The sequence below is a fragment of the Urocampus carinirostris genome, chromosome 20 (genome assembly GCF_059441175.1).
Source record: "Urocampus carinirostris isolate Australia breed hairy pipefish chromosome 20, RoL_Ucar_1.0, whole genome shotgun sequence".
Classification (NCBI taxonomy): Eukaryota; Metazoa; Chordata; class Actinopteri; order Syngnathiformes; family Syngnathidae; genus Urocampus; species Urocampus carinirostris.
Window position 1 is genome coordinate 9,069,876 of NC_142368.1, and position 72,089 is coordinate 9,141,964.

General features: G+C 39.7%; 3 protein-coding genes across 6 annotated transcripts in view; 2 read left to right on the forward strand and 1 right to left on the reverse strand.

Annotated features, from left to right (window-relative positions):
* The window catches only part of ehd3 (EH-domain containing 3), a 37,933-nt gene extending 34,872 nt beyond the window's left edge, over positions 1 to 3,061 (forward strand). The window contains exon 9 of the mRNA XM_088324609.1: positions 1 to 3,061. This exon is cut by the window's left edge and continues 2,218 nt beyond it. The gene's annotated coding sequence lies outside the window, so the exon portion shown is untranslated.
* A 12,377-nt stretch (positions 3,062 to 15,438) lies between these two features.
* Positions 15,439 to 43,540, forward strand: stum (stum, mechanosensory transduction mediator homolog). 3 transcript variants are annotated; one of them, XM_088325145.1, is made up of 6 exons: positions 15,439 to 15,478; positions 16,008 to 16,083; positions 22,111 to 22,186; positions 22,303 to 22,798; positions 35,600 to 35,782; positions 41,119 to 43,540. In XM_088325145.1, the coding sequence occupies exons 4-6, from the start codon at positions 22,600 to 22,602 to the stop codon at positions 41,151 to 41,153; spliced, it is 417 nt and encodes a 138-aa protein (XP_088181271.1). In that variant the 5' UTR covers positions 15,439 to 15,478; positions 16,008 to 16,083; positions 22,111 to 22,186; positions 22,303 to 22,599; the 3' UTR covers positions 41,154 to 43,540. The 3 variants fall into 3 exon arrangements, with proteins under 3 accessions (XP_088181271.1, XP_088181270.1, XP_088181269.1); XM_088325144.1 differs by lacking the exon at positions 15,439 to 15,478 and adding an exon at positions 15,736 to 15,933 and having other exon boundaries at positions 22,280 to 22,798; XM_088325143.1 differs by lacking the exon at positions 15,439 to 15,478 and adding an exon at positions 15,736 to 15,933.
* A 4,425-nt stretch (positions 43,541 to 47,965) lies between these two features.
* coq8aa (coenzyme Q8A, genome duplicate a) overlaps positions 47,966 to 72,089 on the reverse strand; it is a 35,489-nt gene continuing 11,365 nt past the window's right edge. The window contains exons 2-16 of one of the 2 annotated variants that reach the window (XM_088324813.1): positions 71,054 to 71,157; positions 67,731 to 67,816; positions 67,284 to 67,658; positions 66,282 to 66,348; positions 61,110 to 61,175; positions 60,166 to 60,294; positions 57,609 to 57,694; positions 55,979 to 56,119; positions 54,370 to 54,451; positions 54,184 to 54,277; positions 53,469 to 53,610; positions 52,416 to 52,523; positions 50,780 to 50,845; positions 50,620 to 50,706; positions 47,966 to 49,394 (exon numbers count right to left, since the gene is read on the reverse strand). In XM_088324813.1, coding sequence (XP_088180939.1) covers positions 49,107 to 49,394; positions 50,620 to 50,706; positions 50,780 to 50,845; positions 52,416 to 52,523; positions 53,469 to 53,610; positions 54,184 to 54,277; positions 54,370 to 54,451; positions 55,979 to 56,119; positions 57,609 to 57,694; positions 60,166 to 60,294; positions 61,110 to 61,175; positions 66,282 to 66,348; positions 67,284 to 67,658; positions 67,731 to 67,816; positions 71,054 to 71,147 — 1,911 coding nt within the window. In that variant the 5' untranslated portion in view covers positions 71,148 to 71,157 and the 3' untranslated portion in view covers positions 47,966 to 49,106. Of the gene's footprint in view, positions 49,395 to 50,619; positions 50,707 to 50,779; positions 50,846 to 52,415; positions 52,524 to 53,468; positions 53,611 to 54,183; positions 54,278 to 54,369; positions 54,452 to 55,978; positions 56,120 to 57,608; positions 57,695 to 60,165; positions 60,295 to 61,100; positions 61,176 to 66,281; positions 66,349 to 67,283; positions 67,659 to 67,730; positions 67,817 to 71,053; positions 71,158 to 72,089 lie in introns of both variants that reach the window. The other variant, XM_088324812.1, reaches the window with a different exon arrangement.

Consider the following 72,089-nt stretch of genomic DNA (forward strand, 5'->3'; position numbering starts at 1 on the left):
AATGTTAGTAGTGATAAATTCTTGTACTCTGCGCCTGTTTTTAATAAGTAGCAGAGTAACCCACCATGTAGCAACGACAATTAGTTTACAAATATCTGTTGATAACACGTCACAGTACTTGTTACCAAGAAAACTAGTTGCATTCCAGTTACTCCCAACACTGTTCATAATACAGTTATTGATTGCTCAGGAATGGAGGCAAGGATATCAACTATCAACTGAATTTAAGACACCTCTTCAAGCGACATATTGTTAGGTTAGTCGTTCGTTCAGTTGAAAGATCGGAGACAGGCGGGAATAGCAAGTCGTTGGCCGGGACTGGAGATCAAAGGCGGTGTCGAGTTCGTAAGCGAGGTCGGTAGCTGGAGGCAGGCAGGTAACGGGACAAAACGGATCAGGTAACAGGCAGGCAGAACGGGGCGAAGTCAGATGCGGAAACAGGTTGGCAACGAAGGTCAGGCAGAGAAAAACAGGGATGGAACGGAGTCGGACGAAAAGGCTTACTGAGCTGGTGGCAACAGTTCGCATAACGATCTGACAGCTTCCTTTTCGAAGCCGGGGGTTTAAAAAGAGAGTGTCAGCCAATCAGCTGTCCGGGCTGTTGGCGCCAATCAAGCCGTCGCAGATGCGCTCAATCGGCAATCATGACAGTTCTTCTATTTGTTCCTTTTGGGTCATTTGGGAAGATTGAGAAGAGTTGGTTGATAAATTTGAATGATAGGAATACACTTGACTGAAAGTTTTAAAAAAGCCTCAAAGTGTTAAAAAGGAGGATTGCAGGGAAATGATGTTCTAATGCAGGGGTGTCAAATAGGTGGCCCGCCCTGAGAAGCGCAAGAGAAAAACGAGCTGCAGGTTGAAATAAATCCACTTGATGTTGACAAAGGCAGCTGCCTCTCACAAATGCTGTACTTGTATTTCTCTCCCTCCCTTTTTCTTTCACTCTCTATCTTGCTCTCTTTCACTCTCTCTTTTTCTCTTTCTTTGTTCCTCTTTGTCTCTTTCTCTGTCTTTTTACATTCTTTTGCCCTCTTCCTTCTTTACTTTTCTCTCTTTCTCTGTCTTGCTGTCCCCTTCTCTCTCACAAGTGCTGTACTTGAATTTCTTTCTTTCTCTCTCTCTCTTTCACTCTCTCTCTTTCTCTTTCTTTGTTCCTCTTTGTCTCTGTCTTTTTACCTTCTTTTTCTCTCTCTTCACTTCTTCATCTTCTCTCTTTTCTCTCTTTTCCCTCTCTTGCTTTTCCCTTTTTCTTTCACTCTCTATCTTGCTCTCTTGCTCTCTCTTTCACTCTCTCTCTTTTTCCTCTTTCTTTGTTCCTATTTGTCTCTGTCTTTTTACCTTGTTTTGCCCTCTCCACTTTTTCCTCTTCTTTATTCTCTCTTTTTCCCTCTCTTGCTTTCCCCTTCTCTCTTTCTCCCCTTCTCTTTTCTCTCTTTCTATTTCAATTTGGATTTCGTTCTTTCTCTTTCTTTCCCCCTCTCTCACTTTTTCTCTTTTTATCTCTTTTCTTTCTCATGGTCTCTCTCTCTCTTTGTCCCACCCTCTCTACATTTCTTTTCCTCTCTCTCTTATTTGTTCCTCTTTTTTTCCCCTTTCTCTTTAATCTACTCGTCCGGCCCCCGAGAGAATGTTTGTTCGAGTTAAAATGAGTTTGACACCCCTGTTCTAATGTTTATACTAAGTACTACTGACATGTAATATTATTGTCCTTGGACTGTTATGTATGATGCTAACTCTCTTTTAACCTTTCTCAGTAGCAACACATTTCATTTTTACGAGGATCGTCACACTAATCGACACTACTCATTTATTCTACCTGTGTATCATCGATGCTCCTGTACATTATCCCCGCGATACGCAATTACTGTGTACTCTTCTGTCTCTGCAACCCAATGCAATTCGTGTGTCACTCAGTGTTCCCTCTAAGCTGCGCACTGCTCGCACATTCTCAGCGCACAAGAAAATCTAGCCGGCGCACAAAAATGAGGGCTCAAAATTATTAATTAAGAAGCGACTTAAGTCAAAGTTACAGTGCATGAAGGTAAAAATACACGGGTTCCCCTGACGTGTACTAAATGCGGTATTTTGAAGTCGAGTCAGAGTAGAACGAAGTTGAGTAAAGTTAGTAGAGTTGGTCGAGAACCGGCTTTTTCGGCTCGGCTCACTAAAAGGAATCGGCTCTTTCGGGTCCTAAACGGCTCTTCGGGTTGATTTTGCTTCTTTAATCCCAACATGACCAAATATTATGTAAAACTATGCACAAAATGACTCAAAAGAAGGGGGGAATAGAACAAAAAAGAAAAAAATACCAAAATGAAAAAGTAGTGAAAAGCTGAGAAAAAAAGAAACAAAAGGAAGAGAAAAAAAAGAAGGAAAATTTTAGAAAAAAGCCAGATAAAAAGAAAAAAAAGAAATGTAGGAAAAAATTAAACAGAGTACAAAAATAAAAGAGTAACAGCTCGGAAAAAAAACACAATGAGATTTTTTTTATGGAATTAAAAAAAAAAAAGTAGAGAAAAAAAACACAGAAAAAAGAAGAAAAAGTTTGTGATGCATTCAAATAATTTCCAATAATATCAAGTGAATCTTGTTGCCAACATTGTACTTCCACTAAATAATGGGATTAAATACAGTTCTGTATCTTGCAACCGACGAAATAAGCCCCCAAAATGTTAATATTATGCGACAAAATATATCAGGAAATAAAAAGAAATGGATATCTTGTGAAAGAATTGTAAGAACAAACGACGTTTGTAGGTCGTACAACCTTTGCAATAGTACATGAGTCAATTCGTTCAAAAGAGAAAAATAATTTTGCATTGCCGGAAACTCAGCAAAATGTAAGTTTTGGACATGTTTGATAATGACTTAGTTGCCACACTTGGGATTGCCGTTGCTCACCGACTTTGTGTGAACGCTAAGACCCGTAAGGAAAATTACAGGGAACATTGGTGTCACTCCTCTAATGTGACTTTCATGCTCTTCATGAAAACAACTCACATTCCGAAACCACGCATGTAGATGCTTCCGATCAGAACAATAAACTTCTTTGTGAACATGAGCCGCCTCTGGAACAGTCATCGTTGTCTCCTTCCAATAAGAAGAAAGAAACAAAATAAACAGCACTTCCTGTCTCACAGTGACCCTGACATACACCCTATCTTCACGGGGCAAGATAGAGAAAACTAGAAGCGGAGGGTTATTTTGAGGACGTTTGCATTTCCCGGAAAAAGAAGACAGTAAAACAACATGATAGCTTATCCCTGGAGGAAAAAAATAAAAATACGCTGTACGGAAGATGACGGAGATACATGCACATGAGGAATGTGTGTGTTTGCGCCGATGAGGAAGTTTTACATCAGCGTTAAACATATACCGTATTTTCCGCACTATAAGGCGCACCTTCAATGAATGATATATTTTTAAACTTTTCCCATACATAAGGCGCACCGCATTATAAGGCGCTATAAGTGCATGCTGGTTTAAGATCAGGTAATTGTGCAATTTTGTACTTGTAATCCTGTGCAGTCCTTCGAGACATTTTTGGGATTAAGGGCGTCATAAATAAATGTGACTTAACTTGACTTGGCTACAGTAAAGGATGTAGTTACGTTATGCAACCGTTAGAGGGTGCTGCGCTAAAGGGAATGTCAACAAAACAGTCAGATAGGTCAGTCAAACTTTATTAATAGATAACAAACAAGCTTTCCACAACTCCGTTCACTCCCAAAATGAATAAACAGCCGTTTTATTATTTTCTCTGAGGTAAAGCATTTTCGTGACACATCTTTGAACAACAGCAAGGCATAACATTTTACTTTTCCTCCATTTAGTCAACACGCAAAAAAACGTCCGATACTGTGATGGTAAATGAAACGTTAGTGCAATCGCAATATAGTGACACTCGTAATGTGCAAAAACAACAAGTGCAAAACAATAACAGTAAAGCAATAACATAATAAGGGTAAAATGTAAAACGTTGTAGTGGGTTTTACATAATTCACCCATGGAACCATTGTTCAGTTAGCGAGTTCCTAGGGGGACTCTTAATTCTGCCGGCTCGAGCAACTCTCGTGTTGGATTCATTAATGTTGAACTCTCGCTGCTGCTCCATTCCCGTGTTCTACTGCGTGACTGATCGCCTTGAGTTTAAACTCTGCGTTGTAAGCGTGTCTCTTAATAGGAGCCATTTCAGGGTCTTTATGCAAACGCACAAATAAAAGAGAATCGTTGTTTAATATTTCCCAGTATACACAGCGCACTTCTACGCGAAAAATGGAGTCGGTGGCTGCTTACTGTAAGTTGCGAGACCTTGTAATTCAATATTGATCCATATATAAGGCGCACCGGATTATAAGGCGCATAGTCAGCTTTTTAAAAACAAAATCAGATTTTATGTGCGCCTTATAGTGCGGAAACTACGGTAAACATGAAGACTCGAGAAGTCATATAAATAGAAAGCTATTTATCGAAGGGTCAAAACGTCAATTTCAGGCAAAAATGTCTGACTTCCTCTATCTTTTCGCCGATGAGTTCTTCAGATTTCTTTCTATTGTCGAAAGAGGGAAGTTATAACTTAAGGGGCTGTAGTGAATTCATAATCCCAAAGGTGAGAACCACCAGGAAAAGTATGTGTGTGTCAGAGTGTGGAGTCAAACTTTGGAACAATTTACAAGACGAGATCAAACAATGTCCAAATATTTACCTGTTCAAATTTAAATACAAAAAAAAAAAATTACTGGCAAAATACAGGGATGAAGAAAATGGGATACGGGTGAGATTACTATGTTACTATGGTAACTTGTTGTTATTGTTGCTATTATTATTCAGATTCAGATAAAAGACAAAAGAAACTAAATATGAATACATGGAACAGCAAAAATGATGTTGGCAAGCTGTTTGGATTTATTTTCATTTTGTTTCTGTCGCATTTTATGTTAGTTTTGCCGGAGATCAAAGAGATCAAAGCCAGGAGAGAAAGCTTACCACGTGTTGTGAGTCATCATTTTATTAATATTTAATTTGTATTAGCATATATGGTATTGGAGTAATCCAAAAGTAATTGAAAGTAATCCAGTTAAAGTAACCCTACTCAAACCTGGTCTCAATGATATTAAGTGACTAGTCGCATTATGACGTTAATAGATGGGAACTACGAAGATTAGTATTGTCAGGACCAGAACGGTAACAGGACCCAATCGCGTAACGTTTCTCACAAGTTTATTGAGATAGAGAGAGGAAGGGCAGCACCCTGCTCGCTAGACGCGGGAAGCAAGTCGCTCTCGCTATCGGATCCTTATCCGAATACGGAAGTGGAGATGGCGGCGTCAGGGACGGAAAAACAGGTCAGGGCACCACTTCCTGAGGTGTGTCTTAAGCAAGTACATCATCGTGGCGCCCATCCCTCTCCAGATTGTTTTTTGGGGTTTGTTCCTCTACATCACAGGTGTCAAACAGGCGGCCCGCGGGCCAGATCAGGCCCGCTAAGGGATTGAATCCGGCCCGCGTGACAACACTCAGAGAAGCACAAGAGAAAAACAAGCTGCAGGTTGAAATATGTCAACTTGATGTTGCCAAAGAAAGGTGCCTCGAACTAAGACACTGTACTTGTATCTCTCTCTCTCTCTCTCTCTCTCTCTCTCGTTCTTTTCCACCCCTTTTCTCCCACTCTCTGTCTCTTTCACTCTCCGTGTCTCATTTTCTCTTCCTCTGTTGCTCTTTGTCTCTTTCTCTCTGTGTATTTTAACCTCTTTTGCTCTAACTTCCTTTTTTTCCTTTTCTCTCTTTTCTCTTTCTCTCTTCCTACCCTTCGTGCTTTCTATTCTCTTTTCTCTCCTTCTGTCTTTCTATTTCTCTTTGGATTTCTTTCTTCCTCTCCCTTTCTTTTCCCCCTCTCTCACGACTTTTTATCTTTTGTTTCTCACGCTCTCTCCCTCTCTCTTTTTCTTTCTTTATCTTGCCCTCTCTCCTTTTCTCTCCCTCTTTCTCTTATTTCTTTATCTCTCTTTTTCTTTCTCTTTAATCTACTAGTCCGGCCCCCGACAGAATGTTTGTTCTATCGTGTGGCCCCCAGAGTTAAAATGAGTTTGACCCCCCTGCTCTACATGAAACAGTACTGGTTTCCATGGTTACCACTGACAGAAGAAACCTCCTGATCTGACTCAGATACAGCACCTTCATCATCTGGTCGCCGTTGTTTTCTCATGGTAACACGTTTTCCCGCTCTTCAGAGATCAGCAGACAAGCAGCGTCGTTTGACAGTACTGATACTAGATCCTAAAACACTGAAGTATTTTGTTCTGGAATTTTGAGTATCACATTGTATAACTAATATTGAATTACTTGTGGCTTTTCATACATTTGTTGTGGCGATAACATGACATCCTTTGCTTTTGTAACTCATTAAAGGCTCAAAAAGCTCTCTCTCCAGTAAGTTTCGTATATTTTTGTATTAAGGATTTTATATGATTGAAAACAAGTTACATTTATTGAGTTAAATGCAAGATATTCACTGACTGGGCTTTAGTTCAATGACAGGTCACGCTGTTCCAAATGCCGAATATTTTGACGAGGGAATTTTGATAACAGGACTCTGACGGAGGACGGCAGGCGACGTTTTGAGAACAAGGCCCTGATGACGTAGAAACGCTCGGTGTTGTTTTGAGTTTTCCGGACATGGCGACGCCAAGGGGGGGCTTCCTTGGCACGCCCATGGGAGGAGTCGAGACGCCATCTTGCGGGGAGACGTGGGCCAAGAAGAGAGAGCTGGAGGACTTGAGAGAAGGCTTGCCAGAGACTCCAACGACACAAATTCGGCCATTTTCGATGGAGTACACTTAGCTAAATTGTTAATGAAATTAAATCATCCCCCGTGTGAAAATGTCGGCCATTCTTGTTCATCTTTTCCATCAAGAAACGAGCACGCTTAAATTGTTGGGTGAATGTAGATTGTGTTTGGTTAATAGAGTCAGATAACTCATTCGAACAATTTGGTAAACGATACAGTTTAATATTTAATTCAATAATCAAATTATCAGACAGATTTTAATTAATAAATTGTCAGATCCAGAACAGATGGTAGACCCAAACGCGTAACGTTTCACACAAAGGTTTATTGGGATGTCGAGGAAGTCAGGTGCGAGGAAACAAACACCAGCGATCCAGTGCTCGCTGGACAGGAGGAGCTTGATCGGGATCGGAGCGTGATCGGAATGCGGAAGTGAGTGGATTTGCCGGGGCGGGAGATCGGAGCGTGGTCGGTTAGCAAAAACGGGTCAATAGCCGGAGCGGGAGATCAGAGCGTATCGAAGGAAGGGAAAAAAATCAGGGAGCCGGAGTCAATCGGGAAATCAGGAACAAACGAGCAGGATACGGATGAGAACGGGACGGATGGGAGCCAGAGTCAAACTGCTTGCCTTGCGTACGCGGAGGTTAGCTGACGTACTGACAAGGAGTGACTGGAGTACTGAGTTTAAATAGAAGGGGATCAATCAGGCAACGAGCAGCAGATGGCGCCAAACGAGCGGGCAGAGATGAGGGCAATGAGTAATCAGGACGATAAACAACTAGATAGATACCCAGGGAGGTGCTAAATGCGACACGCTGTCCATTTAAAGACATTTGATGTCAACTGAAGCGTTTTGGGGGTAGATTACCCTTTTTTAAGGATAGGTTCACTGATTTTGGTTTGATTAAATTGCAAAAAATAATGAATACCTACCAGACTACCGCTTTGTCCCCTTAAAAAGGCCGTCCGAATTTTCTACAAATCCATGCAGTCAACGACAAAAAAATCTTGACCCGAAATTGGTATTTTAGTCTACGGCTACTTTGTTTTGAAGTGAGACCAAGTCTTAGTGAATAAACTGCGTTCGATTTCCGTTTGAGAAGAGAATGAGAAGAAAAATGGCGCTGTTTTCGGTCACTTTGAGTCTGTAGTTTGTAATTTTCCTTGTGCACTCGTTTGCACTACACAATGCAAGATCTTTGGTGTGTGAAAAAACTGCATTCGATTTCCATTTGAGAATAGAATGAGAAAAAAAATGTCGCCTTTTTTGGTCACTTTGAGACTTTAGTTTGTAATTTTCCTTGTGCACTCGTTTTCACTACACAGTACTAGACCAAGTCTTTTTGTGTGAATAAACTGCGTTCGATTCTCGTTTCGGAAGAAAATGAGAGGAAAAATGGCGCTGTTTTTGGTCACTTTGAGATGGTAGTTTGTAATTTTCCTTGTGCACTCGTCTTCGTTTGCGCTAGGCAGCACCATCTAGAGGTCAAATATTACACAGTGTCCCTTTAAAATATTTTAATGGAGTTTTTGTAGTTTATTTCAGGCTTGACTGCTTTTTAAAGTCCATTTTCCTCGACTTCATGCTGCTTAACGAATCCCTCTTTGAGGATTTCATTTCCCCTGAAGTGATAAATATCCTCAAAAAGAAGGATCATGGTGGAAGTCCATTCTTTGGATTCCCTACATCAGGGGTCTCCAACGTGGTGCCCCCAGGTGCCTGCGGACCTTTTTTAAAAACAGCTCACCGGTGTGACGTCATTGTGATTTTCTAGTAAAAGGTTTTTTTTTGTTATTTGGCTGAGCCCATTTAACCCTACTTCAAATAATCAACCTGGTAATAACATAGTAATAACATAGTAATAACATAAGAAGTCCTTCTTTTAGAAATGCATGTCAAACTTGGTGCCCTTTGCGCTATACTAACAAAAAGTAGCTCTCGGCTTGAAAAATGTTGAAGACCCCTTGCCTATTTTTGCACTGCCGCATATTGCACTAATACGATCCTTCTATTATATCAGGGGTGTCAAACTCATTTGAACTCGGGGGCCACACGATAGAACAAACATTCTGTCGTGGACCGGACGAGTAGATTAAAGAGAAAGAAAAAGAGAGATAAAAAAATAAGAGAAAGAGGGAGGGAAAAGGAGAGAGGGCGGGACAAAGAAAGAGAGAGGGAGAGAGCATGAGAAACAAAAGATAAAAAGTCGTGAGAGAGGGGGGAAAGGAAAGGGAGAGGAAGAAAGAAATAGAAAGACAGAAGGAGAGAAAAGACAAAAGAAAGCGCGAAGGGTAGGAAGAGAGAAAGAGAAAAGAGAGAAAAGGAAAAAAAGGAAGTTAGAGCCAAAGAAGTTAAAAAGATACAGAGAGCGAAAGAGACAAAGAGCAACAAAGGAAGAGAAAAATAGAGACACAGAGAGTGAAAGAGACAGAGACAGAGTGGGAGAAAAGGGGTGGAAAAGAATGAGAGAGAGAGAAAGAGAGAGAGAGAAGGAGAGAGTGTGACAAACAAAGGAGATAGAAAAGAGAAGTCGTGAGAGAGGGGTAAAGAAAGGGAGAAGAAGAAAGAAACCCAAAGAGAAAAAGAAAAACAGAAGGAGAGAAAAGAAAGCGCGAAGGGTAGGAAGAGAGAAACAGAAAAGGAAAAAAAGAAATTAGAGCAAAAGAAGTTAAAAAGACACAGAGAGAAAGAGACAAAGAGCAACAAAGGAAGAGAAAAAGAGGGACACAGAGATTGAAAGAGACAGAGACAGAGAGTGGGAGAAAAGGTGTGGAAGAAAGAGAGAGTCAGAGAGAGAGAGAAATAGATAAATAGATGGATAGATAGAAATAGAAGTACAGTGTCTTTGTGAGAGGCACCTGGCTTTGGCAACATCAAGTTGACATATTTCAACCTGCAGCTTGTTTTTCTCTTGCGCTTCTCTAAGTGATGTCTCACTGGCCGGATTCAATCCCTTAGCGGGCCTGATCTGGCCCGCGGGCCGCCTGTTTGACACCAGTGCTTTATATTGTGTAAATTATAACCTTTATCTTCTTTGTTCCTTCATCTTCTTTGTTTTCTTTTATCTCATCTCATTAGCTACACCGCTTATTCTCAGTAGGGTCGCGGGGGTGCTGGAGCCCATCCCAGCAATCATCGGGCAGTAGGCAGCGGACACCCTGAACTGGTTGCCAGCCAATCGCATGGCACACAGAGACAGACCTCTCACTTGCTCGTCCACACCCAGGGACAATTTGGACCGGCCAATCCACCTGACATGCATGTTTTTGGAATGTGGGAGGAAACCGGAGTGCCCGGAGGACCCACGCAAGCACGGGGAGAACATACAAACTCCGCACAGGAAGTCTGGAGCTGGATTTGAACCCACGCAGGAGGTTCCCAAGACATGAACTGTGCCGCACACGCGCTAACTACTGCGCCACCGTGCTGCCCGTTTTCTTTCATCCTCACTGTTAAATGTGAACCTGGAGTGCCGCATCCAATTCCGTTGTCACAATATGTAACAATGACAATAAAGATATATTCTATTCTATTCTAGATGCGTCTATCCCTATCGAGAGATTTGAAGTGTGTTAGTGTGTGACTTTAAGTGATGGCGTCTGCAACCAGGGTGTGGTGTCACAAGTCATGAGAAGGGAGCGATGACACGAAGATGCTAATGAATGGCCGTTGCCATGGAGATACCGTTGTTATGCTGCGGTAAATATTAGGTTCATCTCTTGAGGTCAAACTGGAAAAACACATGAGAAGAAAATGACTAGAACCGCTTTCTTCCATCTTAGCAACATTGCTAAAATCTGTCCTATGCTGTCTCCGTCGGATGCGGAGATTACTTTTGTTACTTCCCGTCTCGATTACTGTAATGCACTACTCTCCGGTCTCCCGAAGTCCAGAATCAAGAGTCTTCAGCTGGTAAAAAATGCCGCAGCGAGGCTTTTAACTAGGACAAGAAAGTCTGATCACATCACGCCGATTTTGGCTAACCTGCAATGGCTCCCTGTTAACCTAAGATGTGATTTCAAGGTTCTCTTAATATTATACAAAATCATACATGGACTTGGGCAGCACGGCGGCGCAGTGGTTAGCGCATGTGCGGCACAGTTCATGTCTTGGGAACCTCCTGCGTGGGTTCAAATCCAGCTCCAGACTTCCTGTGCGGAGTTTGTATGTTCTCCCCGTGCTTGCGTGGGTTTCCTCCGGGCACTCCGGTTTCCTCCCACATTCCAAAGACATGCATTTCAGGTGGATTGGCCGGTCCAAATTGTCCCTAGGTGTGACTGAGCGAGTGAGTTATCTGTCCCAGTGTGCCCTGCGATTGGCTGGCAACCAGTTCAGGGTGTCCCCTGCCAACAGCCCAATGATTGCTGGGATGGGCTCCAGCACCCCCGCGACCCTACTGAGGATAAGCGGTGTAGCTAATGAGATGAGATAATGAGATGAGACATACATGGACTTTCAGATTTCATTTCCCCCTATGTTCCGGTCTGGAGCCTTAGCACTGAAAATGCTGGTCTACTAGTGATCCCAAGAGCCAAGAAGAAAACCGCAGGTTCAAGAGCGTTTTCTATTCGGGCCCCGGTGCTGTGGAATACTCATGTGCGGTCCCTTCTCAAGGTTTCTTCATTTTCCTCATGTTGAGGTTTTTTGAGTTTTTCCTTGCCCTCATGTGGGTTCCAGATCAGGGGATGGTGTAATAATAGTCTGAAAAATAGTCTGTGTAATAACCTGTGCAGCCCTTTGAGACTCTTTGTGATTAAAATGACTTGACTTGACAAAGAGTTGAAATATGTATTCATTGTATCCAGTATTTGGATTACCAAGAGTCTGTCCATTCTCTTTTACTTTATACCAGGGGTGTAAAACCTATTTTGGCAGGGGGCCACACGCCGGAGGAATTATCTCCCGGGGGCCAGACTAGTAGGTTTAAGTGAAAGAGAGAAAGAACAAGAGAGGGAAAGAGAGGGAGCAAGGGAGACAAAGTAAGAGAGACAGAGTAAGAAAGACAGTGTTAGAGAAAGAGAGAGAGAGAGAGAGGTGGGGAGTGGGGTGAGAAAGAGGCTAAGAAAGAGTGAGAGCGGTAGAAAGAGCACAAAAGAGAGAAATGTGGAAAAAAAGAAGAGAAAATAAGAGAGAGAATAGAAAGAGCCGGGACAATAAATAAATAAAGAGAGAAAGAAACTTTGAAAGAGAGCTGGAAGGATGAAGGAGAAATAGGTATATAACAAGGGGTAGTGAGAGAGAGTGAGAAAGCAAGAGTAAAGAGAGAGAGAGAGTTAGAGAGAAAGAGTTAAAGAGAGAGAATCAGAGGGGGGGTTGAAGAGAGAAAGAAAGAGACAGAGAAAATGAGAGAAAAAAGAAAGAGAGAAAGTGAGAGAAAGAAAGGGAGAGTAAAAAGAAAGAGAGCAAGAAAGAGAGGCAAATAGAAAGAGAGATAGTGAAAGGGAGAAAGAAATACAATAAGAAAGAGAGAAAGAGAAGAATAGAGAGAGAGAAAAGAGAAAAAGAGCGAGAGAGAGAGAGAGAGTGGGGTGAGAAAGAGGCGAAGAAAGAGTGAGAGCGGTAGAAAGAGCACAAAAGAGAGAAATGTGGAAAAAAAGAAGAGAAAATAAGAGAGAGAATAGAAAGAGCCGGGAAAATAAATAAATTAAGAGAGAAAGAAAGTTTGAATGAGAGCGGGAAAGATAAAGGAGAAAGAGATATATAACAGGGAGGTAGTGAGAGGGAGTGAGAAAGCAAGAGTAAAAAGAGAGAGAGAGGGAGTTAGAGAGGGGGTTGGAGAGAGAGAGAAAGAGACAGAAAATGAGAGAAAAAAGAGAGAGGAAGTAAGAGAAAGAAAGGGAGGGTAAAAAGAAAGAGAGCAAGAAAGAGAGGCAAATAGAAAGAAAGAGATAGTGAAAGGGAGAAAAGAAATACAATAAGAAAGAGAGAAAGTAAGAGAAAAATAGAGAGAGAAAAGAGAAAGAGAGAGGGGGAGGGAGAAAGAGAGAAGACAGTGAGAAAGAGATAGAAGAAAAAAAAGAAATACTACTACCATTGCGAGTGATGCCCGGCTTGGGTGACACCAAGTGGACATATTTAGAACTGCGGCTCATTTTTCTCTTGCGCTTCTCTCGCTGTTATCTTACGGGCCGGTTTTAATCCTTTTGGTAAATGACTTGAATTGACTTAAGAGCGAAAGCTTAAAAAATTGATCTGTACTATGCTGCCATCTAGAGTCCTTAGGTAATTATGATTAATATATTTTTGTGATTAAAAAAATAAATGATGTGGGATAAGACAGTGTTTTTCAACCAGTATGCCGAACCTTTTCTAATGTACCACAGTATTTTTTTGCCCCTATAAATAAACATGCCATTATTAAGCATATTTCCTTCCTTCGAGTCTTTTGTTTACGAATTTTCAGCTCACGAAGTAGAACACGGAAGTATATTTAATACACTCTTTTGTTTGATGAAGCTGTTTAAGATGGCGCTAGAAAAATAATAAAACATATCGAATAAAGTTAACATTTTGCTCATAATCATCCTCACCTTATTTAAAGATTTCTTAATTTACACCAAAAAAGGAAGAAACGTTAAACCAAAATAAAATACAGTTTTGTCCTACTGATTTTTTGCTCAATTTAAATATGACGTTTGCGATTATTTGTAAAAAAAAAAAACGATTGAAAAACCGGTAAAAATGTCATAAAATCCGAGAATTTTAAAAGTAAATGATGAATAAAAATAATCAACCTGTATCGCCTCCAGAGCTACGGTGACCAAAAGATATGATAAGGAAAACGTAACGCTAACACGTTTTAGCTAACATGCAATATATAACTTTAAAAAAAAATAGTTTTAAAACGTTCTAGACGGACAGTGTGCTTCAAGATTTTGAAATTTAAAACAAAAAATGTTGAAAAACACTATTTTAAGGTCATTAGGATTTGTGGTTTAGAGGTTTTGTTTTAATAAATGGTGAAACTTTGTATTCATTTCAAAACACAGTACCTCTTTTAATAGGCCTAAAACTCCAGTGTACCAACACTAGATGGCACTGTATCATCTAAAGTGAATGAAAACCAATGCTTAGAGAAGCGTAAGAGAAAAACGAGCTGCAATTTTAAATATGTCCACTTGATGGCATCCCTCGCATATCAATTGTGGTAGTATTTCACTCTCTTCTTTTTCTCCCTATTTTTGTCCCTTTCCTGTTTCTCTATCTCTCTTTTATCTCCTTTTCTGGCATCTAAGTCTATCTCTCTTCCTTTTTTCTCACCCTCTCTTTCTCTCCTATTTTTCCCTTTCTCTCGCTCCCTTTTCTTGTTCTCTCTCTTGTTTGCTCTTTCCTTCTTCTTTCTCATTTTCTCTACCTCACTCCCTTTCTTTCTCACTTTCTCTTTCTCTCTTTTCTATCTTCTCTCATTCTTTTGATTTTTCTCTCTTTCTCACTTCATTTCTTTCTCTTTCTTTTTCTATCCCTTTCTCTTTTTCCTCTTTCTTTCACCACTTTCTCTCTCTACTGTGCTCCCTTTCTTTCTATTGTGCTCTTATTCATTCTCTCACTCTTTCTCCCTCTCTTCCCCTCCTTCCTGTCTCTCTCTCTCTCTCTCTCTCTCACCCTCTCTCTGTCTCTCTCGCTCTCTCTCTTATTCTGTCTCCCTTGTTCTCGCACTTTTTATCTCTTTCTTTTTCTTTCTCTCTTTTTCCTCTTTCTTTCTCCACTTTCTCTCTCCATATTGCTGTCTATCTTTCTATTGTGCTCTCTCTAATTCTCTCACTCTTTCTCCCTCCCTCTCCCTCCCATGTTCTCGTTCTCTTAATATCTCGCTTTATTTTTCTATCTGTTTCTCTTTTTTACTCTTTCTTTCCTTCCTTTCTCCCATTCTCTTTCTCTCTCTAATGTGCTATCTATATTTCTATTGTGTTCTCTCTAATTCTCTCACTCTTTCTCCTTCCCTCTCTCTTACTCCGTCTCCCTTGTTCTTGCTCTCTTTTTATCTCGCTTTCTTTTTCTATCTTTCTCTTTTTGTCCTCTTTCTTTCTCTCTTTTCTCCCTTTCTCTTTCTCTCTCTAATGTGCTATCTATATTTCTATTGTGTTCTCTCTAATTCTCTCACTCTTACTCCCTCCATCTCTCTCCCCTACTCCGTCTCCCTTGTTCTCGCTCTATTTTTATCTCGCTTTCTTTTTCTATCTCTTTCTTCCCCCCCTTTTTTTCTACCCTTTCTCTCTCTATATTACTCTCTATCTTCCTATTGTGCTCTCTCTAATTCTCTCACTATTACTCCCTCCATCTCTCTCCCCTACTCCGTTCTTGCTCCTTGTTAAACTCACTTTCTTTTTTTATCTCTTTCTTTCTTTCTTTCTTTCTTTCTCCCCTTCTCTCTCCATATTGCTCCCTATCTTTCTATTGTGCTCTCTCTAAATCTCTCACTCTTTCTCTCTCTTACTCCGTCTCCCTTGTTCTCGCTCTTTTTATCTCGCTTTATTTTTTATCTTTCTCTTTTTGTCCTCTTTCTTTCTCCCTTTTCTCCCTTTCTCTCTCTCTAATGCTCTCTCTATCTTTCACAACTCTCACAGGAATAAGCGGTCGGACAATGAATGAAGTTCACACTGTATGACTGATGAATGACCAGCAGATGGCGCGCTCACATTTTGCATGATATCCGATGTTTCAAAGACATACCAAATACCTTCCCAATTTAGGTAAGATTCTCCCGAATTTCATCCTCATCTCACAACTTCCTCCCACGGGATAATTTCCTCTCACAACTCCCGAATTTGTACGCCGTAAAATGTGGAAATATTTCCTTCATCGTCTTCAATCTTGTCTGTTTACTCTACAGTGCCACCGGGGACAGGTTGCCAAATATGGTGACAAATACCCACCAAAATACCCAAATATGTTATAGAGAAAACTTGTACATTTGAATAATTTTCCTGGCAACCCGGCCTTCTTTCATCCTACATTCGAAATCACAAGATTTTACGGGAGCATGTTGATGACCATTAAGAGACAGAATATAGATTTTTTTTTACCTCCAAAGATAAAAGAATAGAATAAAGATTAAAAAGTGTAAATTATTTCAAATTGAATGCTCTAGTGGGTGCAGATATTCCCATAAGATAAGTAAAAGTTTGTGGTGTGTGACATGCTAACGGTGGGTACCAAACAAAATGTCGGAAACTACAGAGAATGTCGAAAATGTGATTATTTTGTATTTAATGGACACAGGGGAGTCTTCTTTCGAGAGAGGAGTGCAAAAACGACCTGCTTATTTATCTGCTGGACGAACTAAAACCATTTAAAGGTAAGACACGTGGTAAGTTTTTTCTGTCTTTTAGTAAATCGGCCATTTTAAGTCAAGCTAAAAGGAGGAAAAGGAGTCTCAAGGAAAATGAAGAAACTTTGAGAAGGAACCGCACATGAGGTAATCCCCCACAAGACGTCTCAAAGACCTGCACAGACCACAGACAATTGCAAACCACAGACTATTATGACACCACCCCCTGATCTGAAACCTACATGAGGGCAAGGAAAAACTCAAAAACCTCAACATGAGGAAAATAAAGAAACCTTGAGAAGGGACCGCACATGAGGTAATCCCCCGTTCTAGGATGACCAGGATGCAATGGATGTTGCAATAACAAATAATAGTCAAGATGAAATATAGGTCATTCATAAGCTATAGAATAAAACTACGTCTTAATTTTCTCTGTTTATCGTCTTCTCCATAAAGTAACTGTGAACTAAGCTTTCTGTCATGTTCTGTGCTTTTTGTAAAGTCATGTTTCCTCATTTTCCTCATGTTGAGGTTTTTGAATTTTTCCTTGCCCTCATGTAGGTTTTAGATCAGGGGACGGTGTAATAATAGTCTGTTGTCTGTGTAGCCTCTTAAGACTTTTTGTGATTAAGGACGTCACAAATAAACATGACTTGAATAAATGAAACTTTATTTTCGAGCATGAGAAAACAAGAATACAACTGAACAAGAAGACAAAAAACAAAAACAATGCGAAGGTACCATGTCCGAAAAGGAATAAGAAGTGGCTTATGCTCTTTTGATCCTACCCGCTTCCTTAATACAGACGCTGCCCTACTTACTAAGTATGTTTAAGGCATGTATAGGTAACCTGTATTGTGTTGTACTAAAATAAACATATTATTCAGATTCAGATTCAGATCTACTTTATTGTCATTCTAGTACACGTGTATACAGAACGAAATGTCGATGCATCTGACCCCCACAGTTTCCTTGAATGTACAGATATAAATAATGTTGTATTGTATTTTGGCTACGTATAGTATTTTACCATAGTGCCGATAGTGCAAGAAGAGTAGCTAACCAGATGCGCAAAATGGGCAGTCAGTTATGAAATGATATGCTCCATAAAGATAAATAAAGTTGAATTAAACTTACTTTTGGAAGACTAGCTTCAAGAGTTAGGCGACTTCCTCCTCCATGACCAAAAAAAAGTAATCTAACCATTTTCTCAACCGCGTCAAGCTTTCTTATTCCACTTTCATTTCAAATAAACCGGCTCGCCTCTTCTTTACACTTTACACCAACCATATTGAATGGATGCAGGAGATATTACACAATAAAATTGTCAAAGTTCTTAGCGCGCTAGAGATACAGTATCGAGTGTTTTCACACGAACTAGCCCTGCTAATGCTATCCTCAGTTTCTCTAAATAGCGCTCATTGTACTTTTCAATTAGGTGAGCCACCTCATGGGACAGCTGCACAATATTCATTTTACTAGTCATTGACAATGGTATTGAATATTGTAGCTTTTTTTGTTGTTTACTGGCCATACCCACTGTTTAGTACGGTTTACTGCCGTCCGTCATGGTTGGGAGGACGAAAATCTTCCCAATTTTCCAATGTTGTCAAGTATGGTATAAATGTCTATTGTTATATATTTTCAACAGTGCAAAAATGAAAATTTTGCTCCTGTTGGAATATATCAATGTGTCACTGCATATATTATTATGCCTGTATATTTTTACATTTAAAACCATTCTTTTTTTCAGTGATTTGTAACATCATTTATTTTGTAATTATTAATTAACTTTTTCATTCATTTAGTCGTAATTGTAAGGCTTCTCAATTGTTTTTTTATATTTGATTTACCATATCTGTTCTTGTTAGAACCAGTTCAGAAAAAGGACACTTGTTTAGAAATTTTCCATTCTATTTTGAGTCGTCCGCGGGACAGCCTTTTCAGCCTAGGAGACATTGTTTGCCATTTTAATTTCCCTTTAACTTCAATCCTCACAAGCAGCTTTCTATGTTTAAAATAAATAGTGAGACATCATAGGATACGTACTTGTGAATTCTACTGCCATTGTCCTGTAGCTCATTTGTGCCCGGAATATACTGTTGTAAAAACTTCAAAGAAATTGTTCATCCCAGCTTTTATTTTGACTGTCTCACAATCCAGATATAAAACAAAAACACAGAGAAAGGAAAGGCCGCTTTAACACTATCATGTAAAGTATATAATGTAAAGCAAATATGAATGTGTTTCTCCCAAACAATACCACAATACACAAGAACATTTATGTTTAAATTTCTGACTCCTATGTTAGCACATCCAACAAAAATATTTTCTTGGTGTCATGATTTGGCAGTTGCCCTCACCTGCGCTCACTCGTTCAGCCCCAGATGCCACTCGTTCCCCAATTACTCCTCCTATTTTAACACGTCATTCTCGTTCACTCCTGGTGAGTCCGTCTGCGAACCTCAGCGCATGCAAGGCAAGCACTTTAGACTCTGGCTCCCGTTTTTATCACGACCTGTTTCCTGTATCGATCCCCGATCCAAGCTTCGTTTTCCTGTCACGGTCACCCGTATCCTGATTCTGTTTCCTGTATCGATCCCCGATCCAAGCTCCGTTCACCTGTCCCGGCTACCCGTATCATGATTCTGTTCCCTGTATCGATCCCCGATCCAAGCTCCGTTCTCCTGTCCCGCCTACCCTTATCCCGATTCTGTTTCCTGTATCGATCCCCGATCCAAGCTCCTTTCTCCTGTCCCGCCTACCCGTATCCTGATTCTGTTTCCTGTATCGATCCCCGATCCAAGCTCCGTACTCCTGTCCCGGCTATCCGTATCCTGATTCTGTTTCCTGTATCGATCCCCGATCCAAGCTCCGTTCTCCTGTCCCGGCTACCTGTATCCTGATTCTGTTTCCTGTATCGATCCGCGACCCAAGCTCCGTTCTCCTGTCCCGGCGACCCGTATCCTGATTCTGTTTCCTGTATCGATCCCCGATCCAAGCTCCGTTCTCCTGTCCCGGCTACCTGTATCCTGATTCTGTTTCCTGTATCGATCCGCGATCCAAGCTCCGTTCTCCTGTCCCGGCGACCCGTATCCTGATTCTGTTTCCTGTATCGATCCCCGATCCAAGCTCTGTTTTTCTGTCCCGGCTACCCGTATCCTGCCTGATTCTGTTTCCAGTATCGATCTCTGGCTTCCCGCTCGTCCCGGCTACCCAACTTGTTCCGATCTCCGACCACGCACAGTCTCCTGTCCCGGCTGCCCGACTTGTTCTGATTCCCGACCACGCTCCTCCTGCCCAGCAAGCACCAGATCGCTGTCGTTTTCCTCTCGCTCTGACTTCCCCGATCCTTAATAAAGCATTGTGTGAAACGTTATGCATTTGGGTCCCCTACTTGTACCGATCATGACACATGGTTCTGCGTTTTTGGGGCTCTACTTGTGATTACCATTTCATGTTGCCAAGTAAATCTGGTAGCAGTGGTGGAATTTGGTGTAGAGAAACAAAGGACCAAGCTTGCTCTTTGTGTGCTTGAAAGCATGTTTTTTTGCGACTTTCTGTAACCCTTCCTTCATGATTAAACCAATTACAAGTAAGACTGGCTTTGAGGGCTGACTGTTTTAGTAGATGAGCTTATTTGAAAATAATTTTGTGTAACTATCTAAAAACACTGACCTCATCTGCCCTGGCAACCCTTCAATGTTGCCATGGCAATAGGCACCATCCATTCATGACTCGACGTCCCCTTGAGACGTCATTTGCCTGCGCTTTGCTTTGACTTGGGTGTCTTTGTATTTTAACGCAAAGACTTAAGAGGAAATTAAAGCCGGAGAATGAGCCAAAAAGGCGAGGAGATGAATATCATGCTCCTAATAATCACCTTCAGCTTCTCGGGTTGCTAGGAGATGACAAGCGGGCTAGGAGAAGCGAGACTGCTATTTACGACCGTTAAATTGTTAGCGAAGCAAATAAACTGTTCTTGTGTTATGATGTATAAACATAGAAGAACAATCTGAAGAACAGCAGATGAAAAGGGTGGTGCATTGATATAAAAATAATGTAATTTGTGATCATTTTCCCAAGCATTGTATATATAAACACATTTTTAAACATACAGTGGCTTGCAAAACTATTTGGCCCCTTTGAACATTTTGACCTTAAGCCACATTTCAGTTTTCAAACATAAAGATATGAAACTGTAATTCCTTGTGTAGAATCAACAATAAGTGGGACACTATCATGAAGTGGAACACACTTTATTGGATATTTGAAACATCTCATCTCTCATTAGCTGCACCGCTTATCCTCAGTAGGGTCGCGGGGGTGCTGGAGCCCATCCCAGCAATCATCGGGCAGCAGGCAGGGAACACCCTGAACTGGTTGCCAGCCAATTGCAGGGCACACGGGGACAGACAACTCACTCGCTCATTCACACCTAGGGACATTTTGGACCGGCCAATTCACCTGAAATGCATGTTTTTGGAATGTGGGAGGAAACCGGAGTGCCCGGAGGAAACCCACGCAAGCACGGGGAGAACATACAAACTCCGCAAAGAAAGTCTGGAGCTGGATTTGAACCCACGCAGGAGGTTCCCATGACTTGAACTGTGCCGCACATGCGCTAACCACTGCGCTGCCGTGCTGCCCTATATTTTAAACATATTTAAAAAAAAATTAAAAACGAAAAAGTGTGTATGCATAATTGTTCAGCGCCTTTAATTTCAGTGCAGCAAACTCCAGAAGTTCAGTGAGGATCTCTGAATGATTCAATGTTGATCTAAATGACTAACAATGATAAATGGAATCCACCTGTGTGTAATCAAGTCTCTGTATAAATGCACCTGCACTGTTATAGTCTCAGAGGTCTGTTTATAGCGCAGAGAGCATCATGAAGAACGAGGAACACACCAGAGAGGTACGAGATACTGTTGTGGAGAGGTTTAAAGCTGGATTTGGATACAAAAGGATTTCCCAATCTTTAAACATCTCAAGGATCACTGTGCAAGCAATAATATTGAAATGAAAGGAGTATCAAATCACTACGAATCTACCAAGAATCGTGCCGTCCCTCTAAACTTTCAGCTCATACAAGGAGAAAACTGATCAGAGATGCAGCCATAGGGCCCATGATCACTCTGGATGAACTGCAGAGGTCTACAGCTGAGGTGGGAGAATCTCTCCATAGGACAACAATCAGTTGTATAATGCACAAATCTGGACTTTATGGAAGAGTGGCAAGAAGAAAGCCATATCCATAAAAAGTGTCGTTTAAAGTTTGCCACAAGCCACCTGGGAGACACACCAAACCTGTGGAAGAAGGTTCTCTGGTCAGATGAGACCAAAATAGAACTTTTTGGCAACCATGCAAGACGTTATGTTTGGCGTAAAAGCAGCACAGCTCATCACCCTCATCACACCATCCCCACAGTCAAACATGGTGTTGGCAGCATCATGGTTTGGGCCTGCTTTTCTCCAGCAGGGACAGGGAAGATGGTTAAAATTTATGGGAATATGGATTCAGCCAAATACAGGACCACTCTGGAAGAAAAACTGATGGAATCCGCAAAAGACCTGAAACTGGGATGGAGATTTGTCTTCCAACAAGACAATGATCCAAAACATAAAGCAAAAGCTACAATGGAACTGTTCACCCCCCAAAAATATTAGGGTGTTAAAATGGCCAAGTCAAAGTCCAGACCTCAATCCAATTGGGGAACTGTGGAAAGAACTGAAAACTCCTGTTCACAAACGCTTTCCATCCAACCTCACTGAGCTCGAGCTGTTTTGCAAGGAGGAATGGGCAAAAATATCAGTTTCTCCATGTGCAACACTGCTACCCTAAGCAACTTGCAGCTGTTATCGCAGCAAAAGGTGGCGCTACAAAGTATTAACTCAATGAAGCTGGATAATTTTGCACATTCTCTCTCTCTTTTCTCTCTTTGTCTCTCTCTTTCTCCTTTCTCCCTTTCTTTGTCCCACCCTCTCTCTTTTTCTAACCCCCTCTTTATCTTATTACCTTCTCCCTCTTTTTCTTTCCCTCTAATCTACTAGTCCGGCCCCTGAGAGAATGTTCTACCGTGTGGCCCCTGAGTTTAAAAGAGTTTGACACCCCTGACATAGACTAAAGGTAAGACATTATTATTTTTCTCCTTCCATGCTACATTTTATACATCGCTTTTTTCCCCCCTTGATGTATGTTAATTCATCTGTATATCTTCAGATTCGAGCCCTTTTTTCTCCTAGGACCACCTTCCCCCCCAAAGGCAGATGAGCGCTTCCCGGAGTGTGCTGTACCTTTAAATGTTGAGGGGAGAGCGACAGTCAAAAGGGGGAGGTTGGAATTGTTAGCGCTTTCTCTCACTCAGTGACTGCTGAGATCCCAATTGACCAGATTGAGGAACCACCCAGGAACATACACTTGCTTTTACACAAATTTCTATTATCGATGATATCGTTCTGGAAGAGCTTTTAATGACCAATGAGTGGCATCACTTATGAGATACATTTCTAGGATTGACTTTTATTTGTTAAGTCAATAGGATGGCACAGAAGGAGGCAAATATGGTAAAAGACAACTTGGGAGTCAAAACCGCCTCGATGGACCCCATGTCAGAAAACGGGGGCGGCGTGGTTGTGGAGGTCCGTGAGAAGAAGGGACCCCTGAGGGCTGCCATACCCACCATGCCTTTCCCCCTGGCGGTCATTTGCCTCTTCCTCAACACCTTCTTACCTGGATTAGGTGAGTTTTGTGTACGTTATTTGTATATCATGTTCTTTTTTGGCTTTTTATTCAGGCACAGCGACACTAAATAGCAGCGTCAATCATTAATTCACTAAAAGAAATTAAGCTGAAGACATTTTCCCCCCTACAGGGGGGAAAATAACTTTACCCTAGAGAGGACAATTAGAAAACAAATAAATGGTATTTAAAACTTATACTGGCATCGCTAGTGACTTGTTAACTCTGAGTTCTTAAGTATATTTTATCCAAAATACATTGAGTGTATGATTTTTTTTTAAATGATGACAATAACGGATATTTTGAAGTCATTATCTAAATCAGGGTTGCCAAACAGACAGCCCGCGGGCCGGATCAGCCTCGCTAAGGGATTGAATCCGTCCCGCAAGACAACGCTCGGAGAAGCGCAAGAGAAAAATGAGCTGCGGGTTGAAATATGTCCACTTGATGTTGCCAAAGCCAGGTGCCTCTCTTAAACGCTGTACTTGTATCTCTCTGTCACTCTTTCGCTCTCTATCACTTTCACTCTCTCTCTCTTTTTCTGTTTCTTTGCTCCTCTTTGTCTCTTTCACTCTGTGTCTTTTTACCTTCTTTTTCCTCTTCTTTTTTTCCTTTTCTCTCCATTCTCTCTCTTTTCTTTTCCCCTTCTCTCTTTCTCCTCTTCTCTCTTTCTCTCCTTCTTTCTATTTGTCTTTTTATCTCTTTTGTTTAGCACGCTCTCTCTCTTTCTTTGTCCCACCCTCTCTACTTTTCTCTCCATCTCTTTCTCTTATTTCTTTCTCTCTTTTTTTCTTTATCTCTAATCTACTAGTACTGGATTCTATATCGTTCGTATATGTATTTCCCCAAATCTCTATACAACAACTTAAATAAGGCAACGTTCATGAACTGTGTATTATATGACAGTCAAATATATGTCTGCATCTACTCCTAACAGCAAAGGTTTTTTTTACTCATTTGGATCTTATGCTAATTGTATTGGGTCTCCAGCTAATGCTAGTACAAAACTCAATTCCAATGAAGTTGGGAAAGTGTGTTAATTGCAAATAAAAATTGATCCAAGTAAATTGCAAATTCTTTTCAACCCATATTTAAATGAATGCACAGCAAAGACAACATATTTATTGTCTTCACTCATAAACTTTATTGTTTTGGGAGAAAATCATCAACTCTGTAATTTGATGACAGCAACACGTGCCAAAATAGTTGGGACAGGTGTCAATAACTACTCAGAAAGTGGATGAATGGAAATCAACCAACTATTTGCAGGTGAACAGATGAATTAGCAACAGGTGAGAGTTGTTACTGGGTATAAAAAAGGGAGACCCGAACAAGCTAAGTCATTCACATGCAAGGATGGGGCGAGGTTCACCTCTTTGTGAACAACTGCGTGAGCAAATTGTTGAACAGTTTAAAAACAACATTCCTCAAAGTACAATTGCAAGGAATTTAGGGATATCATCATCTACAGTCCATAATATTGTGAAAAGGTTCAGGGAATCTGGAGAAATCACTGTGCGTAAACGGCATGGCCGTAAACCATTATTGAATGCCCGTGACCTCCGAGCCCTCAAGCGGTACTGCATTAAGAACCGACATCAATGTGTAAAGGACATCACCACATGGGCTCAGGAACACTTTGGAAAACCACTGTCAGTCAATACAGTTCGACGCTATATCCGTAAGTGTGGGTTAAAACTTTATGTTGCAAAGCGTAAGCCATTCATCAACAACATCCAGAAACGCCGCAGGGTTCTCTGGGCCCGAGCCCATCTAAAATGGACTGATACAAAGTGGAAAAGTGTTCTGTGGTCTGATGAGTCAGTTTTCCAAATTGTGTTTGGAAATTGTGGACGTCGTGTCCTCCGGTCCAAAGAAGAACAGAACCACCCAGACTGTTATGCACGCAAAGTGCAAAAGCCAGCATCTGTGATGGTATGGGGGTGCATGAGTGGCCAAGGAATGGGTAACCTGCACATCTGTGAAGGCACCATTAATGCAGAAAAGTACATTCAGGTTTTGGAACAAAGTATGTTGCCATCCAAACAGAATCTTTACCATGGGCGCCCTTGCTTCTTCCAGCAGGATAATGCCAAGCCACACACTGCACGTCTCACGACAGCGTGGCTTCGTAGTAAGAGGGTGCGGGTGCTTGACTGGCCTGCCTGCAGTCCTGACCTGTCTCCCATTGAAAATGTGTGGCGCATTATAAAGCGCAGAATAAGACAAAGGAAACCCCGGACTGTTGAACAGCTGAAGCTGTACATAAAGCAAGAATGGGAAAGGATTCCACTATCAACGATTCAACAACTAGTCTCCTCACTTCCTAAACGTTTATTGAGTGTTATTAAAAGGAAAGGTGATGTAACACAATGGTGAAGAAGCCCCTTTCCCAACTACTTTGGCACTTGTTGCAATTATAAAATTCTAAGTTTATCATTATTTGCTCATGGAAATAAAGTTTATGAGTTTGAACATGGATAATCTTGTCTTTGTGGTGTATTCATTTAAATATGGGTTAGAAAAGGTTTGCAAGTCATTCTATTCTAATTTTACTGACATTTTAAACTTTTTCCCAACTTCAATGGAATTGACTTTTGTATAAATTGTGTATCTTCAACTAAACTCAAAAACGGGTATATAAAAATTGATCTGGTATTTGAATAAAATTAGGAGTATTGAAATCAGTATTTGAGTTTTCCTTAGTTTGGGGTGTGGCTTAAAACACACAGTGACAGACCTTCTCCCCTCTATATAAATCTTCAGCAATTATCTTTCTAAGTTGAACGGGCATTCGTGGAGTAAAACTCACCTGTCTGATGACGTCCTAAGCCGAACTCACGTCCCCCATTAGTGGTTGAACATGATTTTTTTTTCCCCGCTTTCCCAAGGTTTTCGGTTTTTAGGGTTACTCTTAGCAGTAATCTGTAGTTAAAATAATGTCCTAAACATACTAGACCAGGGGTGTCAAACTTATTTTAACTTGGGGGTTACACGATAGAACAAACATTATCTTGGGGGCTGGACTAGTAGATTAGAGAGAAAATAAAAGAGAGAGAAAGAGACAGAGAGAAAAAGAGAGAGGGTGGGACAAAAAAAGCGAGAAAGGAGAAAGATTTTTGTTGTTGTTTACTTATGAAAAGGCAGTAGTCAAGTCAAATCATGTTTATTTGTGACGCCCTTAATCACAAAGCATCTCAAAGGGCTGCACCTGCACAGACCACAGATTATTGCAAACTACCGAGTATTAATACACCATCCCCTGATATAAAACCTACATGAGGGCAAAGAAAAACTCAAAAAACCTCAATATGAGGAAAATGAAGAAACCTTGAGAAGGGACTGCATGTGAGGTAATCCCCCTTCCAGGCGCTTTAAAAGGGAGAAAGTCTAAGGCAGGGGTGTCAAACAGGGGGTCCGTATCAGGCCCGCTAAGATATTGAAGCCGGCCCGCGAGACAACACTCAGAGAAGCACAAGAGAAAAACAAGCTGCAGGTTGAAATATGTCCACTTGATGTTGCAAAATCAGGTGCCTCTCACAAATATGCTGTACTTGTATTTATTTCCCTCTCTCTCTTTTCTTCCCTTTTTCACTCACTCTGTCTCTTTCTCATTCTTTGTTTGTCTTTGTCTCTTTCTTTTGTGTCTTTTTACCTTCTCTTGCTCTCTTCCGGGCAGTTCTGAGGTCATGGGTTCAAATCCAGCTACCAACCTTCCTGTGCGGAGTTTGCATGTTCTCCCCGTACTTGTGTGGGTTTCCTCCAGGCACTCCGGTTTCCTCCCACATTCCAAAAACATGCATGTCAGGTTGATCGGCCGGTCAAAATTGTCCCTGGGTGTGGAGAGGTCTGTCTCTGTGTGCCCTGCGACTGTCTGGCAACCAGTTCAGGGTGTCCCCTGCCCACTGCCCGAAGATAGATGGGATGGGCTCCAGCACCCCCGCAACCCTACTGAGGATAAGCGGTGCAGATAATGGATGGATTGATGGATGCTCTTTTCCTTTTTTCCTTTTCTCTCTTTTATCTCTCTCTTGCTTTCCCCTTCCCTCTTTCTCCACTTCTCTCTTATTCTTTATCTTTTCTCTCTCTTTATTTTTCTTTGGATTTCTTTTTCTCTTATTCTTTCCCCCTCTCACAATTTCTCTTTTTATTTCTTTTGTTTCTCACGTTTTCTCTCTCTCTTTCTTTCTCCCTTTGTCCTACCTTCCCACTTTTTTTTCTCTTTCTTTCTGTTACTTAATTCTCTTTCTTTTTCTTTCTCTCTTATCAACTACTCTTCCCCCGAGAGAATGTTTGTCGTATCTTGTGGCCCCCGAGTTAAAATGAGTTTGACACGTCAAGGCGTAAAGCAGTAGCATTTTTAGGTACGGGTTTGTTCAGGTGGCACTTGAAATCTCAACTTGAAAGCTTCCATCATTGACTTTTCCCTTTGCTGTCGCATCAGCTTTAAAATGTCAGAAACACCTTGCCAGGAAATCGATCAAAGGCGCTCCAAGCCTCAGACACCCCCCCCCCTTCTTTTTGCACCCGCATCGACTCGACATGTCATCTTGACGAAATCGTCCCATTGCACCTGTACTCGTTGCAAGCAAACACGCGTGTCTTTGACTGATCGCCTTGACATTTCACTGAATGGCCGCCACCAGTTGCCATGACATCACACTTTGAAAATCGCCACAATTCAGTTGCACGCGTGTGCATGCACATGAGCGAGTATGTAATGTGTTTTTTTTTTTTCCGAACCAACCTGGAGACTAAAATTAAGTTATTTTATCACCTGTAATACAGGATCTGCAGAGGGAGTGCCCCCTCGTCATTGTTATTAAATGACAAACATGATCTATACTCACACACATACACAAAATGTGTCATTTGTGCATGCTGCCTGGTTATTCCCAAAATAGTTGTTGCTCGAAACGAACGAGTTAGGTTCCAGACGATCATTTGTAAGTTGCTTCAGTGCTATATTTTGTATGTTTAAGGTTTATATAAGTATGTTTAAGGCTTGTATAAGAAACCTGTATTGTTTTGTACCAAAAAATTAACAATTTCATATTATAGTGTGCTCTATAAAGATAAATAAAGTTAGGTTTAACTTACTTTTGGAAGATGGGACGTGGCACCCCAGGATAAACGGGTAATAAAGACTTGTATTACCCCTTGTGCTTTATAGTACAGACGCTGCCCTACTTACAAACGAGATAGCTTCCGGACGATTGTTCGTAAGTTGCTTCAGTGCTAAATTTTGTATGTTAAAGGTTTATACGAGTAACTTGTATTGTTTTGTACTAAAAAATAAACATTTCATAAAATATACTCTATAAAGAGAAGTTGAACTTACTTTTGGAAGATGAGCATAAAGAGTTGACTTCCTCTGTGGTAAAAGGTGGCTGAAAATAGCTTTACGACCATTTTCTCAACCACATCAAGCTTTCTTATTTTACTTTCATTTCAAAAGAAACGGCTCACCTCTTCATTACACTTTACACAAAACATATTGAATGGATGCACTAGATATTAAACGGCTGTCAAAGTTCTTAGCGCGCTGGAGATACAGTATAGTATGTTTACACACAAACTAGGAAGAGGAAGCCGGATTTCTTCTTCGGGTTGGTGGGTGACCTCTCAGGGCGCCACGCGGCGGAAATAAGCACTACAGTAATGTCCTCTACTCGGAAAAATGTGCACACAACACAAAATCTAACTTACTGCAATGTCCAAGTATTTTTCGACATCCCGAAAAAACTTTCATATCTACTGTTTTTCGTAACTCTAATGTTTGTAAGTAGAGGAGCGTATGTATATATATATATATTGCATTGCGGAATCTATAACTAGCAGTTTATCTGCAACTCTGTGCTCATTTGGCACTGTTTTTTGTTTGCATTTGACAATACAGTGCAATCTCGAGGTCTAATTATACACAAAGTACATTCAAAGAAAACCGTGAGATATGGGATACCCAAAACATTCAAGGTGCTCTACTTAGGGAACTTAACAGGAGAAATATTGCAGAAACTGTATAAGTACCTGGTTAAAGTTCTTCTGACGGCAAGCAAAAAAGTAACAAGACAATAACGAGACTGTGGGGCAGTTGGTGTGTACTGTGGAAGAGTTATTTGGAATGGAGAGGATGACTTTTTGAATCATACAGGAGGATTCAATCACAAATGGGAAGAAATTGATATATTATAGAAAAAGGAAGGACGCCATTTCCGAACGGCGAAGACTGAAATGACTTGCTTATTCCCCAACATGCCAAACTTTTTTTCTTTGTTGTTTTTTGTTTGGTGCAAGTTCACCAAAAAACTAAGAAGCGCAATGGTAAAAAAAAAATCTTTACAGGCAGAAAAAACATGTGTGATATTTAGTGCTTCCTAGTGGTACACAAATCCTTCATTCCATGAAAAAAAACATTGTTTAAAAGGCAAAAATACATGATCTATCTTGTTAAAAGTATAAATATTCATAGGCCGAGATATCTGTATTTATTTTACATTACGGAATACATAACCACCGTGTTTATCTGGCATCCTACTGCTACGCTGTGCTTATTCGGCAGCTTTTTGTTCGCTTTTGACAAAGCAGTGGTCAAATATTACACACTGTACCTTTTACAAGTTTTTTACAATCATTTTTCCTCTTTCTCTTCTAATGAACGAAACATAAGAATTACAATCATTCACTGATGTGAGTTCAAGAGGGGCCACGGGCGTGCGATTATGAACAGAGAGGATCAGCATGAGTTCCCCAATTAGAGAGCGTAGTAATATAAAGGGAATAAATCTTAAATTGTAATAATGATCTTCAGCACAACAAATGACTGAGCGAGGACGTGGGAGACATCTTGGGTGGGAGCCTGTCCAGATATTGGCCGGATTAATGACTATAATTACACAAAGAAGTCTCCGTAGCGCCCACCTCTCATGTGGGAGGTTAATGACGGAGTGTGAAAAAGACAGAAAGAGACGAGCGGGAGGAGTAAATGCCGACAATACAAAAGAAGGCGTTTAAAGGTAGCCTGGGTGCAACAACCCACAATGCAGTGGGGTTAGAAACTAAAATTGTTCATGTTTGCAAACTTGCAATTCGGCCTTAGAGGAAAAGTGTCCCATTTAAGAGCAGATTGTTTTGAGAAAGACAACCAAACAATACACAAAGTAACTGCATTGTATTATAAAGAGTCTAATACCGACGTAATTTATTGAGGCCATCTATCTCTGTTTAAAAACAAAAATACTACTAGTACAAATATATTATAGAATTACAACTACAGTAATACTACAAATAGAACTGTACAGAAATGTTACAAAAATAGTACAAGAGACCACAAATTACTACAAAGCTAAATATCAGGTTTAGTGTTTAAAAATAAGGACCTAATATACTATTTCAAAAATAAAAATACTAGAGAATTGTACAAACACATTACTTCTTTCGTACTATAATACAAAATATGAACGAAATACTACAAAATGTTACAAGATTACCAGAGGAATACTACAACAGAAATGCTTCAGAAGTACTACAAGAAGAAAGACTACAATAATACCATTATGGAAATACAACAAAAATGCTACTTCAGAGTTACTACAAAAATAGTACCAAAAAATGGTACAAAATTCTACGTTACTACAATATTAAATGTCAGGTTTAGTGTTTTAAAAAAGGGAACTAATATATCATTTTGCTTTCTATTTTAAAAGAAAAAAACTACAGAAATACTACAAACGTACTACTACATCAATACTATTGTACAAAAATACTACAACATAAATATTACAGAAATACTTCTACAGAAATACTACAAAATGTCACTACAGAATACCAGAGTAATACTACAAGAGAAATGCTTCCGAAGTACTACAAAAAGAAAGTCAGAAAGAATACAATACCACCATTATGGAAATATAACAAAAATGCTACTTCAGAAATACTACAAAAATACTTCAACAAAAATGGTACAAAATACTACGTTACTACAATATTAAATGTCAGGTTTAGTGTTTTAAAACAGGGACCTAATATATCATTTACTTTCTTTTTCTAAAGAAACAAACTACAGAAATACTACAAATGTACTACTACATTAACACTATAATACAAACATATTGCTACAGAAATATTACATAATACTACAGAAATACTACAAAATATTACAACAAGACATCACAGAAATACTACCAGAGAAATACTAAAACAAATTTACAGAAGCACTACAAATATAATGTTAAATTACAAGAAAATACTACTACAGAAATACTACAAAAACATTACTCCAACAATACCATAGAAATACTACAAATATAATACAAAATTAAAACAAGATTAAATATCAAAATGAGTGCTTAGATTATTTTGCTTTATTTTGAAAAACAGAATACTACAAAAACATTACAAAGGTACTACTACATTAATACGATAATACAAAAAGGTACTACTACCGAAATAATACCAAAATACTATAAAAATACTCCTACAGAAATGGTACGAATACACTATTAAAGAAATACTACTACTTAATATCAAATTTAAGCTTAAAACAAAAGCTTTAATTCTGAGCATTTCATAACCAATTCTATGAAACTAATCTAATTAAAGAGAAATATGGAAAGATATAGATCGTGTAGATATCCCACATGTATATCTATTCATAAATGGAAATTGGCCAAATTTCAACCCGATGCGGCTTGCAACTCAAAAAGGTTGGCCCTCCGCTCATATTTAGTGTTGTTATAGTTATTCATCCATCCATTATCTGCACCGCTTATCCACAGTAGGGTCGCAGGGTGCTGGAGCCCATCCCAGCCATCTTCGGGCAGTGGGCAGGGGACACCCTGGACTATTTGCCAGACAGTCGCAGGGCACACAGAGACAGACCTCTCACTTGCTCATCTATATCCAGGGACAATTTAGATCGGCCAATTAACCTGACATGCATGTTTTTGGAATGTGGGAGGAAAAACCGAGGTGCTCGGAGTAAACCCACGCAAGCACTGGGAGAACATGCAAAGTCTACATGGGGAGGCTGGGGTAGTTGGACTTAAACCCTGAACCTTTGCACCGTAGAGCTGCGCGCTAACCACCCATCCGCCGTTGCGCTTGTTATATTTAAATATGTTTAATTATATATACAGACGCTCCCCGACTTATGAACATTTGACTTACAGATTCTGGCAGACACGAACATTTTTTTCATTATGTCGAAAAATATCCGGACATTGCTGCAAGTTAGATTTTGTATTGTGTGCACTTTTTTCCGAGAAGAGGACAGTACTGTAGTGCTTTCCGCCGCGTGGCACTGTTAGAGGTCACCCAGCATCCACCCCGAAGAAGAAATCCGGCTTCCTCTTCCTAGTTTGTGTGTAAACATACTATACTGCATCTCCAGCGCGCTAAGAACTCTGACAGCCGTTTCTTTTGAAATGAAAGTGGAATAAAAAACTTGATGCGGTTGAGAAAATGGTTGGATACATTTTTTTCTGGCCACTTTCTACCACGGAGGAGGAAGTCGCCTAACTCTTGAAGCTCATCTTCCAAAAGTAAGTTAAACTTAATTTTCATTTGATTTATCTTTATAGAACATATTATTTTATGAAATGTTTATTTTTTCAGTACAAAACAATACAGGTTACATATACAAGCCTTAAACATACTTATATAAATCTTAAACATACAAAATAAAGCGCTAAAGCAACTTCTCGTTCGTAAGTAGGGCAGCATCTACAAATTTCAAAACCTATGAATATTTATAAGAATTAACATCCGTATAATAGTTGATGTATTTTGCTTATTATTCAAATCATGTTTTTTTCCACTGAGTAAAGATTTCTGGTACCACTAGGATGAACTAAATATACCACAATTTGTCCTAGTAATTTTGTATTCTTCGACAAAGCCAAAAATATATGGGGTTGATGTCAACCTCTCCACATGCTCTCCAGCAATCCTTTCCTAATTTGGGGGGAAACAAAGTATGTGAACACATTCTTCGAACTGGATTCTCTCCAAATCCTGAAGCTAGTGGATATTCACTGGGTTTTTAAAATACCCCACCACTCATTTTCTGGTATTATTTAGATCTAGTTGTCGATTAACAGAGTGACAAATGCCTACTACATATCATCAAACACGTACACATATGCAAAATGGCTTCAAACATTTTACTTTCATTCGACCTTTCAAGAATGTTAATGACATCACCGATTTTGACCTCTTTATCAAAGTAGTCCTACTGAAGGTGACAAAAATAGTTGCTTCTCTTTAATCCTAATGTATCTTTTAATTCTGCAAAACTTTGCTGCTTGTCATTTTCAACTATCTTACTTATTGCTGTTATGTGTTTGCACGCCCATTGTTGGAACCCCTTTATTATTCTGCTCGGGAGTACACCTCTCGTCGAAGGCAAAACAATTTCCTAACAATCGAATTCTGTATTCCTATTGTATTGTTGGTTAATGCTCCCAGACAGTTTCCTAATGTTTTAAACATTTTTCTATACGTTATTACATTTCATGCCTTCGTGTTTGCCATCCCTAATTCTGTACTTTTCCATTTTGCAACATAATAGTCTTTACACCAATAAATCTGGGGCCAAATTTGTGCCGGTAGAAGTATTCCTGTAGGCTTGGCAAAGTCCCCCCCACCCCCCTCTCTATCTTTTGGAAGCTGCAGAGTCCTGTTTCTAATTCAGTTGTTTTCCCCACCGCAAATAAACCTTGAAATCCATTTATCCCATTCAAGGAATTGTGATCTGGGAACCAACACTGGTAGAGACTGGAAATAATACGAGAGCTTTGGCAGAATACTCATCTTAACAACCTCTATTCTTGAACTCATTTCCAATACTATATTTTTTAAAATCCCTCTTTATTTATTCACTCAATTTTGTATAGTAAAAATCAAATACAGTGAACGAAATAAGTATTTGAACACCCTGCTATTTTGCTATTTCTCGAACTTATAAATCATAGAGGGGCCTGAAATTTTCATCGTAGGTGCATGTCCACTGAGAGAGAAAAAAACTAAGAAAAAAAAATGCGGAAATCACAATGCTTAATTTTTTTTAACGATTTATTTGTGTGACATAGTGTGTTCAAATACTTCACTGTATATGTTAGGTGACTGAAAAATATTCCCAGCATTAAAAACCCACAATAGATTGTTTTTTCTATCATTATTGTTTTGTTGTGACGCTAGTAGAACACAACAGTCAAAGCAGGTGGGATGTGTGTGCATGCCTACTTAGCAACACACTGGAGGTGTACTCACTTCACACTTTATCCGCTACAAATTATCAACCGGATTTTCCAGATTTACAAATTGTATTGGTATAAAAACAAGAACAAACGACTCCTGCAGTTTAAGTCACATTTTATTTTAAGTTTAGTTTAAGATTATGTAACTGTGGCTAAAAATATTGCGCTTGTATTGAAGGTTTTTTCTAATGTGCCACAGCTGTAACTGCAGTAAATGTTTTACAGCCATAAAATAGTTATTGAAGGTTAGATTGATTCAGACTACCAAAGTCCTAGGTGAAAAATGCAAGGCCCGCCAATGCAAATTACCATTACCGAATTATCAATAGTAACTGTGCTGAAGCTAAAACAATAAAAACATGCTCCATAAACAGACGCCCTACTTGTTTTTCTAATCTGCTGTCTGGTTGCAATGACAATATTGACAAGCTGTTGTGTGATTGAGAGATTCTTTCTTGGAGTGCCTCGTTGTTGCGCCAAGAAAACACATCAGTGCGAGGAGAAAACGGAAAATCCGAAATGACAGCCAGAATTTGGATCAGGACTTTGTATTAGCCCGGTCACTTTAAAGAGCCTCACTATCATGTCTACGCACTAAGGCAGGGGTTGGGAATCTATGCCTTTTCATGAGTACATATGGCTCGGAGATAAAGTTGTACTCATGCAAATCTCATCTGTAGCCTTCCCAATCTTCAAAACCTTCAAAAATCGTAAATTTTTCCATTAGCAAAGATTTTTGAAAAAGAGCCAGGGAGCCACTAGGAAGCGTTAAAGTTCTGCATGTGGCTCCAAAGAAAGTTTAGCCGGAGGAGAAGTCCAACTTTGTCAGTGATAGAATGCATCTTCCTCAACCCTTTTGGCCCGGCCGCCGGTGCTGTGTCGGTCCAGAGCGTGTTTTGACACAATGGCTTTAAAAAAAACTTGAAAATGAGAATAAATTACAAATAAATAATGTAGGTTTGTCAAACGGTTTTACCTATGTTACAACAACCGCAGTGTCAATGACGCGCAGGCAGGCAAGCAGAAAAGGGGTGCGGCAACTGTTAAGCCAATCAGAATGCAGAACAGAAAAACCGCTGAAAATCCACAAGGTAGTGAAATCCCGATAAGTAAACCACGATCTGGAAAGGGATTACTATATGGAAAAATGTCGCCAGATATTTGAGTGTTAGACATGAGCACAACAAAAAAAACGTTTTTAAGAGAGCACACGAAGGGACACTAAGGCTAAAACCGACACCAAAACAACACATTTTATTAGTAGTACTTCTCTTTTTTTGCCCACCCCTCTTGTAAAGGGTTATTTCATTTAGTCAGCTGTGGGGAAATTATCTTGATTCCTAAAGTTGAGTATAATCACTGAAAGGGGTTTCAATGTATCAATAAATCTCCTTGCAACTCTCTTGGGTATGAAACATGCCATTAGTGCTGGAATTGAGAGAAAGTACTTTAACAACCAAAATTCTGAGAAGCTGCTCTGTTATTCTGAAATGCGTCTTCCACCTCTAGTCGACTACAAATAAATGAAATGTATGTATTACAGGTACTTTTATCTCTGCCTTTACGGTGCTATGCGGCGCTCGCAGCGAGCTGGTCGCCGAGCGGGGTGTCTGCTGTGTTTTTTGGCTGAATGTGGCGGCGGCCCTCATCCAGATTTGCACAGCCGTCATCATGGTGGGCTGGATCATGAGCATCTTTTGGGGCATGGACATGGTCATCCTGGCAAGTAAGTCGTGTTCCTTACTCAGTTTCATTTGAATTACATTAATATGATAGTCAAGTCATGTTTATTTGTGACGCTCTTAATCACAAGGAGCCTCAAAGGGCTGTACAGACCACAGATTATTGCAAACCACAGACATTTCACCATCCCCTGATCTAAAACCTACATGAGGGCAAGTAAAAACTCAAAAACTTCAACATGAGGAAAATGAAGAAACCTTGAGAAGAGACCTCACATGAAGTAATTCCCCTTCCAGGAGGACTAGGCTGCAATGGACGTTCCAATGACAATTACTATACAGACATCGTCAACAGGAAATATAATAGAAAGGATAGAAATGTATAGTTTAGTGGACACTCAAAAAAGGAGAGAAAACATCAATGAATTTTGAACTTTCATGAAAAACAGGAGAGGACTGGACAAACAATCTCAAGATTCCCTAATTCGAAATCTGTTCTTAGAGTCCTCCGCTGACCTCCTAGGTCACTGGTCGCCAATCACCGGGCCGCACACTGGGCTGTGGGTCGTTTAGTACTGGGCCGCACAAAAAAGACAAAAATGCCTTAGTTTTCGCTTATATCAATTTGTGTATACTTCTTTTTTTTTTTTTTGACCATAGGGCGTGTTAAAAGGCGCAGTTGTCATATTTATTTCTATTTCTGCATTTAACATACACAGGGCGCACCGCACGATAGGGTGCAGGTTCCCTCTGCTGCTGACACCTTACGACATCACAGACAAGCATACAAGTGTGCGTGTTTAAAAATATAGCGGAAGCAAAACTGAGTTTGGTTTTGGTTTATTCAAGTATTGAATATAAATTTTACTGATAAAAACTTGTTGGAGTTTATTTTTAGCCTTCTCCAGTTGCGAACCATCGATTCCGTACTCTTCATTTCTCTTGTGGATGGTTCCATGTTTTTCCGCCTCGCGTAGAAATCAACACACCATAGGGAGACGAAAACAGGGAAAGCATTCAATGGAAAGACAGTGAGGTTTTGGATTCAATTAGTATTTAGGCTGACAACACTGTTCAGTCCCCGGTAGCACAATAACTTTCAAATTGCTAGATACGCTACGGCGTTAACATCCATGAGTACTTTAGCAAACAATGGACACATTGCGTGTGACTTGATGTTTCGCCTTCTGCATAAGCGGGACACTTGTTCACACAGTGAATGCATAGAGGTCACATGAGGTTGCATACAAATCGCATTTTGTGGGAAATGTGAGCAATCTCACAAAAACATCGGATTTCACCCAAAAATGTTGTAAGTTATAACTCGGGAAAGGTTCGAACCTGTGACCTCCCAGTTTTGAAGCGGGCGCCAAACCCTTAGGCCACCTAGCTGGTGTCGATTGCCACTTTACATTACACACAGAGCGGGCCACAAAATTTGAAGAAAATCAGACTTTCATGTGGCCCTCATGGTCATGAAAATATAGTACACGCATTTTTTTCAGACCGGTAAATTCTAAGGCACAAATCTAAATAAATTTTGAGATTTTACTGTATTTTATTTCCGTAATTGAACATTGATTTGTCAGTCATCAAATAACCTAACCTAATTTGCTTGGTATTGAATGCAAGTGCTTGCATAGATTTGGCCCACTCTTCTGCCTGCCAGGCAGGATGCATCTGCAGGCCAGGTAGGGAGAAATGCTAACAGTGTGACTGTCGGTCACATTCTCAGGCATAAATTTAGAGTGTGGCTGGGGGTGCTGGGTGAAAGAGAGCAGGGTTGTGCTCTTTGCAAAGAGAAGCGGTGTTTTCAGCAAATTGTGGAGGAGTGAAGTATCGATCCCAGGACAATAATATCGATCCGATCCAAGCACCCGCTCAGTATCGATAATATCAATATTTGGATCAATCTGCCAAGCCTAACGTGTACAACTTGGACCGTTATTGATACTCAGGCAGACACAGGCAGAAAAAAGGCAGATGACCGTTTAGCCAATCAGAATGCAGAACAAAATGTACAATGATAAAGTAGCAAAACCCCGAAAAGTAAACCACAATACAGCGAGGGATTACTGTACATGTTGGCACCTGTATTCTAGGTTTTTGCTGCAACTTCTAGACCAGTTATCTTTGGTGTTCAGACCTTTTTATCACGTTTAGTATTCTGTTTTAGAGTTCAGCTCATTATTGGATTAGATTTTAGTAGGAAGAGGGCAAAAGGGTTGGGCAATTAGTTATGCTTTGTCAAGACCCTCGCTGGAATAGAAAGAGGAATGTTTCGTAGCCCCTGGCTGGACTTGAATATTTCCACAGAGAGAGAAAGGGTACATGTTCCCAAGCTTTATCATGTTTCACCAAATGCACGTATTCCCACTTTTCTGCGGTAATAACCAGATCTCCTTCCTTCCCTCTCTTAATGATCTTCCGCGTCGCATGTCATCAATCCATTCTTTTCTTCCTCTCCCTCCACCCATCCATCTAATGAGCACCATTCTCCTCCTCCCACACAGTCGCCTGTCGTCTCTCCCCCATCTTTTTCTTGCTGTTATCTTTTCACCCCGCATTAATTCCACCCACGTGCCTTTCTCATTCACTCTTTTTTATCGGCCTTGATCCGACAAACGCGGGTTTCGTGTGTCAGTCAGGTGAGGTTTCGGCGTGACATGTCGTCGATCTCGAAGTACTAACTTTTTTTTTTTCTTCTCTCTCTCTCCCACGTCTTCTCTCTGAAGTTTCTGACGGTGAGTAATTGTATTTTTCTTTTGTGTTACCGTATGCACAAACTACAATTCTTGGGAGGATTAATCAAAGTTATCAGACAATACTAGGGCTGCAACTAACTATTATTTTGATAACTCTTGTGCCCAAAGACTGTAGGCTGAAGCCGAAGCTTTTAAGTGCATACCTCTGTTCTATTTTTTCCTAGCTGGAAAGGCATATTTAAAATGAGAACAAGAAAACAGAACTTTAGCCCCACAAAGAAAAATAAACAAAACTAAATGACCTTTGAAACTTAAAAATAGTATCACTAGTGATACATAAAAACATACAGACGCTGCCCGACCTACGAACGAGTTAGGTTCCGGACGATCGTTCGTAAGTTGAATTTGTTCCTAAGTTGCTTCAGTGCTAGATTTTGTACGTTTAAGGCTTGTATAAGTAACCTGTATTGTTTTGTACTAAACAATAAACATTTCATAAAATAATATGCTCTGTAAAGATAAATAGAGTGAGGTTTAACTTACTCTTGGGAGATGCGCTTCAAGAGGTCCTTCTCCATGGGAAAAGGTGGCCAAAAAAAAAGTATTTTGACCATTTTCTCAACCGCATTAAGCTTCCTTATTCCGCTTTCGTTTCAAAAGAAACAGCTCGCCTCTTTACACTTTGAGTGGATGCACGAGATATTAAACAATTAAAAACGTCAAAGTTCTTAGCGCGCTAGCGATACAGTAGACGTTGTTATGATTACACACGAACCATGAAGTAGAAGCCAGATTTCTTCTTCGGCGTGGATGCTAAGTGACCTCTTACAGCGCCACGCGGCGGAAAGAAGCACTACAGCATTGTCCTCTACTCAGAAAAAGGTGCACAAAATACAAAATCTAACTTACAGCAATGTCCGGATATTTTTCAACATGCCGAAAAAAATGTTCGCATCTACCGTTTTGCGTAAGTCGAATGGTTGTAAGTCGGGAAGCGTCTGTAATACCCAAAGAAAGTCTTTATACATTCATCTTCTTTAGTATATTCATCTAAAACACGTAAAGTATGTTTTTTTAAGTGATGTAAATAACGGACATTTTAGCTGCATCATCTAAATTGTTCCATAAATGAATAGATTTTTGGTTTGCACAATGGCTTTTCAATGCTATGCAAGAATATAGGACCTTGAAGTTCTGGATTCCCCTGTGATGATGAATGCTCTGTAAAGAAACCCAAAAAATAATATTTGTTGCTTACTTTCTTTGTATACATTTAACAATGATTTAAGTTTCACAAAATCTGCAAATTTTAACATGTTGGACTTTATGTTGCATGTTCTTCATACCCAGAATTATGCATAATCCTAACAGCTTCTATAATTACATATTGCTACAAGCATGCTCTTTGCATGGAAAATACATGCTCAGGGACGCATGAATCCATGATCTAAGTAGTTGCCAAGGCTTTTAATAATCGACTATCGATTCGTTGTTGCGGCCCTAAACAATACCATTATTGTAAAGCATTGCATGTAGCAGTGATGTGCGGCAATGTTCGCGCATAGTGAGGCACTGTCAGATTTACAAATAAATAACCTTAGGTCTTATTCATCATTTTATTGTTGGTGCAAGAAAGCAATATGCAAACGGAGCTGTTCTTATGGGGCACCATGTTGGGGACCCCGGATGTGGCACCATCAATATGACACTGAGTTAAACTCCCAAAGAAGGACCAGAACCCAAGGGGATGTGTTAGTAAGACTTTAATTTCCTTCTTCAGATGGTGAAAACAGCCACAATACAATACAGTTGAACATGAGGTAATACATTCTTAAAAATACTGTGCATTATATTTTACATCTCTCAGAATTCAAACAAAAAAACAATTGCTTAAACATCAGCCAAACATTTTTCACAACTTACGGGATTGTTACTACTTCAAGGTGGCTGAAGACAGATTTGACATATAAGAGTCAAGCCATGAGACACCGGAACAGGAAGTAGTGTGGGAAACCGGAGGTAGTATTATTTTGCTCTACAGTGGTACCTCTACTTAAGAATTGAATTTGATCTGGGAGTAACCTAAAACATCGTTAGTAGAGATGCTTTTGAATGTAAATGTTTTCATCTGTTCCAAGCCCAGCAAAGGTATGATATTTATTTTAATAGATTATTAAAGAGCATCGGAATATTACACAAATACGTATTAAAATTTGATTCCCACACAAGAAACAGAAAATAATACAAATATTCAATTACCTTTTAACTTGAACTGGGGACACGAAGAGCATGCTGAGATTCAGGCAAACACACCGGTTGCCAGGTAGAACTCTGGGAGCGGCGAATGGCAGCGCGTACTGTACTGTATTTTTTACTTTGGAATCGTGAAACGCCTTTGCAACTAGAGGCAATATTTTCCCGTGCAGGTACTAACTTGAAACTTTTGTATGTAGAGACATTAGTAAGTAGAAGCACCACTGTATTTTATAAAGAATAACAACTGCCTGATGGGCAATACAATAACAGTTTTTGTTTTTTTTATTTCCTGCAAAACAAGAAAAATCTGGTCAAATGAACACACATATTGGTTTATTTTTTGACTCAACTGATTTTATAGTGCTACATTATTTACATACAAACATACCGAATTCGCTCTTCTTGTGTCTGTTCCCTAGGCTACCGAGATCATAGCATTCCACAGGATGTCTGAGAAAATTCAACGTTGGTGGCTTGGACACCCTGAAACACAGCGGCAACTTTTCTTCCTTTAAACAGAAAGATACCAACGGGTGTCTTATAAACAAAAGAGGAAGAAATATTCACTGAAATGTTAGCAAGGTCACGAGCTAACTGCGACATGCTAGCCCTGAGTGGAAACACGGGCGCGACAGAGGAACACGCGTGTACTTCCTTAAATGACTGTAAATATTTGGGGTTCTTTTTAAACGTATAATCCAAATGAATGTTTCTCTTTATTTTGTGACACACCATTGAACAAGAAAAGTCAAAAAATCTATTATGCAGTGCCTTGAGATATGAAAACATTAGATTAACTCTTCTTTGTGTTCGCATGACTGTATTACAATGCCCTCTGGTGGCCAAGTTGTGAAGAACGGTTTGTGTTATATCGTGATATGTTTTCGTTAAGCACAGTAATTATTGATTTTAGTGATAAAACACTTTGCTAGTTAATATTTGATCCGAAACATTGCATTTTATTTTATTTTTTTAGTGGGATGTGTTCATCATGAAACTCAAGGAACCAGTATCGTGAAACAGTGTTGCTCTTGAATTTTGTTGTGGAAGAAAATATGGATCCCCAGGTTAGTAATTGTACATTTCAAGATCAAGTACTACAACTATTCTGACTGTTAGCATACGTTAGTACCATTGATGTGCAAATGTGGAGTACTGAAGGATGAAGTAAGATTATTGTCTAAAATTGATCTATAACACCAGTGCTTTTGTGGATTTTGTATGTTTTCTGTTGTGTTTTTAAATATAACAGCGCTTATTGTAAATGGTTGAATAGATAATTGTTTTTCAACCTGTGTCCCACAGGAGAATTGTCCAATTTTATCCGGGCAAAAAAAAAAGAAACCAAAAAAAAACCATGCCATTGCTTTCTTCCAGTGATCAGCCAAAGTCTCTGTAACATTCATCCATACCAGTAGGTGGCAGCTCATTACTTTTTGGTTCTTATATACCAGTTAACCTTTCATGAGGAAGTACAGGGACATAGATTTAATAAACTATTTTGTCTGATGAAGCAGTTTCAAGGGTCACTGCGTAATTGACCTCTAGATGTTGCTGTATTTTGTAGTCTAACAGTGATAAAAACCTCAAGGGAGGATGGAAACTATGGACACTCAAAGTGACCAAACCGAACCTCTTTTTCATTTTTTATCAAGGTTTTTTCAGGTTCCCGTTGCAGTAGGTGGTGTCAGCATTTTGTTATGTGAAATAAATTCAAACAAAGTATTAAAAAAATGCACGTTTGTATGATAGTTCATGGATTTTTGCTTTGTATTAGGTCAGTATTGTTTATATATATATATATATATATATATATATATATATATATAAAAGCTAAAGGAAAAAAGAGAATAAAATAAAAACAACTCAGTATTCCCGTGCATCCACTGCAGATTTGCTGTAAAAGAAAACAGGCAGATGGTCCAATATTTTGAGCATTTGCCATTGTTTGTGGGCGGAGCTAGGCGCAATAAAATGTTTGATCAAATTTAAGATAGAAGAAGAAGACAAAATTCTGAAGCAGAAAAAGTGATTTAGGTGCTGTTGTTCTTCTGGTTAGTGAATGGATGTAAGCAAAGGGTTTTTGCAAAAACAATATATGAGTATATATATATATATATATATATATATATATATAAAATATTACAGTGTATACACGTTTATAAGCTAGGGCTGTGATGTACCTGAATTCTGTGAAACTGAATCCCGACATTAAAACTACTCATTTTAATCTAGTTGTCTTCACTGCAGTTTTAAAAAAAATCAAATGGGAGAAGTATAACATTTTTACCTCCATAGATACACAATCAGATTCGCTGTTTTTACCGCAGAGATACTACTACAGTAATATTATAATGCAAAAATATTAGTACTGAAATATAACAGAAAAACAAGAATAAGAACGACATTAATATTGCAAAATACTAAAAAAAAATACTACTATGGAAAAACTGCAAAAATACTCAAAAAAAATACTAAAATTATACTTTAGTACAAAAAATACTACTTCCAAAATACTACAAAACATACTACAGTAACACAAAAACATAAAAATACTACTACAGAAATATCAAGACAAAAATGCTACTACAAAAATACAGCAGATATACTACAAATATTTTACTATGGAACCACTAGATGGTAGTGTGCCCGCTTTGAGACTGGGAGGTCGCTGGTTCGCGCCTCGACCGAGACATACCTAATTGGTATAATGGCGGCGCCCTCTGGCTGCGGCTGCATCGACTCGCTACAACGGGTCAGGTGTATCGACATTTCGTTCTGTGTACATTGTTACAAAGAATGACAATACAAAGGAAATTATTATTATTATTATTATTATTATTACAAGAACACACAGAATTCCTACAAAAAACAAAAATACTACAGCTATACTTAAAAAAACCGCTATGGAAATACAACTACAGTAAGACTACAAAATACAACGACAGTAACAGAAATACTAGTAGTATAACCACAGTAATACTACAGATATACTACAACTGAACATCAAATTTAGTGCCTAAAACAGGGACCTAATATATTTTTTTGCTTTAAGTTTAAGCTTTTCAAAACAAATTTAATGGAAATAATCTATTTAAAAATATGTCATATATATATAATATATATATATATATATATATATATATATATATATATATAGTCAAGTCGAGTTTATTTGTATAGCCTTTAATCGCAAGGAGTCTCAAAGAGCTGCTCTGTGCAGACTATTGCAAACTACAGACTATTATTACACCATTCCCTGATCTCAAACCTACATGAGGGCAAGGAAAAACTCAAAATTTAGGTCATTCATTAGCTCTAGAATAGAAGTGTGTTTTAAGCCTAGATTTAAATAGTTCCACTGAGGTTGCTGATCAAATATCAGGGGGAAGAGCATTCCACAACACCTGGGCCGAATAGAAAACGCTCTTGAACCTGCGGTTTTCTTCTTGGCTCTTGGCATCACTAGTAGACTAGCATTTTCAGAGCTAAGGCTCTAGACCGGAACATAGGGGGAAATTAAATCTGAAAGATATGAGGGAGCAAGTCCATGCATGATTTTGTATAATACCTTAAAATCACATCTTGAGCTAACAGGGAAGCCAATGCAGGTTAGCTAAAATCGGGTAATGTGATCAAACTTTCTTGTCTTAGTTAAAAGCCTAGCTGCAGAATTTTTTTTACCAGCTGAAGGCTCTTGATTTTGGACTTCGGGGGACCGGAGAGTAGCGCATTACAGTAATCGAAACGGGTGGTCACAAACGCATGGATTATTATCTCTGCATCAGGCTGGGACAGCATAGGGCGAATTTTAGCGATATTGCGAAGATGGAAAAAAGCTGTTTTTGTAATATATGATATGTATATATATTTCATAAATGAAAACATTGGATAGGTCTCAAAGATCGGCCCTCTAGCCCCATTTTTTAGCCCAATGCGGCCTGCCTCTTTCAATAGTTGCCCACCCCTGTTATAAGGCTCATATAAAGATTTTTCATTTTTGTGGCTCCAAATATATATTGTTGTTTTTTTTGGTCCAATCTGGCTCTTTTAACATTTTGGGTTGCCGGGCCCTGTTTTAAGCTAACGGGTGGCAACAACTTGTCCTGCTCTCCATGCGAATGTTGACTTTCCTCTCGTGACCAAATTTGGTCGCTGTTCTGCACTCGCTGCACAAAAAGTAAACAAAGGATAGCCGAGAGCCAAACTGTCAAAACATTTGACTCATTGGAACCCCCCGAAACGGCTTTCCCACCATCTTCATCTCCTTGCAAACAGTAAATACACACAAATAGATTTTGACCTTTTTTTTTACAGTATTACTGTAGTAGTATTTCTGCTGATGTATGTATGTATTATGGTATTACTGTTGTAGTTTTTTTGTACTATAGTACCACTGTAGCAGTGTTCTGTAGTATTTTTGTTGTATTTTGTTTTCCTTTCAAAATTAAAGTCAAGTATTGTATTAGGTCCCTGTTTTAAGCACTTGATTTGATGTTCAGTTTTGTAGTATTTTTGTTTTAGTATGTTGGTGTTTATAGTATTACTGTAGTAGTATTTTCTAGTAGTTCTGATGTATTTTTCTTTTCAAATATAAGGTGAGTAAATATATTAGGTCCCTGTTTTAAGCACTAAATTTGATCTTTAGTTTGAGTATATATGTAGCATTACTGTTGTTATATTTTGTAGTATTTCTGTAGTAGTATTTCTGTTAGTGTTGTGCTATTATTGTAGTACTTCTGTATTATTTGTAGTATGTACTACTTTAGTAGTATTTGTATTATAGTATTACTGTAGTAATATTTTTTTAATTATCGTATTACTGTAGTAGTATTTTTGTTGGATTTTGTTTTTATTCTTCAAATTAAAGTGAATTCATTTATTAGGTAGTGGTATTTCTGTTACTGTCATTGTATTTTGTAGTATTTCTGTAGTTGTATTTCTGTGAGTATAGTGCTATTTTTGTAGTATTTCTGTAGTATTTGTAATATGTATTACTTTAGTAGTATTTATGTATTATAGTATTGCTGTAGTAGTATTTTCTAGTATTTTTTTTGTATTTTGTTTTCTTTTTCAAATTAAAGTGAATTAATATATTAGGTCCCTGTTTTAAGCACTAAATATGATATTCAGTTTTGTAGTATTTCTGTTGTAGTATGTTGGCATTTATAGTATTAAATTAGTCATATTTTTAGTAGTTCTGTTGTATATCTTTGTATTTTCAAAATTAAAGTGACTTAATATATAAGATCCTTGTTTTAAGCACTAACTCAAGGGTAAGCGCCCCCACATAAAACAAATAGTACTGGTTTCCATCGTTACCAGTAGCATGAGAAGGCTTAGTCAGATGCAGCATTTTCATCATCTGGTCGCCGTTGTTTTTCTTTGTAAGGCGTCTTCTAAGATGAGCCGGACCTCGGCATTGACAGGCAGCGGCGTGTGACAATACTGATACTAACCCTTACCATTTGGTCCCTGCTTTAAGCACTAAAATTAGAGATTAGACATGATAATCCAGGGTAAACATGTAATAAAGACTTTAAAGCGGGTGCCAAAGTCAATTGAATTAGGAACCGCTGGAACTAGGGCCTGTGTGAGTTTGGGCCACACCAGGTTTTCAAAGGCAGAAAGTTACCAAAAGATACATGTAAAATATTTTGCGTTTAGTTTGCAAAAAAAAAAAAAAAGATTAATTGAATCGGATAATTTGTTTAAACTTTGACTCTGTAATGTGTATGCACTGCGTGGGTCTAACTAGGAAGTAGCTAGCCAATCATATTGCAGGGTGGACGTGCATTGATCTCAATCATTAATGCAGTGTTTTCAGTAATGAATTGCCGAACTGTGTGCCTGTGCGGTCTAGCGTAAACTATCTTTTCAATTGAATTTAGTTTTATCCGGAGATGCAACGGCACCGACCGGTGGTTGTCCATGGGATTTTTCTCAATGAAAGAAATGTGCCTTAGTTTAAACTAGGTTAAAAAAAAACACTGCATCAGTGAGTACATTTTGAGTACGGCCTAAACAGTTAGGACAGATGACTATTTCAAACCCCTCTCAGGTCGCTCTATATTAAGCTCTCTTATTAAGTCGTTGGCACCAAACTATTACCTTGAGGGCCACAAATCCCCTCAGGCTGCGATTTTGAGACCCCTGCTTTAAATAGAGAAATAACGTCAAAGATTCAGGATATATAGACAAACATTTACAAATGACTTGGAGACAGGAAGAAAACAAAACCAAAGGCAGTAAAATTGACTTCTACAGTATAAGTTAACTTTTCTCCAAAATTTGTTTTATTAATGAATTGTTTACACTTGGTTGTATTCAATTGATGAGGAACAAAAGGTGCTGTTAGGAACTACACTGCTCTCTACTGGCAAAAAAGGACTATGCAACCCAATTAAGTTTAGAAATGGACGGCTTCATTTTATCAATGCTATTTAATTTTCGGATTTTGAAAGTACTTTTTGTACCACTATTGCCATATTTTATTTTGGCATTTTCTCAAAATGTGGGTATGATTCACACGAAAAAAAAATAATAATAATAATAATACGACCATAGTTACTTTAAAAACACTACTTGTATTGTGACAACTATTGTATCAAGGCTAATGTACCTCAAAGGGAACTGAGTTTGTTTTTTGAGAATACTGTAAGTCTACAATAAATTCAGATGTGGAAGATAAAAACAAGAAGTGCAGTAATCCCTCGTTTTTCGTGGGGGGTTGCGTTCGAAAAAACGTCCCACAATAGTCAAACTCCACAAAGTAGAAACCTTTATTATTGGATCATTTACTTAAAATTCAAATACAAACCCAACTCACCTGCAGAAGTATTTGTTTAACAAAAAAAGTACTGTTTTATAAACGACTTTTTTTAAACAAGTCATTTGAAAATAACATTGCTGTTTGTTGCACAACTGTATTGATTTAAGACTTGATCCACTTAATATGATACTTTGCCCCTCATCATTATAAAAAAACTGCATCTACTTTCTGTTTCTGTAAAACATATAATTTTCCATTATCAAACATTTTTTTAAATAGCACCAGGGAGCGCCAATGACCCTCATGTCACTCCAGAGCAAGTCTAGCGGGTGGGGAGGTCCAACTTTTTGGACGATAAAAAGCATCCTCTTCTGTTTAGCCATTCAGAATGCAGATTCTTTTTTTTTTTTCCCCATCGGTAGGCATTATACATATATGACATACTGTTTCTTTACTCTGATACGATGTTTGTGGTCGTAAATAAGAAAACAAGCTTCACTGCAAACATTTTGTTTTTAATCGAGTGAAATCTACAAACATGGCCCAAAATCAAGCACTTACACAAAAATTTGATTTTTTTTCTGTTGATTTCTGGTAACGTGGTAACATCAACCTGAGTATTATTTCAACTGGCCGCCAAAACAGAGAAAAGTCTCCCAAACTCAACGCAATCAACAGCAGCAAAGACAAAAATAGGGAAATAAATGACATGTTATTTTACCCAGTTGATAATCTCTTTAGAGCCGTTTCCAGCGTTCGTACACCTTTTTAAAGCCCTTTGTAAGGACTTATTTTCCAATTTCTCCAGTACCATTAAATGAAGAAATCTGGTGAGAATCATGTAGTTTGTAGTGCCAAAATTATTTATGATTTTTAATCTTGCATGTGCATTCAGCAAGATATGAGTTTTCGATTTTGAGTCAACTGGGAAATTGTTTTTAGACAAATCTCCCCATATAGGTTTTGGGTAAAAATGTAGTTTACATTTTCAGTTGCAGGAAGTTTTTTCCATTGCAATTTACCACTGGGAAACACAACTTTCATTTTTTTTTTTGCATGGCCCATAACAAATATCCATAATTAATATGTAGTCCTTGCACTAATACACATTTCATGGTGGTGTAGCATGCACCTGTCTTCTGGGGCACGACCCTTAGGGGGAGATGATGCTTCATAGGACAATGGCGTACAAACTAATGCCAGCTGCGTTTTATCACTAAGGAAGAAAAAATGGCAAAAGGAAGCCACACGAGAACAATGTCGCCGTCATTTTTAAGCACACTTGTTAAGGAACATGGCAACAGGTGCGCACATTTACAAGCACTTCAACCAAAATTCAAGCACTTTTCAACCCTTGAAAACCCAACATTTAAAATCAAGCATTTTCAAGGATTTCAAGCACCTGTACGAACCCTGCTTATCTCATTTATTTTTCAAACTGGTCATGAAACATGGAAAGGGGCTAAAAGAAGACACTTGCGGTCCTGGCTGGTCCACATCGATCGACTGACCTTAACTACATCCATTTCACAATCTTAACCCTGATCATCTTGGAAAATCCCATCAAAACGGAAAACAAAACGAAAAAACACAAATTCATTAGATTTTGTTTCTTTCCCGATTGGTCCCGGGGTGTCAAACGGGCGGTCGGCGGCCCTCCCAATATCGCTGGTACATCTCCTGGAACATGTCCTTGCATCGTAGCTTGGCGTCCAGACGCGAACAGATGAGGAAGGAACCGCCCATTTTCCGGTGGAGCGAGTACGTTTCCTCCGGCGGCGGCGTGAGGCGGTGCCGCAGCATGACCGGGATCAGGTTGTGGATGCGCTCCGTGGTCGATTGCGCGCCGAAATTGAAGGTGTCGGGTGAGGCGAAAGCTTCGCCAAGGATCATCACCGCGTCCACGTGAGCGTTCTCCATAGCCTGTAAAGACCAGCAGAAATGGGGTTGTAACGTGTTGGATTTTTCTCAGGTTTTTGTGCACTCCTTTAAAATCACTTTACAAAACACTTGCAGGTACAGAATGTCACAAAGGTGAGTACACTCCTCACATTTCAGCAGAGATTTCATTATAATGTATAACTTAACAACACTGAAGAAACATCGCTATGACACAATTAGGGGTAGTTTGTGTAAAGCTTATATAGTGTAAATGTATTTTTCCCCTCAAAAACTTAAAATATAACCATTAGTAGCTAAACCCCTGTCAACAAAAGTACACCATAAAGTGAAAGTTCCTGAAGTGTCAATATTTTGTGTGGCCACCATGATTTTGCAGAACCGCCTTAATCCTCCTGGGCATGGATCTCACCAGAGCCTCACAGGTTGCCACTGAAACGCTCTTCCACTGCTCCATGACAACATGAAAGAGTTGGGGGATTTTCAAGATCTTGTGCTTCACCACCTCCGCTTGAGGATGCCTCAAAGTTGTTTTATTGGATTTAGATCTCAGGAAATGCTTGGCTGGTCCATCACCTTTACCCCTTCAGAAAAGTCATCTTAGCGGTGAGTTTGGGTTTACTCAGCTACTTAGGATGTCCAACACAGCCCTGTTGTGTGTGTGTAGAGATTTTTTTTAAACTGCAGCTTAATGTCATGTATTTACTATATTCCTTATTGTAGCCTTAGTCAGCCTTTTATACTACCACACTTTTTTTAAAGTGCCCAGAGAGTTCATTGCCATGGTGTGCCATTTTGGGAGTTTCGGTGACCAGTATGAGAGTGAAAGCTGCACTATAAATCGAATTTACCTGTTCCCTATTTACACCTGAGACTTATTAGGAATGGGAAATTATGGAGCGAATTACAATAAGGACTGTCAAATGTTTTTAGTCAGATTATAGTTTTATCTGTCTGCATTATCATGTGTTTTGGAGTAAATATTTTAGATAGTTGGATTCACTGGGCAGTTATGGATGTAACGAGGCCACGTTTGCGGACTAACATCTCATTTGATCATTGCAGGGGGGGCGGCTATATAGTTTGACTATCGTGTTTCAGACTGTGATAATTCTGAGATCAGTGTATTTTAAATGGCGCAAGTCTACGAAAAATGCATATTTAGATTTTATTTTCAGGGTAAATATGTGTAAATAATACTGACCACTGTCCCCCATGGCCCTCAAAGGATATAGAACAGTCAGTTTACCTTTGACTCATAACCAGTGAGGAACTTCATCTCGATAGATTTCTTCAGGACTCCCTCGCGGTTGCCCTCAGCAGCAGAATGGATTAACTGCAGTCACAAAATATTCCAGCGATTACACAATTTTCGTTCACCGATTTCTCGCATATCCGTCGGGACTTACTTCGATGTACACATCCGTGAAACTTTGATCGAATCCTCTGGTGGCTCCGAAGTCCAGCAGCGCCACCTGTGCACACCAAAACTTAGCATTGTATCCCAACCTATTTTTAGGAGCCATGGCAAACTTTTTTAAGTAAAAAAATCTTGAAGCACACCGTCCAAATTATGTTCTTGTTGTCTAAAGCTTGAATTATCTTGTTGCCAAAATTGACAGTACTGTTTAAAGTTTTTAATCATTTGTGGTCTCAATGGCTCAGGAAGTAATACAAGTTATTCATCTTGGTTAAAAATGTTGTGGTAAATTTGGATTTTTATGATATTTTTAACCCGCTCTACTATTTTTTCTCTTCAGTAGGTAAAGCACTCGTCTTGGGATCAAGAGGTCGCAGTTTCGATTCCCGGCTCCTCCGAGTTATATGTCGAAGTGTCTTTGGGCAAGACACTGAATCCCTAATGCCCCCGATCAGCAGGTAGTTCCCTTGCATGGCTGACTCCCTATTGGTGTGTGAATGGGTAAGTGTGAAGCACATTGTAAAGCGCTTTGGGAGGTCTTCATTGACTTGAAAAGCGCTATATAAATGCAGAACATTTACATTTATTTTTCTATGAACAGAAAAAGGGAGAGTGAGAGAGAAGGACGGAGAGAGAATGAGAAAAATAGAGGGGGGTGAAAGAGACAGACAGGGGTAGAAAGAGCACAAAATACCATATTTTCCAGAATATAAGGCGCACGTAATCTGACAATGTGTTTTGAAATCCAGTGCGCCTTATAGTTTTGAAAAAGCAGTAGGTTCAAATTTGGATTTAAAAAATATAATCATAATTTGAAAACGCAAAAGCACTTTGCATCCCATCAACAACAAGCAAGAACGGCAAGAAAATCTAGTTGGAGAAATTATAATTTGTTTTTGTCTCATTTTTTTATTGACTATATTTCACAAAGATGATTGGAAGATTTTACCGTAGTTCCCAGACTTTAAGGTGCAGCCAAAAGCCCCAAAAATAAACAGAAATTTGAATGTATGCCTTACAGGGCAGAAAATACTGTAATTTAAGTCAGAACATAGTAAAAAGATCATTTTTGCTAAGTTCTAATTCTACTGAAATATTGTCTTTAATTACTTTAAATGGATATTGTGTATTGTTTTGTGCCTCCTACTTGTAAAACCCCTCAAATTAATTATGAAAAAACTATTTATTTGAATAATAAATGAATATTCACGAACTCTTAGATGGAGATATTCGTATTTATTTTACATAACATGAAGCTCACTTAGAGGGGAGCTGACATGATTGTCTGCCATCTTGCTGCTACAGGTACCCCCATAAACCAAAATCATTGTGAAAGCTAGGACGAGGAAGTTTGTCCAACCGTACATATTACTTCACTGTGACCACGGAGGGAGACGAGCAAAGACACGTGTGGTTGCTATGTTAAATATGTTGGCAGCGGACAGCATGAAGCCAGAAAAATTGAGAAGCGCTGTGTTATCAAAAACAAAGATAAAATTGGGCAATATCCTGAAGCACACTAGTGTGCCTCAGCACACTGTTTGAAAACCCCAATCTTATAATATTTATTGTAATCAAAAGATACGAGAGAGCAATTTTCCCTCCATTCTAGACTGCCTCTTCACCTTGTGTGTCTGCGGATCGTACAGGAAGTTGGACCAGTTTGGGTCGGTCTGCATGAAACGGAACTCAAACAACTCTCTAAGGCACAGGTTCAGGATGTTCTCGCAGATCTGAACAAAAAAGGGAAAAATTATTTAAACAAGAAAGTTGTTACTCGCTACTCCGCGCTTCAGTTATCGCTTGTTTACCCCTTCGCGGATTTTGAGTTTAATTGATTTTGTCATTGATATTGTATCGTGCATTGTGTTCTGTTAGACAGCACACTACAAGTACAGATTAGAGAGGGGGCTCTTTGTATGCGCGTGTTTACTGCCTGGATGGGCATGCAGTCAAAATATCCGAATCAAAAACAAACCGGAAAGCACCGCGACCGTTAGCTTTTAGCGGCTCATTACATTGAAAAGAAATTCATCAAATAAATCGGACTCTGAGGAAAGTCGAAAGAGTGCAACGTAATTGTGATCACCAGCGGGCGCTTTGTGGGATTATTGGGTTACTCTGGCGGCTTCTGGAAGAAGGCAAAAGCGGTGCTGCCGGATTGGCCTACTGCTAACGGCTAGGCTAACAACTCTTCGAAGTCACTGCTGCTGACCCTGTATCTGAACAATGCCAGGTCTTTTAGCCATGAAAAGAATGACCTGGATTAACACATTAAGAGGAACCGCTACATTCGGGACAGTTTAATTTTAATTGTGGAGACCGGTCTCCATTCGAGGACACACGATGCTAGTGCGCAGCTAGCCGGCCGCTCTCTAAATTGCATTCTTACAAGAAGCCCTCCAATTTTGTTTTACTTTTGTATAATGACAATAAAACAGCTACAAGTATGTGTTGTGTGTTATTTGTAGATGCATAATTGTTATTTTGTTACAGTCGTATACTTTCAGTCGGCAATGATGTCATCACGAGGTAAGCTCAACCTTTTGGGGGCTTTTGCGATGCTACTTTGTGGATTTTCACTTTTTGCAGATGGTTCCTATCTCCCTTAACCGCGAAAACCGAGGTATGTATGTACTTCTCTTTCCACCAGAGAGCGTCTGACCCTTATTCTCTACCGTGTTCTTGAGCTCCTGTGGGAGGCCCTCGGCCTGATCCAGGGGAAAACCAGGCACCAGCTCAGTGGTGAGAACGTGTCTGCTGCTCAGCTCCTTGATCACCTCGGGAACGTAGAAGAACGGGTGATCTTTCAGAAGCTCCCTTTAGGTAAGACACACAACAAAAATAAATTACAATAAAATAAATACAGTATTACAAGACCAAGTCATATTTTAATTAGAAAATATTCAATGGCAAAAAATCTATGATTTATTATTTTTAACTGTGGTTTGAATTTATTTACCATAAAATAAGGAAAACCGTGCGAATTCTTTTCCCACTAGATGTCACTGTATTGTGTAGTGTAACCGTAAACAAGTGTTAAAAAGCACAAGGAAGAATACAAACTACGGAGACTGAAAGTGACCAGAGCGCACAATTTTCTCTCTTTTTTTTTTTGCCTGGACTTTCATGGGGTTTTTGGGGTACCCGTAGCAGCAAGATTCAGATTCACTTTATTGTCATTCGTGTACACGTGTACACAGAACGTTGGACGGAGGTATAACACCAATAACGAGCATTTGTTGTTTTGTCCTCACCAATCTTTCAAAGGGGAGGCGTGACAGAAAATAATTGAGAAGCACTGTGCTATCCAAAAAGCCAAGACCGCATCACCCCATAGTAAAAATAGATTTGACTATTTCCCCCCCCCCCAAATAATGCAAAATAATTAACCTAAACTTCTTTGCACACTGCGCCTCCCTGACGTAGTCGCATTCCAGCGCCAACTCTTTCCTCATCACGTCAATCATATGTTCTGGAAACAGACCTGGGCAGAAAATAGGAATACATAAATACATTGTACGCATAAAATGTAAATTGTAAAACAATTATATAACAACGACTGCTTTTTTGCTGCACCTTCAGGCAAGGCATTGCTCATACTGAGCACAGTCATCAGATTGTTGACGTCGCTGTTGATACTTTGGGCGACCCCAGGATACTAAGCAGGAAAAGAGGACAGGAAAAAAATAGTCTATAAAGAGCAGAATAGCCTAAAACATTAAAATAAAATAAATTGGAATATATATCCATCCGTGCATTTTCTCCCGCTTATCTGGGTTGGGTTGCTAGGGTAGCAGCCTACGCAGGGCAGCCCAGACCTCCCTATCCCCTGCCTCTTCATCCGGCGGGATCCTGAGGCGTTTCCAGGCTAGCCTAGAGACATAGTCTTCCCAGCGTGTCCTGGGTCGCCCCCGGGGCTTCCTGCCAGTGGGACGTGCACGGAACACCTCCCAAGGAAGTGGTACAGGAGGCATCCATATCTGATGCCTAAGCTACCTTAAACTGTCTCTTCTCAATGCAAAGGAGCAGTGGCTCTACAGAGTCCCTCCCGGATGACCAAGCTTCTCACCTTTTCTCTAAGGGAGAGCCCGGCCACCCCGCGGAGTAAAATCATTTCAGCCACTTGTATCTTGTTCTTTCGGTCATGACCCACAGTAGATCGACCTGTAAATCGAGAGCTTCGACTGGTACAGGGTCCGCATGATGGCAGACTCTGCACTTATCAGTCTGTCACGATTTCGCTCGCCCAGACACGGGTTACGTTGGCCAGGCCTTTCCCCACAGGGTCCAAGCGGGCACAGCCCGAAGGGGACGACATGGGTACCCTTCCCATGGGTTCACTACATGTAGGAGGGATTGGGTGCGAAAAGAGCGAGGTAGCAGCTGAAGGAGGGGTCCTTGGCGTAACGATGCCCGGCAACAGAAACTGGATTTTGGGACATGGAAAATTTGAATAAAACAGGGGCGGCAGTGGCTCAGTAGGTAGAGTGCTCGTCTTGCGATCAACAGATCGCAGTTCGAATCCCGGCTCCTCTGTGTTACAAGTCAAAGTGTCCTTGGGTAAGACACTGAGCCCCCAATAAGCAGGTTAGTGCCTTACACGGCCGCTATTGGGCAATGTGAAGCACACTGTAAAGCGCTTTGGGAAGTCTTGACTTGAAAAGCGCTATATAAATGCAGATCATTTCATTTAAAAATCAAAGCTATATTTTATTTAAGGGAAGCATCTCTGAAAACAGGGAAGCACGGGGGCGCAGTGGATAACGCTTGTGCGGCACAGTTCATGTCATGGGAATCTCCTGCGTGGGTTCAAATCCAGCTCCAGACTTCCTGTGCGGAGTTTGCATGTTCTCCCCGTGCTTGTGTGGGTTTCCTCCGGGCACTCCGGTTTCCTCCCACGTTCCAAAAACATGCATTTCAGGTGAATTGGCCGGTCCAAATTGTCCCTAGGTGTGAATGAGCGAATGAGTTGTCTGTCCCTGTGTGCCGTGCGATTGGCTGGCAACCAGTTGAGGGTGTCCCCTGCCCACTGCCCGGAGATGGCTGGGATGGGCTCCAGCCCCCCCGCGACCCTAATGAGGATAAGCGGTACGGCTAATGAGATGAGATGAGATCTCTGAAAACAGTTTTTAAAAATAACACACATGGTAAGAACAAAAATCGATTTTATATTATTTTTTGGCACCTGGATTTTCATGGCCACCTCCCTGCCGTCTTTGAGCCTGGCTAGGTGGACTTGGCCGATGGAGGCGGCGGCGAAAGGACGCTCCTCAAAGGACTCCAGCTTATCTCTCCAGTTTGGACCCAAGTCATTGTTCAGCGCTTTCTGAGCACAGGAAGAGGGCCCCGTTAGGACTCTGAACCCCATAATGCCCCAGATGAGCAGGTAGTCGCCTTGCATGGCTCCTCTGTCTGTCTGTGAGTGTGTGTGTGAATGGGTAAGTGTGAAGTACATTGTAAAGCGCTTCAGTGACTGGTTATTGCGCTATTGAAATACAGTCCATTTACCTTTTACCATACCTCAGTGCGCGACCATAATCCGTACAGGATCCGTGTTCACCAAATTGTTCGAGTACCGAAACATTTATTCCAATATGAAATAAGGGTTTTTATTTTTAAATGTACTTTTGCATTTCAAAATACCTTTGAAATTATTCGAATACGTGTAGCTAAACTTACTCAAATGTGGAAAAAATAAGATTTAACATAATAAAAATATACTGCATATACTCTCGTATAAGCCTACTTCAAATACCAACAACCCCCTAAAATTGCTTTAAAATAGCCACATACTAAAAGAAATACGTACTCCAAATACTGATAAAAAAGGTACCCAAAGAACTATAATTATTTAAATGTGTAGATAATAAAGATTAATATATCCGTCATATGGATAATAAAACAATTTACTGTACTTTTAAGAGCAGTGTTTTGACGGCAGACACTTGTACACCATTTTTGTATTCCCAATAATTTCCTTTTTCGACTCAATCGTCACTGCTTTTCCACATACCTTAATTTCTTGGGGGCCATTATTATTGGCAAAAAAGGCAATAAACAACACTAAACTGTAATAAAATGAGATGTGTTCACTCTCAAACAGAATCAGAACGGCTGAGGGACGGGGGGCCATGCAAAAAGTTGGCAATAAAGTCTGACTAAGCTGACAGTGGGCCTGACTTGGGTGGCTATGACTGTCTTACACGCCCTTGTGTTCATTTTTTTTATGCGCATAGAAGCCGATCCCCTGATGTTAGTATTGGATTATGTAGTTTTAAATGTACCTTATATGCAAGCATAAATGGTAAAACTTTCAAAGCATTTAATTGTGTACGAGGGTCTGCAATTCTTGTATTTTGCATTATATTTGACTAAATTTTGGTCTCCGTTTTCCAGATCATTCACTTTCTTGGGACTCATTGTTATCATCGGCAAAAAAGGCAATAAAACACACTAATTTACTATGAAATACGATGAGGTCCCTCTTAAACAAAATCAAGACAGCACCGGTTGACTGAACAGAGGGAAGACATCTCGAGACCCATTATTATCGGGGGGGAAAAAAAAACAATAAAACACATAAATCCTTAACACGTGTTGTCGGACTGACCATCTCTCAAAATTATGCTAGCTGACTGGACAAAAGTAGTCAAGATGCCTGCTTATCTAATTTGGCCACGCGTTTATTTGAGTTATGCTTTTTTTGTTAGTAAAGATCAGTCGAATTTCCAGATTTGTTTGAATACAGAGTGGTTAGAGTACCCAGGTATCACTGTTATGAGATCAATAATGCGCTTAAAACTCATGTTGCTTACCGTCATTTGCTTGATGGGCATGAAGTCTGCGCTCTGCCGCACTCGCTCCAGGATTTTGGCCAGCTGTGGGTTGATAAATGCATCATCTGAAATGAAGAGAAATATTCTAGCATGAAAGCAAAAATTACCATTTTCATTGTACAAAACTCTGTGGCCTTGGCGGGTAGGGCACGCGCCCCGAGACTGAGAGGTTTTTGGTTCAAGCCTCGGCTTAGGACTAACAAACATTGGTACCCGTTGCCTCCCTGCTTGGCGCCCGCCATTAGGCGTTGGAATTGGGGGGTTGGGTCACCTTATGACTCCCAACGAGATGTTGCAACACATCAGTTGGGTTGAGCGAGGGGGCTGGGAATCCCCTCTGTGTAAATCTCCCAGAAAGAATCAAAAATGTAAGTGTGTTCTTGACTCTAGCAACCTCCCACTAGATCAGTGGTTTCCAAAGGGGCGGTACCGCCCCCTGGGGGTGGAAATTGTATTGAACTGTCTTTATTGTAATTGATAAAACTAAACAATGTTCACTGTGTTGTCAACAAAAAAAAAATGATAATCAAATTTAATAATAAAAGAAAAATCCAATTGTTAAAACACGACAGAATGAAACAACAACATTTTACTTAAGCAAAGTAAAAGAGAGTCGGCAATTAAAAACAAGGAATGATTCAGTTCTTAATTTATTCTGTTTTTTTCCCCTTATTTTGACACTATTACTCTTAATGTTTTCATTTAAAGTGTGGTATTTTATCCTGTAAATATTCTTGCACTACCAGGATGGCACTTTCTAATTTTGTAGTACTATCCACATGTCACAATGACAAATACAATTTTTTTAAAAAAGGAAAATCTAAATACATAAAAGAGAGGCCATGAACCCTTTGACCTAATTACACAACTCGACCATAAAAAAGAACAAGACGACACGTGTTGTCTCAAAGAGCAAACATCAACAGGACCGACAAGAAGCTTAGCATCTGACATTGTCAAGTTTAAAATACACTCACGCCCTTTCCGCTTTTTTTTCATGACATTTAGCCGCCGCAAGTTGCCTTCGAGAGTACACGCAGACCTTGACTGTGTTCACGCTGATTTATGACAAGCCGTCACATTTTTAGAGCCCCCGTTCGGCATTGTACCGATACCCGATCTTAGGTCTCGCTCCTTCCCGATAAACTTTGAGCGCAATATTTGCGAGGAAGACTGGAGGGAAGGACGGTCTGAGGTCACGGTGGGCTCTTTTCCAGAAACATAAAAAGAACTATACCCTGGAAAGTGCAACGTGATCCTGCAGATGGCTTGTTTACAGCCCGCACGTCCTACCTCCACCTGTCGTGTAAAGTCACACGACGCAAGAGTGGCAGCGCCAGCATAACTCGACGCTGTGACTCAGGAGATACAAACTTTGGACTACGGCAAAACATTTATTGGGAGGTAGAGAAAAAAAAGGGGTGTGATTGACACGTGAACTAGGGCTGCAAAGATGAGTCGGCATTGTCTCATAGGAATAGTCCACAATGCAATTCGTTCCAGACTATTGACACCAACAGAGGGAGGCATTCCTACATGATTCTGATCCCTGCTGAAAGCGTTTCTGCCTAGAACGTAACGAACAGAAATATCGGTGTCAACACCAAGTGCACATACCAAAACTTCTAAAGTCTGGGAGTGTTTTAGCTATGGAGAATAAAACAGACGACCTGAAAGTAGACCTTACACACCATGGCAGTACCTCGGTGATGCATGAACATATAAAAAGTATGACAGTTGAACAGAACGGAGTCTGACCTTAGTAAAACTCAAGTAAATCCGCGTATAAAGACATGCATTCGACGTTTTATACGCATATGTTTAGCTATAAAAGAGAGCAACACGTTATGCCAGACTGTGCCGGACAAACATATTTGAAATTAAATGCATGCAGTCAGAAGAACAAACCTCTGTTGTTCAAACTGGGATTTCAAACTGTAACAAATACGGTCAACAACGAATTCCATTGTCGATTATAGTCGCCAGACACGTTTTTGAGTGAGGCATCTCCACATGAATACCGAGAGTTGCTCATCTCTTGTCTTGAGTGTTAACATGAATATACAGAAATAGCAGCGTCAACACAAACATAAACCTAAAAGGTTTACTAAAAGTAGACCTAAAATACCGTGGCAGTACCTCGGTAATGACTGAACACATAAAGAGAACAGTATGACACTTAAAAAAGCAGAGTCTGACTCGCCTCGTTTAGATTCAGGTAAACTTTCAAGCCAATGCAGTTTTGATGACACGTTGTATATTTTACACGCGTATACTTTGCTATAAAAGAGAGCTTGAGTGTTATGCCAGACTGTGCCTGACAAACGTATTTGAGATAAAATGCACTCTGTTGTAAAATCAAATGACACCTATTGAAACCGTTTGATTTCAGACTGTTGAGAATAGTTAAGTACCTTGGTTACAGACTTTCAAGTCGACCTCGGTACTCCACAAAACGAACATCATAAAAGCTAATCGTGGCTTAAAACGCCTACCCTTTAACTATTCATTCCTGTTTATGTATTTGCACATTCACCTTGAATGCTGAGCATCTGCCCCAGTTTGAGCGCAGCCCCACGCACTTTGCACAGCGTCCTCACGATGCGTTCGGCGTTGGCCTCAGACAAGAAGGGACTCGAGTCCAGCACGGCCTTTTTGTTGTCCCCTGAACACACACAAACAAGCAGAAAACGAAACAAAACAGTTTCTTAAAGGGATTCTGAAAGACCATATACACCGTGCATTCCTTTTTTGACTTTGCGTCATTTTAGGTATGTGATTATGACCTTTCCTCTCGTCTTTTTTACCGCTTGTCTTGCAATTAATAGAATTTTGTCCAGAATTTTGCTCCCCGTTAGCGAGCGGCCTCCGAAGGCTTCCAGTTTTGTTTGGTCTATGTTAGCCCAGTTTGTGAGCTGGCCAGCATGCCGTGCTCATAGTTTTTTCTACTGGCTGAGTATGTGTTTGTGGCTGCCGTGGCTCACGGTTATCCTGGCTGTTTACTGCATGTTTTCTGTTAGCCAGCCTTTTGTTTTTTTTCACCGAACGGTCCTGGTTCATCATCCATAGACAGACGGTCTTCAAAATGCATTATCTCAAACAATAATAGGAATATTCCAATGACATATATATAGATATAGATATGCCCAAAACGTGAACTATTATCTCACAGAATTTGGGAATCCATTTAACGTGTCAGTAGGTCAGCAGGGTGTTTAACTAAAGTAGCCTGGCTGGATTACCAACAAAGACGGTGTGAGCGCATGTGTGTGTAATAAAGCGGATCACAAGTGGGAGCGTCTGTTTATTGAGGGGAATGTAGGAGTAGCCTGTGCCTGAAGGAATGTCCGCTATGCTTCTTGTTCTGCTACATAAACTCAGATTTGATTGTGCATTCATTCCAAGACTGGTCAATACAGAGGAGGTTTCCGTTGAGAATGTAAAAAAAATGTCAGTGTGTCTGTGTGTTACCTGCCCCACCGTTTTGACGGATAGACTTTTTTGCGACCTCCGCCAAGGCTCCGATGCCGAGGCCGACAGCCAATCCTAGGGAAATACAAATGCTGGGATTAGTGGGGTTTATGTACTCAGAGCATGGTTACGTGCACAGTAGATGAAGAGTGACAAACATTTCAATGAGATAACAAGTACCGTATTTTCCGCACTATAAGGCGCACCGGGTTATAGGGCGCACCCCCAAAAAATAGTTTTTGGTCCTATATTTTCGATACATAAGGCACACCGGATTACAAGGCGCTACAATGGGAACGTCGACAAAACAGTCAGATAGTTCAGTCAAACTTATTCCCCCTTTAACATTCCGAAAGCTTGCAAAGAAGCAAATACGTGTCTCAGACATGTACGGAAAGTGTCTGTATGATGTCACCGATCACTCAAATGCATCGTTCCAAATATCATTCGGAAGGTTAAAGTCTTGGGATTCAAGAAATGCCAAACAAATAGACTCATCACAGAAACTCATCACAGAAACATCAAGATCGTTCTCAAACAAGATACTGGGAAAATATAAAGCCGCATAGCTCACCTAAGTTCTCTTGCAGCCAGCACATTCAATAATGATACGTAACCATGGTCTTCTTACAACCGTGAGTGTAGTAAATCCAAGAGAGTAAAATATTTAGTAAAAAAACGTTTTCTCTATGCCGTAGTGCAACCCAACGTGTGATTCACATTCATCTTTTTCGGCTAATTGCAGGCTTTGTTTCGCCCCTTTAGCCTATGCGAGCCTGTAAATTATAAAAAGGATCCGCCTCCTTTACCTCCGAATAACTTTAGCCAATAGTGACTGATTCAAATGATGATTGACACATTGGTTAGGAAATGAAACGCCAGTATATAAATCCCAGCATACACCGCGGACGACTTCGCCTTCAGGGGAAAATCGGCGGCTGCTTGCCTTAGTTGCAAGACTTTGCGACTTAATATTGATCCATATACAAGGCGCACTGTATTATAATAATAATAATAATAATAATTTCCTTTGTATTGTCATTCTTTGTAACAATGTACACAGAACGAAATGTCGATACACCTGACCCGTTGTAGCGAGTCGATGCAGCCGCAGCCAACAGAGGGCGCCGCCATTATACCAATTAGGTATGTCTCGGCCGAGGCGCGAACCAGCGACCTCCCAGTCTCAAAGCGGGCACACTACCATCTAGGCTACTGAGCTGGTAAGGCGCATGGTAAGCTTTTGAAAAAAATAAAGGCTTTTAGGTGCGCCTTATAGTGCGGAAAGTACGGTACTCAAGAAGGGGAAAAAATACCATATTTCTTCATGCATAACTCACTATTCAATTATTTCACCAAATGTAGGTGCGCGTTGTACGTTTTACGGTAGTATATTACCGTGTTTGTGCATTGATAAATAACACTGACCATGATTGCAAAACAATGGACGCATTTTGTATCGATGTATTATTTATAAGTATTTTAATACAGACCAGAAATAACCAACTTAAAACAAACATTTATAAACCATGAATATTTTCTTCTTAATTGTATTTGTATTATAATTTTTTTAAATTGGAAAATAATCCGTAATATTTTCATAATATTTACATTTTTAAAAATTGTATAATGTTCCAAGATAAAAACAAATATTTCATAATTTCTGATAGAAAGTCTGATTAAAAGTAGTAAAAATTGTTTTAACCATAAAGTAAGTGAAACATGATTTATCTATCTACCTTGGTCATATCCCTCCAGAGGGGTGACCGACAGCAAGACAAACACATACAAAAACAAAGAAAATAAAAAGAGGGGAAAAAGTAGCAAAAACACACACACAAACATCTTTGGGACAATGGCCAACCCAAACAGCCGACAGCAAGACACACACATACAATAACAAAGAAAATAAAAGGGAAATAAATAGCAAAAAAAAAAACACACACACATTTTTGGACGATGGCCAACCCAATTGTCCAAACACCCAAACAAGTTAAGCACCTCGCTACCCAAGTCGGTCATGCTTTCGGTCTCCAGATAAAACGGGATACAAGAAAGCGGCCATGTCACTCGGGTCAGGGTGACACAACACACTCTTCTGTTCAACAGCAGGGCCCGACAGCTTTCACTGGTTTACCCCTGCCGCATCATACGGGTGCCCTGCCCATCCCTTAGAACGCGTCTAAACATCCCACTATCCTTTTGAAACACCTCTACACTCATTCCTATCACCAACAAGAGCTCTAGCTTCCACTAGATTTTGACCTCTTTCCTGCAGTGCACTCATAACACCATCTATCCACGTCAATCGTGGCCTTCCGCTTGGTTTCCTTCCATTTACTTCTGCTCTGTTGAACCTCTTCAACATTCGCTCCTCATCCATCCTCTCCATGTGTCCAAACCAACCGAGTACTCTCTTATCCACAAGCTTGCTCAGTTTTGCTACTACTCCAGTTCTGTCTCTCACAATTTCATTTCTCAATCAATCTTATCTTGTCACTCCTAACATACTCCTCAAACACTTCATCTCAAAAACATTTAATTTCCTTCTCAAATCTGCGTTCAGGCTCCAAGTCTCTGCACCATACAACACAGTCGGCACAATCACACTCTCATACGGTCCCCTCTTAACATCCATACTCATACTCTTGTTGCTCATCACTCTCCTCAGAGCACCCAAAACCTTGCTTCCTTGATTCACTCTGTGCAATACCTTACACTCCATTCCACCAACAGCAGCCACATCACAACCCAATCACTTAAAGCTTTCAACATCTTCCAGCACCTGTCCATGCAACGTTATTTCTAACGCCATGCCCACTCCATCCCGTTAACACTTCATCACCTTACTCTTCCCAACATTCAAACATAACTTAAGTCTATGACACACTCTTCCAAACTCCATTACCAACCTTCTCAATGTTTCCTAAGAATAAGCCAATAGCGCTGTGTCATCCACAACAACGGACTTACCTCCCACACCTTTCCACTGTTATCCATCATCTCTACACCTCTGCCATTCACCGCTCTCACCACGCCATCCATGTACACATTAAACAGCCATGGTAACATCACACGCCCCTGTCTCACACCAGTCTCTTACACATGCTCTGCTGTTCACATAAAAACTCCTCAATGCTTCCAGCAACTTTCCACCCACTCCATACATTACCATCACCTGCCTCAACGGGTGATTGAAAAACTATAGGTGGTGAAATTGTGAATTCCCTCATTGCATCAAAATCCTTAAAAACCTGTAGCTGACCAGTGCAAAATTCAACAAAACCTCTGCACCTTCCTCTAAAAGATGAAATGCGTTGATACAATAGAGCGTTCAAGTCGACGCGATTTCACAACGCAAACTTCGAGGCACATCAATTTTGTCTTTCTTTTTCTGCCTCCTGCTGATTCGTGGCCTTGCAGTTTTGTGATGCGGTGATGCAACTGGCCTGTTGAGTAAGCGAGAGAGTTGGACATGCCCCCAAGTTCCCTTTTAAAATCAAGGTATTGCACCTACTGCAACTATTACACCACTGCAAATAGAAGTGCAAAGGCCTACTAGCAAATACATATTTATTGTCCCTGATACATTAAGAATCAACTACCACTGGAATAATATTTTTTTTTGTACAGGATTTAAACCTTTACATTGGTTTATACATTTGTTCCCTTATAAAAACATAAAATGTAACAAACCATATGTAAGATAGCTTTTTGTTTATCGTAACATTTATTTTTAAAATTACCTTACTATATTTGATTGGCTAGCTTACCGTTTTTACGATGTATTTTACTATGATTATGATTATGCTTAGAATATAGCAGTGAAGCAACTTACGAACAAATTCAACTCACTAACGATCGTCCGGAACGTATTTCATTCGTTATTAGGGGAGCGTCTGTATTATTATTTTTTTTTCATTTCTCTCTCTACTTTTTTATTTAATTTTTTATTTTCTCATTTATTTTCTTTCAAAAGCAATAAGGTGCGTTTTGGTCACACTCTGTATTTCGTCTTCTCACATTGTGCTTTTAGCATTCGTTTTCGGTGGCACGACAGGATACAGTGACATCTAGCATGAAAATGATTCACACTGTTCTTTGAACTTTCATACAATGACATTTTTCATTACGGTATTAAAAATGAACCGCCTTCTTTGCGTTACTCTGACCAATACTTCATAACTAGTGCTGTAAATAAAGTAAAATCTTGTCCCAGATTGTTTTTGCTAGTTTTTTGAAAATAGATGGGTTTTTTTTTGCAATATTCCAAACGTATTTTCTAACAAAACTTTGTTTTTTAATACTTATTTTCTTAACTTTTTTACTATTTAAAAAAAAAAATCGAATATAAAATGTCATATTCTCCTAGAAAAAAAGGGAAATATATCAAAAAATAATCATTATTTTACGAAAGCAATTAGATAATTTTGCTTATATTAAGAATCCCAGTACTGTGTGCATGTCTAATGTACATTTACTGTATTAGAATTACAATTGTCTTTTTTGTCATTAATAAATACTAGTGAAAATTTAGTTTCAAATGAGATGACACTCCAGGATGAACATGTAATGAAGACTTAAGAGAGAAATAATACGATCAAAAGAATGTATGAATAAATTGGAAAACACATTTACAAGTCTAATGACAGCAGCAGGATCATTGCAAAATAAGTCAATGTACATGAAAACCCACATTTACATATTATAGGCAAGCTATAGATTAATTCACAGCTTTCGTGTGCTTGTTTAGGGGGGTGTTGGCCCAGAGGAAGAAACCGTCCCCGAGCTTATTTTCTGAATGACTTTTGACTTTGTTCTTCTCCAGAATGACTCACGTGTCGTATGTCTGCACTCATTGTTCTGTGCTAGCACGCCTGTTGGCCAAAAACAGTCATTTTTATATTTTATCATGCCTCAGATACGGAGTACGTGCCGCCTCGAATTCACCGATCCCGAGTCGAGTTGAGTCATGGGCAGGGGTTTAACGTTCCGAACTGTTTACAAGTACTACATTTATTTACTTTTGACTTCGAAATACATTTTTAGGAAAAGTGGGGTATGAAAAGCAAAGTCCAACACTAGCACAGCAACAAAAGGCATTGATGTTTGTGTGTTAACAGTTTTTGCCTTTTTTTGGGAGTGGGGGTAATGGGAGTGTAAATTGTGAAAAAAAATTACCTCCAAAATTGGCAAGCCGGCTCAGGCGAGTCACGGGCACCTTCCTCTCGCGGGCTCTCTCGCTCAACTAAAAGTGACACAAAATGTTCAAATCCTTATAAAGAAGAATCGCATTATGAAAACAAGAATAAGCTAATTAAAACACACACACTAAAAGAAAGTAACACAAAAAAGTAAACACCGTAATTACTCGCATATAAGCCAAATTTAGAACCATAAAATACAATACAAAATGAACACAAGGGGGCATGCCCTTTCAGGCTCTGTCCTCAAGCTCCTCTATAGCCCAATCTCTCCTTGCTGTTCAGTCAATTTGTGCAACCCCAATTGTGTTTGAGAAGGGCCACATCTCATTTTATTGTGGTTTAATGGTTTTCCTGCCTTTTTTTGCCCATAATAATAACGATCGATTTGAAGAAGAGAATAATTGATATAGAAAAATAGTGTACAAGAGTCTGCTGTCAAGAGGCACAGCAAGAGGTTTCAAATAGTTTGATTTTTGTGTTTATTAACAGTATATTCATCTATATTATCGACACCAGGGGTCTCTAATAGGGTGCCCGCACGCACCAGGGTGCCCCCTAAGACAGTTGAGGTGCATGCGGACCTGTTCTGAAAATAGCTCACTAGTACTGGGTTACCAGTACTGGGTCAATGTGATTTTTTTTAAGTAAAATCACATAAGAGATACATAATCCTTGCACTAATACACATTTAATAGCACCCTGTTCAAGTGTAGCATGCACCTGCCTCCTTAGACGCGACCCGTAGTGGGCGAGGACGCTTCACAGGACAATGCCATACTAACTAATACCAGCTGCTGTTAATCACAAAGGGAAGAAATGCAATGGCCAAGGGAAGCCACCAGAAAAGCAGTGTCTGCATCATTTTAGAGTAGACGTGTTGTAAAACATGGCGACCATTTCAAGCATTTCACCCCAAAAAAATCAAGCACTGAGTAAACTGCGTACTACGATTTTACAGTAAACTGGCGTATCGTACCATCTGCTTATGCGGCTTAGCGTCAGCTTTGCTCTGCCGGGCCTTCTCGAGGTCTTCTGCCGTTAGGCCGCTCACGGACGAAGACGGCTCCTGGTGGTACCCACGACGTGGGCACGCCTGAAGCCACGGCCCGCAACTCATCAATAGCCGTTGATGGCGGACGTCGGTGTGATACCACCTCTTGCCGAATTCTCGCGAGGGATCCTTATACCCGGCGAATGGTGGACTTTTCGTCCCGTTCTCTGGGTTCTGGTCAGAAGCTCCTCCTTCAAGGTCTACCTTTTCCTCCGCCACAAATTCGTCGTACTCGCTAAACTCGGACGAGGAGAAGTTCTCCTGGGGGAACTCCGAGGAAGCTTGTTGCTGACTCAGCTCCTATTTTTGAAACATTTGGACTTAGTAAGAATCAGGGTAATACTCAATTTTGGAAGGTTATGAAGCTCTTACCTGTGCTTTCATCACTACCATAGCGATGCCTTGCTCAGCTGCCGACTGGAAATTTTGGGCAGCAGCACCGACGCCTGGAAGGGCTCCTGTTTAACCAAGACGTCTGTTTTTATTTACAGGGTTCCTACAGCTTTAGGAAAGTTAATTCAAGACTTCTTTAATGCCTTTTAAAATCAAATTTAATCACATTTTGGTCCCGTTAAAAACGTATAGTCCGAAAAACATGGCGCTCTTTATGGATTTAGACATGGAAAACACTAAATAAAAGGGCAGTTTACATTACATCATGGATCCTCATTTTAAAATAAGACAACTACTAATGCTTAAGAAACCTTCTGCTACATTCGTTAAGCATTTTTATCGTGCTGCATGAAATATTACTTTTTGACTAAACAGTTATAGTTCAATCAAAAATAAATCTGTGCACATTTTTTAAGACTTCCAAAAATTGGATTTCAGACATTTTAATGCCAATAAAGGCCTTATTTTTAGAATAACAAATTGAATGCCTTCTAAGACTTTTCAAGGATCCGTGAAACCCTGCCAGAGCCTAAATGTTGGCACTCTCACCGCCTTGACCCGGGTTCTATACTCATTGCATACAGTGTTTCAAAAATTATCATCGACAAAACTATCATCTGAAGTAACAAGATTTTGTATTGTGTGCACCATTTTCCGAGTACAGGACATTAATGTAAAGCTTCTCTCCGCCGCTTCCTCTTCCTAGTTCGTGTGTAAACATTCTATACTGTATCTCCAGCGCGCTAAGAACTTTGACATTTTTATTGTTTAATATTTCGTGCATCCATTCAATATGGTTGGTGTAAAGAGTGAAGGAGATGCGAGCTGTGTCTTCTGAAACGAAAGTGAAATAAGAAAGCTTGATGCGGTTGATAAAACGGTTGTATCACTTTTTTTCGGAAGGAGGACCTCTTGAACCTTATCCTCCAAAAGTAAGTTACACTTAACTTTATTTATCTTTATAGAGCATATTATTTTATGAAATGTTTATTTTTTAGTACAAAACAGGTTACTTATACAAGCCTTAAACATACTTATATAAACCGAGTGTTCATTTTACCTCTAAGAAGTGATGGGTCCCGGGGACTCGCAAGCTCAAAAATCTATGGGTCCCAACAGAGATCTATGGGTCCCCAAAAATTTGTGTTATCGAGGTTGAAATTGTAAATCCGCGACAAATATATAAATAAATATATAAATCTATATTCAGTCAGAAATTCAGTTTTAATCATCACAGTTAATTGGTAATACAAAGCAGTTATCACTTCAGATTTTTCAGTTCACAAAAATATTGTACATTATGCAAAATAAGATTGCTGAAATATTAGTCTATATATTCATGCAGTTTTAATCACTTTTTTTCAGTTCATATATTCTTCGTGGTTTGCTGTCCCGCCTCAGTTGTAATGCCTTCTCAAGGTCCAATTGCAGCAACCGAATTTCCATAGCTAATTTGTGGTTTTCATTGTCGTTGTGCCGATCCAATGTGCTTTTCTCAAAGGTCGTATTGCGAAATGATTTACGCAACCCAGTTTTTTTTTGTCACGCTGGGTGCACGCATTTCAGAACATGTAGCCTCCATTATTATCCTCCTCATAGCGTAACCAGGAATATAATTGAGTTCATTTTGGCAGAAAAGTCCTTTTCTTGCTAGGAGTATTCTTTTGTTTATTATCTTTCGTCAAATTGTTCGCTTCAAAACACGTGTTTTCCTTGCCTTCGCGGTCATCTGAAGAATTTCTCCGCCGTTTTTCCGTGCCGGAATTATTGCCTTTGTTACCACTTTCTGTATTATGTTTCAACTTATTACCGACACTGAAGAAATTACCAATTTTTTGTTGATTTGCACCTAATGCCAACTGTTTTTACGGAGGCATACTTCTCTTTCACTCGACAACCACCAAAACAATGACGTCATCTCGAAGCAACGAGATCTCGTTTGCAGAGATCGGCGCGAGACCAAAACAACAATGGCGGATCTGCCTGACGAAAAGTTTGTTAAAAAAAAGTAATCGGGTAATAATGACAATTTGTCAAAAATGTTGCATCCCGGGGACGCACGTTGATTTGACACATTGCGTCCCCAGCAAAAATGATGCATCTAGGACGCAGGGACGCGAGCAAACGAGAACACTGTAAACCTTAACATACATTCCATGAAAAAGTATAGCACTGAAGCAACTTACGAACAAATTCAACTTACGATCGTCCAGGATCTCGTTCGTAAGTAGGGCAGTGTCTGTATGTGTTAAATACAATAATACAACAGTGCCTTCTAACACGGTGCGCCCTATGGTCATGAAAATACGTTGCTTTTATTTGTTGTTTGGATTGATCTATTCACGTCAACATTTTTACGCCGCATTTTTGTTTCTCAATATTACACTTGATGGCGACAAAATATTATCCGAAGTAAAAAAAAGCGGTGTCCGGGAATCAGTTCCACCCCTTTTCATAATCAGTAGTTCAACATAAGAGCAAGGTTATTTTTAAATTGAAGATATGACAGTACAGAAGTTATCCGTGCAAAAAAAAAAAACGACAAGAAAACAATAAAAAATAAAAATTCTCATTTATAAAGTAAGTACAGTACTTTTTTTATTTAACAAATGCTTGAGCCCGTAAATAGGGCATTTGCTTTCAATTGGAGATCTTAAGTCGGAGTCAGCTCAGGTCGGGGATAAAATGTCAATCATTACGTTCCGGTTCGGGCCAGGCATCTCTTGCTGAAGTTTTTTTTAATTATAATTCATAATATCTTCCATTGCCCTCACAAATGACATGAACATTTCGGGAACAGGCTTTAACACCCACGGGCCCGGGTCGGTGGATTTGAAGACCCGATCTTACCACAATGTATAATAGTGTTTGATAAATAAATAAAGGTTTCTAATTTGTTTATTTTGACTATCCTTTGTCCTTTTTGTTACGCAGCTCCCGCAAATGAATATTGCACCATCAATTGAGGCAACGTGATAATTCAAGCTTTACAAACATCTACACAAAAACGATGCTGGGGCTTCTTTTTTAACATCTTTGACAGCCGGTGAAGCTCGAGATTTGTTTTAATGAGAAAAAGTGTACCTTGGCTCAAAAACGTTTTGGAAACACTAGTCTAGCAGCCAATAACTAAAAGCTAGCATTAGCATTTATAAAACCCTTTGTTTTGGGCGAATTTCAGCTTATGTTTTATCGGAACTAACTGGAGCTGTATTTTTAAGTTTAGAGTCAAGAGTACATACCGACAATCAAAGCTAACACGTTAGCACTCGGTTTCCAGGACGGCCATTTTGTCCACTCACCTGTGCCAGTGCGTAAAGCGTTCCCCTGCGTTTCCACCACGGCTTGGCTCAGCTTAGCCAAACCCCGCATCAGCATCATCACGTCGCCCGCCATGACGGACCGACTGCGAAACGACAACGAAAGCCGAGGTTAGAAGCAAGAAACGGGAAAGCGCACTTGTTTCTGCCTCTCCGGGTGAGCGCTTCACTGCTTAAAATACTCGCTGACCATAAGTTCAGCCAAGCGTTTGACAAGAGCTGGAAGGAATGCTGTCGAAAGTCGGACGCCCGCATTGTTTTCCCGATCGGGGCTCGGCGGCTAAACTTAGCGCATGGTTCCCCCCGTGTTGATGTTCTAAATAGAAATACTTAGCGGTCAGGGTCTCCCGTTAACCTATAATATTTGTTTCTTAATATTCTATTTATCCATTTCCAACACAGAATTGATTTCACTTTGTTTTTAAACAGCTTCTTTTAGTACTTTTTTACCCCCCCACCAATCAGATTCCGGTCTTGGTGTTGCCGTGTCGATCTAATCTGCCCATGGGCCTTCAGAATCGGCAGTGCTGAAAATGTTTGCTTGGTTACAAATGAGATCAGGTGGAATTTATCTGTGAATTGCAATATCCATTTATTCAGAATTTAGTTTATTGTTAAAGAAACTGTGAGTGTGATTTGGCCGCTAGAGGTCGCTGCATTGTGTACAGAGTTCCTACAGCTTGAGGCAAGTGAAAAAGTTTTTAAGACCTTTTTATTGGCTCTTGAAATCCAATTTAAGACCACGTCGACAAAAAAAGAAACACTTATTCTTTAAATAATGAATTCAATGCCTTTTAAGACTTTTCAAGAATCTGTGTGTAGTGCGACCCAAAAATGACATGTCAATATTCAAAAGTGGAAAATGTATTATGTATTATTTTTCTTTTTAGCAACAGTTTTAATTTGCTTACCACTAAATAAGTAAAACAGTGTGAAGGGACAGTGTATTATTTTCTAAATATTGTTGTATTTTGTTATGCAACCAAAAAAAGTGCTAGAAAGCACAAGGAAGAATACA

Bases quoted from the DNA above. Each gene is read 5' to 3' on its own strand.
- stum (XM_088325145.1), top strand. From the start codon at position 22,600: ATGGCACAGAAGGAGGCAAATATGGTAAAAGACAACTTGGGAGTCAAA. The intron at 22,799-35,599 runs GTGAGTTTTGTG...TATGTATTACAG, and splicing joins CACCTTCTTACCTGGATTAG to GTACTTTTATCTCTGCCTTT. The intron at 35,783-41,118 runs GTAAGTCGTGTT...TCTGTTCCCTAG, and splicing joins GGACATGGTCATCCTGGCAA to GCTACCGAGATCATAGCATT.